General features: G+C 47.2%; 4 protein-coding genes across 7 annotated transcripts in view; 3 read left to right on the top strand and 1 right to left on the bottom strand.

The window, feature by feature from the left end:
• RLF (RLF zinc finger) overlaps positions 1-3839 on the top strand; it is a 23134-nt gene extending 19295 nt beyond the window's left edge. For both annotated transcript variants that reach the window (XM_065857047.2, XM_065857048.2), the window contains one exon: positions 1-3839. This exon is cut by the window's left edge and continues 1237 nt beyond it. In XM_065857047.2, coding sequence (XP_065713119.1) covers positions 1-3434 — 3434 coding nt within the window. In that variant the 3' untranslated portion in view covers positions 3435-3839.
• Positions 3840-9024: 5185 nt separating this feature from the next.
• On the top strand, positions 9025-17865 carry ZMPSTE24 (zinc metallopeptidase STE24). The gene is made up of 10 exons (XM_065857060.2): positions 9025-9183; positions 10172-10318; positions 11328-11414; positions 11777-11893; positions 14082-14234; positions 14772-14913; positions 15486-15646; positions 15962-16066; positions 16145-16288; positions 16422-17865. The coding sequence occupies exons 1-10, from the start codon at positions 9067-9069 to the stop codon at positions 16644-16646; spliced, it is 1398 nt and encodes a 465-aa protein (XP_065713132.1). The 5' UTR covers positions 9025-9066; the 3' UTR covers positions 16647-17865.
• A 2219-nt stretch (positions 17866-20084) lies between these two features.
• On the top strand, positions 20085-44474 carry KDM1A (lysine demethylase 1A). 2 transcript variants are annotated; one of them, XM_065857052.2, is made up of 20 exons: positions 20085-20413; positions 22748-22913; positions 26194-26253; positions 28792-28925; positions 29905-29983; positions 30166-30258; positions 30646-30752; positions 31217-31298; positions 31460-31554; positions 32755-32897; positions 33368-33458; positions 36484-36618; positions 36944-37017; positions 37262-37373; positions 37572-37704; positions 38870-39057; positions 39305-39419; positions 40288-40415; positions 41907-42053; positions 42520-44474. In XM_065857052.2, the coding sequence occupies exons 1-20, from the start codon at positions 20123-20125 to the stop codon at positions 42703-42705; spliced, it is 2559 nt and encodes an 852-aa protein (XP_065713124.1). In that variant the 5' UTR covers positions 20085-20122; the 3' UTR covers positions 42706-44474. The 2 variants fall into 2 exon arrangements, with proteins under 2 accessions (XP_065713124.1, XP_065713125.1); XM_065857053.2 differs by lacking the exon at positions 26194-26253.
• A 2356-nt stretch (positions 44475-46830) lies between these two features.
• Positions 46831-68383, bottom strand: LUZP1 (leucine zipper protein 1). Of its 2 annotated transcripts, none has more exons than XM_065857049.2 (4): positions 68249-68383; positions 52423-55588; positions 50074-50238; positions 46831-49541 (listed from the first exon to the last, which is right to left on the bottom strand). In XM_065857049.2, exons 2-4 carry the CDS (start codon positions 55489-55491, stop codon positions 49506-49508), a joined length of 3270 nt encoding a protein of 1089 aa, XP_065713121.1. In that variant the 5' UTR covers positions 55492-55588; positions 68249-68383; the 3' UTR covers positions 46831-49505. The 2 variants fall into 2 exon arrangements, with proteins under 2 accessions (XP_065713121.1, XP_071655069.1); XM_071798968.1 differs by lacking the exon at positions 68249-68383 and adding an exon at positions 65133-65152.
• Positions 68384-69140: the final 757 nt, after the last annotated feature.

The raw sequence follows: 69140 nt of genomic DNA, 5'->3' as shown, positions 1-69140 counted from the left end.
TGAATGGCTGTAATATTGTTTTCAGCGACTTGGGGCAGCTCTACCACCACGAGGCTCAGCACTTCAGAGATGCGTCGTACACCTGCAACTTCTTCGGCTGCAAAAAGTTTTACTATTCAAAAATTGAGTTTCAGAATCACCTGGCAGCGCATAATATCACAGTGTCAAACGGGGAGGTCAAACCGACAGTGACGCTCGAAGAGTCGGTTTCAAAAGACAAATGCAGTTGTCTCCCGGAGTCTCAATCTGAGAATTCCAGTCTGAATAACTTGGACCCCTCGGGCTCGCAGGAGATTCCACAGATTAAGGAAGAAGTGCTTTCCGACAGCGAAGGTCTGGACAGCGAAAGTAACTGCAGCCTCCATTGTGGGGACGCTGCGGTGAACCAGGGCCGGGCGTCGCCTCTGCGGATCGAAACGACGGCTCGAAATCAGTCGGTTCCGGGTTTCCTCGTGTCGCAGGAAGGAGTCGTCCATCCAGCAGATGTGAAGCAACAATGTTCTGATGGGGCGGTTTGCTTGGATGAAAAACCACTTGCCTGTGGTTTCGGAGGCTGCTGTTCCACGCACAAAAACTCCAGGAGTGTGCAAAAACACCTTCGCAGGGCCCATCCGTATAACTTCAAAGGTAAAAAAAATATGGAAGTGAAAACAAAAGACTTTCTCGATCTGCTGAGTGATGCTCAGGACAGTAAATCCCCTACGGACGTTAGTACAGACTTGGGTCATAATTCAGATACAAACGCTGACTCTCCAGAAAGCTTGTGCTGTACGATAGATACTAAAGGAAGCAACGGCCTGAAGGAAGAAACTTGTCCTTCTTCCCCAGAGACATCTTTTTACGATAGTTCTAAAGAATCAAATATCGATGACAACATGTTGGAACTGATGTTAGGCTTGAAACATCTAAGCTTAAAAAATTCCAGCGCGCAGAATTCTTCGAGGCACAAGCCTTTTCTGCGCTCCTTACAGTCCTGTTCATCCAGGGACGCCAAGGGCTCTGAGTCAGATAAAACTACCTCAAAATTCCAGCTTCAAGAGCAACAAGATAATTTACCCAGCCAGTATCTTACTCAGCTGGCAGCCAAACCATTTTTCTGTGAGTGCCAAGGGTGCACGTGCGAGTTCGTGACCAGAGAAGCTCTCTTGATGCATTACGTTAGAAAGCATAACTACTCCAAGGAAATGGTTCTGCAGTTAAATATGTTCCAGCATCGATACTCGCCGTTCAAGTGTCACATTTGCCAAAGATCGTTTACAAGGAAAACACACCTTAGGATTCACTATCGAAACAAACATCAGATTGGCTGCGAGAGGGCAGTTCACAAGGTTTGTCCAAATGAAAAATTTGATCACGTCGGCTTGTGTACAGACGACATGCACAAAAACAGCGCCATTCCGACACCCGTCTGCGCGGCCAGTGTCGAATTCATTGACCGTTCAAACCACTCTGAGCAGCTGTGTCACCCGAAAAAGAAAGACTGCAGTTCCGAGACGGATTTGGAGTCCAGCGAAGAGATGGACAATAACGTAATGAGGAAAACGTCCAACGTGGGTTCTCTGGACAGTCACAGGGAGGAACTGGAGGCGAGACAGGGCAGAGGAAGCAAAAGAACAGTTGCTAAAGGAAACTTATGTTATATATTGCATAAGTACCACAAACCATTTCATTGTATACACAAAAGCTGCAACTCGGCATTTACCAACCAGAAGGGTTTGATTCGCCACTATCGAACCGTTCACCAGTACAACAAGGAGCAGCTCTGCTTGGAAAAGGACAAAGCGAGAACAAAACGGGAACTCGTCAGATGTAAAAAAATATTTGCATGCAAATTCAAAGAGTGCGGTAAACGCTTTTTATGTTCTAAAGCTCTCGCGAAGCATTGTAGTGACTTTCACAACGAACACGTAGAGGATCAAAAGCTGCTTTCTGACGCTGAATCCGCAAGATTTGCGTGTAACCAAGCCCACTGCCCCGCTGTGTTTTATACCTTTAATAAGCTGAAACGGCACCTAATAGAAGAACACGCCAACGAAGAAAAACTAAACAAAGATTTTGAAATCCATTGTGACCTTAATGGCTGTAATCGGATTTTCACCAATTACAGCCACTACTCCCAACACGTGTATTTCCGACACAGTGAATATTATGATAGTCTCTTTAGAAATGAGAGAGAGGAGGAAGACGATCAAGAGAAAGATAAAAGCGAACAAAGTTACTTGAAAGACGGTCTTGACGTGAGCAAGCAGAACGGGAAGCAGTTAAAATCTAAAAGAACTAGGAGTCGAGAAAAGCATTCGATTAACTTCAAAACAAAAGAGGAGGCGCTCCAGATGTGCAAAGAGAAGTCGAACCAGACCCAGTACCCCTGCATGGTCCAGGGCTGTTTGTCCGTCGTCAAGCTGGAGAGCAGCATCCTCAGGCACTACAAGCGCACGCACCAGATGACCAACATGTACATAGAGCAGCGGATGCAGAAACTCGTCGTTTGTGTTCAGTGCGGCGTGATGAATGAGAAACAGTCCGGCTCCGAAACGGCATTAGACTCGGATAGAAAGGAGCAAGAGGATAAATCAGCTAATCCTGAGTGCGTGCAGGAGGGTGAAAAACCTGCTGTTCCAAGTACTGCCTGCGATCCTCAAGATGGAAGTAACGAAGACCAAAAACCATGTCTGTCGAGCGGCGCAGGTCTTGACGCGAGCGACTTAACCTATTCAGGCACTTTAAAATATAACCACAGTTCACAGAACGGCAGTTTTGAAGAGCATAAGGTCAGGGAGACGGTTACGTGTAAACCGGAAGATTTTTCTGAAAATAGCGAAAGAGAGAATAGCTCTTATTTCTCGAGTTTACAATTAGAGTTGCCGAGAGAGAAAGATCCAGAGGGATGTCAGCACAGCGCGGTTAATCAACATGCAAAGAGAAATGTACTTTGTGCTGCAAAAGATAAATTTCAGAAGCCTCCGGTGTCCAAACCGTTTGATTTAAAGACGTATAAACCCATGGGATTTGAGTCTTCATTTTTAAAATTTATTCAGGAAAGTGAAGGGAAAGATGACGACGATGATGATGATTTTGATGAGGTGGTGGAATGGGAGGCTCCAGTAGATAAGACCTTGCAGAAAGAGGGAGACGGTCAAGGGGATACACCAGTAAACAACTTTGTAGATGACAAAAATATAATTTTAACCCAAAATAACCATGGGCAGCTGACAGAAATCCAGCCCTTGTTGTCAGAATCATCGTCTGCCCCTTCTCTAGAAAATCTGAGGGCGATCTTGGACAAGGCGCTAACGGACTGCGGGGACCTTGCCTTAAAACAGCTCCATTACTTACGACCGGTGGTTGTTCTTGAAAGATCCAAGTTTTCTACGCCACTCATTGATTTATTTCCCACGAAAAAGGCCGATGAGCTTTGTGTAGGGAGTACGTAAGTAGTTTTGCGTAGAGCGGATCGGCTCCACTACTGCTACATGGGGAGAGCTCCAAATTAGAACCGTAATCGTTACAGTGCACACTGTTTAGGTTTAGCGTAGACTGTTTAATTCAATGAATGTATAATATCTGTCAAAATATTGGCCGAGTTAATTTAGCTCCCCGTTTTTTTCTATGGATTTTGGTGCTGTTGAACACATCAGAACGCGGGGGGCTTCCTGTCGAAGGGTAAATGTGCATGATTGTATATGGAACAAGTACTGGGGTACCAGGGTTCGGGGGGCGATGGAGTTATTACTTGACTTGAATGTGCACCCCAGGGTGCTTCGTGTAACATATTGTACACTACAGCATCTTATATTTTTTTGAGTTATGAGTTTCAATAAATTACAGTTTTTCACCCATTTGTTTACTGTACAGTAAATCTTTAATGTGATTTACTTGTAATTTGGGACCATTGGATGATGTTGCTTAAGTTTTATGCATTTGTAGATGATTTATCAGACTGATGAACCAGTATAGATACAGAAAAGTAAAATATTACATCTTATTTTATCATATTCTCCGTGCTTTATTCAGACTTGAAGGAACGGTGACATGTGGCATGTCCCCATCTGCATGAGGATGCTAATGAACAAGCACCAGTTGCAGCCACTAATTGATTCTCATTGGGTTTCTTTGGGCTGGTTTTATACTCTGAGCTGAAAAGCAGCAGTGGGAAGGAAATGGAGAAAGCTTTGGGAAATGCTGTTTAGAACAGGTGATGACTGTTGGCTGGGTGCAGGAATGAAGAAGGTTAACGAAAAAGTATCTGGAGAACTTTGTTACAACCAGCTCTTCACAGAAGTCATTTGGACGTCCTGACAATCAAAATTAGATTAAAAGTTGTACACTAAGCAGAAGAAATGTAACGTATTGCGAATCTTTTCCTTTCTTGAAACTCTGAGCTGCTTGTAATGAAAGGAATACGGAGCATCGATCTTCTCTCCTGCTTTTAAAATGAAAGTTAGGGTGGAAAGGTTAAATGTTGCAACCGAGTCAGACACCTGAAGTGTGTTCCAAAGTGATTTTTGTCTCTTTAAAAAAGAGTTTAGATGCCAAGTTTGTGTCATGTTCAAACATCTTTGGATCTTCAGGATCTCAAAAGAGGAAAAGAGGGGAACTACAAACTTAATAAACGCGACGACTGATGCAGCTGTTGTGCCTGGAGAGGTACGAGATGCTGCTTCAAAGGCAGGAGGCGGTTTTGTGACGACCCCTTAGGGGAGCCGGGTCTGCTGGGGGGGCAGCACAGCCCCCGCGCTCCCTGTGGCACCGAGCGGTGCAGGCGGCACAGGCTGGGGGAGCCGCTCTGCCGGGACCTGGCCTTGTCCTGGGCGACCTGGGGACAACCCAGTTTTCGTACGGAATGTGAAAGGTAAACGCTGCTTTGTGTTTACACAAGCCCGAAACCAGAAAAAATATTAAAAATGGGAATTATTCCCATTGAAATTTGTTTACCAGGGCTGACAGCTCAGTGTGATCTTTTTACCTATATACACAAGATGACTTTACAGAGAAATTTGCCTTTAGTGGTTTAGGTTTCATTCCAACATCATTCACTGGACCTTCCTCTAATGAATACTTGAGATTCTTGGAGAACAGGTTAGTGGGTTTAAAAACAGCACATGGGTGAGATTTCACTTGAACTCCTTGATCACAGTTTCCTCTCTTTCTTTTTACACTTGACCGATACTCAAGTTCAATTGTACTTTAAATTGTGTTCTCTTCTGTTGTTGCCTCTTTGAGTCAGCACTGGGAACTCTCTGCTTGTGGTCACAGATTCCTGGTCAACAACCTCATAGAGTTGGTGAATTAATTCTTTTTTGTCATTGAAAAGATTCTGGCACCACAGAAGTTGTCCAGAAATACAGAACGGAAGAGTTTCTGCCTGGCGTGGTTGAAGCTTTTCTGTGTAAAAGAGAAAAACTTGTATAGACAAATTTGCATGTTAATAATGAGTTTTGCGGAACCATCGTCCTGTAATCCCTCACAACAGTCATGCGTGAAACTTATTTCCTCAGAGTTATTCTGCTGCTGCCAAATAAGAGCATCTTGCAGGCATTTTCCTCTGGTGATGGGGAGTCCCGTGCGCCACTGGGATTTTAATACTGTGGCCTCAAGGTGTATTCATATTTCTGTTGAAAGATACTGATGTCACGCTGCTGCTTCCAAGCTATAGAAATAACGTCTTAACCGTTTCAGTGTGTTCCAGTCTTTGAACTCCGCTTCTTTATCATCCACAAAATACCTGGCGAGGTAATTGATCAAAACTATGTGGTTGGGATCCGTATCCTGATCCTTATTTCTCCTTGGGTGTGTTTATCTGGGTTTCTAATTGCCTGGCACTGGTGGGTCTTGGGGAAGGGGGCCCCAAAAGGTTAAGTTTAGAGTTTTCCGATTTCTATTTTCACGTCATTATTTTCCTTCCACGTGCTGCCAGAAGGTGCGGTGAGGATGTGGCCGTGCCCGTTCCTTGCTTCCAAACATCGCTGCCAAAAAGCGTCTCTGCTGCTCCCCGGTCCCAGCTCTGATCTGATTCCTTTACCACAGCGCCGGCACCTCTGTGAATTTATTTAACACCTTGAAACACTAGAAAATGAACATGGTAACATCCAATTAAACACCTTTCTAGCATTACAGTGCTCATGGGGCTGTAGCTCAAAGATACGAGGTATTAATGCTAATTAATGTGAAGGATTTGGATGTCTGCAACAGAGTTCCAGAGCCAGCAGCCAAACCGATGACTTTATGGAATGTGTGTTGTGCAAGCGTGTTTCATTTCAAAAAGGACTTAAAAGAGCTTACTTGGGTAGAATTGGAGTCAACGATACCGCACGGCAAGGAGAAAAAAAGCAGCTGTTAGGAGACAGTGAAGGGAGTGCCTGCAAAACACATCAAGGGAGACGAAGCAGTCAAATACTTGTTTAGTCGGTATTAAAACCAAAAAGAAGTTCCAAATTATTAGAGCTGCTCCAGAAAGATCTTTTCTGTAGAAGCAGTGAGGATAGAGACCTCTGGGAGCTCGTGAAAGGGTGGAACGGAGATGACCGGCCTCGGCGGCAAAGTTTGCACCTGTCCAATAATAAAGGAGCTTGGATAGGAAAGCTGGGATGGGAAAATCCCTGTAAGGCGTTTGTTTTGCTGGGACTTGAAGTGACGAGGAGAACCAGGGGTCTGAGGAGAATCCGCTGCCTGGGATACGGACACAAAGGACTGAAGCGCAGGTGCAATGTGTGGATCCTATATAGTGCACTATATACGGCTGAAGAGAGGCTATAGAATGGGCTAAGAAATGGATTGATGCTCATTTTTGAACACACAAAGCAACATAAAAACCAAACCCCACCCCCATGCGGGTGTGTGTGTCCTGCACCTCTTCTCCCAGGAACAGGATGTTTTTCCTTTGTTAAAACACCCACTCGGGCTTCATCCAGCAGGAACATCTAGAAAGTTGCTTTGGGAAGACTCCTCATCCTTTCCCTCTGCCGCCTGCCCTTGTGGAGCCTGGCGCGGCTTCACCTCTGCGCTTCCCCCCGCGCTTCCCCCCGCTGTGCCGCTGTTTGGGTGTTTGCTTTCCCAACCCGCCTGAACTCAGTGGAGCTTTATAAAGCCATTTTCAGCGCTGCTGCGGCCTTTGCAGCTCACTCTTCTGGGTAGGTGCTGGTACAGAGAGGTGACGGGCAAAAGTTCTAAAGGGTTTATTTCGATACTGACTTTTGGGTGGATTTGTGAAAATCTGTTATTGTAAAAATCAGGCTTATTGTTCCAGAAAGTGGCAGTTGATTCAAAAAAATTTAGAAAAAAAATTAGCCAAGCAGGCCTTCTGCTCAAATTCTCAGCTTCACTGGGGGTGGGGAGAGCAGGAGGGCATCGTTTGGGAAAGGTAATGAAGCTCTAGCCTGTAAGCTCACATTGTCCCATAGTGGGAAGAACAGCAGATGTCAGTGGATGCACACGGGACTGCTGAGCAGCAGCAGGAAGTACCCAAACAGCAAAGACTGGTGGAAGGTTTCCTGATGTTATCAGATGGAGACGGTTGAAAAGTATTTTGGGGAGGGGGAGCTGGAGATAGGGCAGGAATTCAGATCCATGTGGGGTAACAACGCAGCATGAAAAAGATGTTTTGATTCCATAGGACCTGAAATTGGAGACAATGGAATGGATAACGCATCGTGCCAATTTCAACGTGAGATGTGCTTGTGTCACAATTACACCCCTGCCCTGGCTTTCCCCAGCCTGTTTCCTTTGGGGTGCCAAGGTTACACCAGGTCACCCGCTGGATCTTCGGGACTGTTAAAAGACCTGGTTAATTAACCTGATTAATGCCTGTGCCCTGATACCAGGCCCAGAAGAAGCAGAATTCCAACTGTGCCTTCCTCGATGGTCCGGTTAACATTTGGTTGATGGATTTGGACCTGATGCAGAAGGAAGGAAGGAGTAAGGCATCTTTGTGGAGCTCACCTGTGAGAACAGGCTGCCCAGGGTCACAGAATTGTTGAGAGAGGCCTCTCGAGATCCTCTCCTTGGCCCCAACCTGCCACTCAGGAAGGATCAGTGAGAGCAGGTTCCCCAGGAGCATGTCCAGATGGCTTCTGAATATCTCCAAAGGTGGAATATCTTCCACAACCTCTCTGGACAACCTGTCCCACTGTTTAACAGACCTCATGGTAAAAAATGTGTTTTGTGTTCAGATGGAATTTTATGATTTTTTGCCTCTTGTCCTGCTGTGGGCAGCACTGAGAAGAGTCTCACTCCCTCGTCTTCATTCTCCCACGTTAGATGTTTACACACATTGATGTGTCTTCTGCAGGCTGAACAGTCTCGGCCTTTCCTGGTCGGATAACACTCCAGGCCCTCCATCATCGTCACGGCCCTCCCCTGGATTCACTCCAGCAGCTCCGTGTCTCTCTTGCAGGTTTGGCCCCACCAGTGCTGATCAAAGGGAAACTTCACCTCCCTCGAGACCCTGGCAGCAGATCCCCCACCTCCCTCCGGCTGTGGCTGAGCTCAGCGTCCCTCCCGTGCAGAAGCCTCCGGACATCAGTGGGCTGACGTGGAGTTTCACTGCACTTTCTAGAGCATCCTTGGTCCAAACCTCACCGCTTTCTGGGTCAAGTTCGCAGCCACCAATGTGCTGCTCCTCCTTTGGCCTCCGCTCTGTGAGGATCCTGCAGACACCACGTGCTGCCAGAAAGCGCTTGGTCAAGCTCAGAAGGTATTGAGTGTGTGAGCCCACACGGGCAGCTCACGGGAACGACCGCAAACCGCAGACGCAACACAAAGAGCACGCGCTAACCCACGCGTGACAGATTTTCCAGCACAGCATCATCCTGACTGTTTTGTGGGCATTGCTGCAGCTCCCCCACCGCGGGAGCTGCCCCGGGGTGGCTCCCTGCTCACACAACCCCTTCCCGGGGTACACTCGGCCCAGTCCGGCGTCCTTTGACTGGAACATCAACCGGACCGGTCCCCACCACCGCCGGGAGGCGCCCGCACGCTTCCCGCCCTTCCGCGGCTCCTCCGGGCCGCCAGGGGGCGCCGCAGCGCAGCCGGCGGCGGGAAGGGCGGAAGGAAGCGCGGGGAGCGGCCATGGCGGTGGCCGGCGAGCTGTGGGCAGAGCTGCCGGCCGAGAAGCGCATCTTCTGCTCCGTGCTGCTCTTCTCCTGGGTCGTGTACCTGTGGGAGGCGTTCCTGGCGCACCGGCAGGTCGGGTCAGCGGGGCTGTGCCGGGCCGGGGGGCTCGGGGAGGGCCGGGCGGCTCGGGGAGGGCCGGGCGGCTCGGGGAGGGCCGGGCCCTGTCGCTGTGGAGTGGTTTGCTGTTCGAGGCCCGGCTGCGGGGGAAGGACCCGCCCGGGGGGTCCTGGAAGGGCTGAAAAGTGCAGAGAAGCCGCTAAATTAATGTAGATTGTGATTAAGTTGTAAGACGTACCCATCATGAGCCAATTGGCGTGATAAATGCTTTCTGACCACCTGCAAAACGAGATTTTTTTCAAGTTTTAGATCTTTCTGGAAAAGAAGGAGACTGAAAATGAAGTAAATACGTTGTTCAGCAGCAGAGAGCGTAGTTTGTATTTAACTAATCATGAATAGACGTATTGTCAGTAAGAAACTAATTAATTAGAACTAACATCAATTACTTCTTAGTATAGATGTATAGATTAGTATGGATTTATTTCAGACACGTTAAGCAGAAGCTAGCGCACCCGAAACCAGCAGATGCTCTATAGCGGCAAAGGCTCTGTGAGCACGGTCTGAACGCATAAAAAGAAAAGCAGAACAACTTTTGTTCTTTGGCGGATCATCAAAGTTAGAGTGGCTCCGGTTCACGCTGGTGAAAAAAAATCTGATTTTATGGAAAAAAGTCTGTTACCGTGGTTGACATGTTTTTAAGGCCTTTTATTTTAATTGCTATTCAGCTTCCAATTTGTAAATCACTCTGAATTTCTTCATTTCAGCTCGTTATCCTGAAAAACAAAAACGAGGGTCCGAATAGTTCACACATAGGTCATGGCTGGATTTGATGATCCTGAGGGTCTCTTCTAACTGAAATATTTGTTATTTTGTGTTGCTTTTTTCTGTCTGTTTCAACTTTCCGTGGTGGCCCATTGGGATCACCTTATGTGTTGCTTTTACATCTTATTTATCTCCTCAAAATGTCAGGTATAGACGTGAAGTTTCTTTTCCGATTTTCCAGAGGCGGGTGTACAGAACGACGACACATGTGCCACAGGAATTGGGACAGATCATGGATTCGGAAACGTTTGAAAAGTCTCGTCTGTACCAGCTGGACAAAAGCACCTTCAGCTTTTGGTCAGGCCTGTATTCCGAGCTCGAGGGCACCGTAAGTACCGGAGCTGCTCTTGCATTCATACAATACTTTTCATTAGAATTATTTTAAATTGTTGCAAATATGGACCTTTTTCTGTATTCGAAGGGATGCAGCTGCTTTCATTTTTAGATAAAATTGAAGTCGAAGGTAGAAAGAAAAACCTGTGGGAATGGGAAGAGCACAAAAAGGTCAGTTATGAAAATAGGATTGCAAAATACTATTGAAAAATGAAGCTGTTCTGCAACAGCGGGTTAGTGGTCCTGGCTGCCGGAGGGCTTGGACAAGATGGTCTTTAGTGGTCCTTTCCAACCCAAACCACGCTGTGATTTTGCCCCTGTAGGAAAAGCACAGCCTTCGCTTGCTTTCTAATCTGATTTTTTCTTTGTGGCTCCATTAATATAAGATTTTCTTAGAGCTAAATTGTCTACAACTGTATTTTCTTCTCGATACCCTTGCAGCAGGGTTTCTTCATTGGGGTAAAGTTTTACATCTTGGTGCTGGGCGCTTCTTTCTTTGCAGGATTTTCCTGAATTTCTGTAGAGTTTCCTTGATGGATTTGATATTAAAGTCACAAAATTTGTGGCCGAACGTTCACGTCCCATTTGGAATGGTGTAAGGGAGGTGTAGTGGTGGAGTCACCATCCCTGGAAGGGTTTAAAAGATATGTAAATGTGGCATTTAAAGACATGATTTAGACCGGATTTGATAGCGTTGGGTTAATGATTGGACTCAATGACCTTAAAGGTCTTTTCCAGCCTAAATGATTCCACAATTGTGTTCCACAATCCCCTGATGTTTAGGCCACGTGCAGCTGCTTCTTCATGTGTACGTGATGATGAGCTATTGCTCCTTTCTGTGACACTGGGCTGTGTCTTGCTCAGAATTCATCCTGGGATCATCAGATTCCAGCCGAGCGACGAAAAAACTTTTCTCATTCACCTGGGCAGGTCCTTATCACGCTGACCTTTCAGCAGAATAAGACGAATCTGTTTCATGTGGCCTCTGTGGTTTTGTTTTCAAGATGATTCTCCTCTGCGGGGGAATTCCTTTTCTCTGGAATCTCTCTGGTCGGATCTCTGGTCGTGCTGGGTTTGGACCAGAATATGAGGTAAGGGGTCTTGAAATTTTAGTGAAGATTTGGTCCATGAGCTATATCGTGATAATAATTTTTAATTTTAAGCTTGCATTTACTTAAAGTGAGATTTAGCTACAGGTACAATTGAGTAAAAAGAATTTTCTGGTGAACAGAATGATTGCGTGAGTCTGAGAACTGATAACAGCATATGACTTTTAAATTAGCCAATTAATTAAAATGGCCTTGTTTGTTAAAAACAAGGGGGTCAAAGCTACTTGAGTCGAAGGGTTTTAGGGACTTTTTCTTTGTGTGTTGTCTTTTCACTAAACCTAAACGTGATCTTCCTGCACAGTAAAAAGGTAAGAAGTTTGAGATTTATTTTTGTGGTTGTTTAGATCATTCAGTCGTTGGTGTTTCTGCTGCTCGCGACGCTCTTCAGTGCGGTGACCGGCCTCCCGTGGAGTTTGTATAACACGTTTGTCATCGAAGAGAAACACGGCTTCAATCAACAGGTATCGTAGATCGCGCTTACACTGACCTATCGTATCAGCCTTAATTAAAATAGAGAATTCAGCTCTTTTTTTTTGTACTCGTGTACTCACTCAACATCAGCCCTGGCTCTCTGAATGTCTCTCACCACCTTAGTTTAACCCGTTCCAGTATCATCGAGATCAGATTTTCCTTTTGGGAGAGGAACCTCAATCTGGGACACATTGGCCATTTCATGCCAGGTTGTGAGACTTGTTTTCTGCTTTTGGACCCAGTCTACAGTTTCATCTTCCAGTTTTTCTGGAGGCAGGAAGACTGAGCTCAACCCAAAGAAGCAGAATCAGTTTGTTTCGAAACTCCTTATATTCCTAGTATATTGTTAAACTGATATTTCTTATTCCTTTTTATAAAACAAGCAGGACAATAAGTGAGGAGAAAAAGCGCTGATGCACTTTGTACCCTCGCTCAATCATGTTTAAAAGAAAAGCGCGTAGCTCCCAGCACAGCCTGTAGTATTTTGGTTCACGTCAGTTATTTAGTGGTGGACATTTTGATCCTGCTCCAGTCTTTGGGAAGCAAATCTGAAGATCGTGCTAGTCGTAAGCCTTGTAGCCAGCTCAGAACTCCTTCTTTTATTAGCTTTTTAGGTTAGCTTTAGGTTATAACCTTTTTAGGTTAGCTCTCTAGTCTTATAAAAAAAACACTGTGCTTCTAAAAACACAGGTGCACTTCCAACAATCACTTTTTTCTCTCACCAGCAAGTAAATACTTGTCAGAATGATGGTGCACATGGCCGTTCATATCCCAGGCGGCTCTGAGCCATGGTCCTGGAGATCTCCTTCCCTTCTTGGTGCCAGATCTGCAAGCTCTATGTCTGAGACACAAAAGTCTGATGATGACAGTATCGAGATTGTAAAGTGCTAGAATTAGAGCGGATGGATGGAGAGCTTGATTCGATCAGGCCTTGATCAAGTCCTATCTCTATGCAGAGGGTCAAACACTTAACTTAGCAGCTTGGGCTTCTTTAAAAGTGTCTTTCGAGAGCTTAGAGAATCCACATGGTTTCTCTGTGCGCCTCAGAGGGGAAGGAGGATTCTGGGTGTAGCCTCTGAACATTTTCCCTGTGGGGCAGAGCTCTCCGGGTGCTTCAGTCATTGCGCCTCATCAGATGCAAAAAGGAAGACTTGGCGCTGACACCTGTGTGCGTTCAGTGCTTGACTGAGCCACCTGTGTGGCATCTTTTACAAGGTTTATTTTGCTGCGCTTGTCCTCGTGCCAACAACTGGAGGCTGAGTCCAGCTCCCATCCAAACTTTGAGGTACCACGTCTCTTAGAGCAGAGTCAAGTCTCCATCTTTCATTTCAGACTAACGGGCTGGGTCCTTCAGTGAACGAGCCAAATTCACACCTGGTACTGGCCCAGACTTTGCAATTTCTAGCAGTGGTTCTCAGTCCTCAGATGGACTCGTTCTTCCACCAGAGCAGCTTGTTGAAAACCAAGATTTGTCTTGAAGTCATATCTCCTGTAGAAAGCAGGAAAGAGGTGGTCAAAGATGAGACGCTGTTGGATTTTAGAGCTCTGCTCCTAGATTGTGGAAGAGCTATTAAAGTTATGCTAATTTTAAAACCTAAGACACTTACCTGAGTAGTAACTGCTTGTCAGTGGAAGCTTGGAGTAAAATGCCCAATATATATCTGAAGGTCTTTAATAGGACTTCTTTATATTTCCAGTTGAGACCATCAGCTTAGTGGCAACTAAAAGTTAAGATGGATGGAGGCAGCTGTTTAAAGACAAAATACTTTACGGTAGCTATGCTTCCTGAGGAATTTCCTATGCTCTAAAAATCCTGTAATGTCGAGGATATAGACTGGTAAAGGAATTAAGGGACAGATATGCTTAAATTTTTATTTCTTCCTTTAATGAAGTATATATGTGAACATAAAATAAGGGTTTGGGTCAGATCTTACCAAGGAAAAGTGAATCCGATTTGGCTTGGGGTCCGTATGGATGCAAAGCCACAGCTCCCAGGAGACCTGGTGAAAAAGCTTCTTCCACCTTTTTTTAACAGGCCCCGATTTCAGTCACGTCGGTCTGGCTGGTTTGGGATATGTCTTATTTTGTTTCTGCGCATCCGCTGAAGGGCTCAGCTCACGAACCGCTGTGGGACATCGATATTTACACTGAAAATACACCCCTCTCCTTTCTTTGCAGACACTGGGGTTCTTTCTTAAGGACGCCATCAAGAAGTTTATTGTCACTCAGTGTATCCTGTTGCCAGTGACGTCCCTTCTGCTTTACATTATTAAAATAGGAGGAGACTATTTCTTTATCTACGCCTGGCTCTTCACGTTAGTTGTTTCCTTGGTGAGTACGAGAAAATCGGGTTTTCTCCAAATTCAAGAAGCTTTAGAATAGATGCCAGAAATCCAGCACTATGTGCTGATGGGTTTTCTTTTTCTTAGATATAGAAAGGGCACAAGTTCAACTGCCAAGGCAGAATGTGCTTTGCTCAAGAACATTTTGTGCAGATTCTGATCAGTGCTTCTTAAAGAATTGTTCTTTTTCTTTCTTAAATCATCATTCAGCATTTGAGTTACTGCTCCGTCCGTCTAGTGCAGCCTTGCAACTTGCAAAATGGGGGAAATATTAGTGTCTCGTGTGATATCTGGCTCATATTTTGAAATCTTTGCTCTTAAAGGCTTTAAAGACTGGGTTTTCATAGAAGGATTAAGCTAAAATTTTTAAAGAACTGGTAGTGTCAGGATTGAAAGAAAAGACAGGATTTTCTGAAAGTGAAAAATGTTTTCCGTAGCTTCCTTTAGACCAGTCGTTGTCGACTTTTATTCTTGCTGTCTTTTCTTTAAAAGAATATCTGTATTTAATATCTGTATGTGTTTGCAGGTGCTCGTTACAATCTACGCAGACTATATTGCACCTTTATTTGATAAATTCATCCCGCTTCCCGAGGGAGAGCTCAAGCAACAAATTGAAACCATGGCCAAGAGCATCAACTTCCCATTGACCAAAGTGTATGTTGTTGAAGGTGGGATGTTTTTTAATAAAAAGACTTTGTCATTTTGAATTTGTGGCTTTTTAGCTTTGATTGTGGGTGCTGTAGTAGGGCTATTGTTTATATTCCTCAGCTATTGTAGTATTGTCTAAATATTGTAATAAATTGCTGAAGGTTCCCATTACCACACTGCGGGTTGGCTTGTGAGGGAAAAACAGACATTTGTGTGTCCTAAGGAGTTCATGCAGCTCATACAAATCCATTCAGCTTGAAGTATCTTTATCTTTTGCTGCAAAAACCAGAGCAATCCCACCCCACTGGCAGGGAGCAGTGAACGAGTGGCTGCGTGGTCCTTGGTTGCCAGCTGGCGTTAAACCACGACACAAACCAACATAATTTTGAGGAACTGCTTGATATCTGTAGTTCATCTTCTGCTTACCTGTTGCCAACACCTCCATCCGTATCTCTTTCGAATCATCTTTGCTGGCACATTGAAAGAATTGTTCCTATGGGGACCTTGAGAATTGCTTTGGAAGAATCTGTTCTATGTAATATTGCCTGGGATTATTCAGATCACGGTCTTTAATGTCAGTTTTCCCCATCAGGTTCCAAGCGTTCTTCTCATAGCAACGCTTATTTTTATGGATTCTTCAAGAATAAGCGGATAGTTCTCTTCGACACCCTTCTGGAAGATTATTCTGCGTTGAACAAAGAGCCAGCGGAAGGCGAAGATGGTGAGAATGAAGAGACAAAGTCTAAAACCAAAGTGAGTTTTTCTTGGTTTTGCATCATGTTATTTACATTAACTCCTTGGTGAGCTATTCTCTTGTGTTTGCTGAATGTATCAAAGGTCCTGAGTGAGTTGCTGAAAGCCAAATCCTAAAGATTTCAACACCAAAGTGTCCCTGAGCTCCTAATTGGAATTTCTGGAGCAATGTGAGTGGTGCAGATGGCACCAAAGAGGTGTAGAAACCCACTGGTTGGAGGAAACAACCCAGGAAAAAACAAACTAATTGGTAAGAAATGTATTCAGTTGCGTTCATTCATGCCTGATGCTCCTTCTGCTTCGTTATTCCCTCAGAATAAGAAACAGGGATGTAAAAATGAAGAAGTTCTGGCTGTGCTGGGTCACGAATTGGGTCACTGGAAACTGGGTCACACTATCAAAAACATCATCATTAGCCAGGTGAGTCGTGATAAACTGCTGGTCTGTTTACTCCATGATGTTTTTATCCTCATCAATAACGTTGTTTCCCTTCTCTAGATGAATTCCTTCCTCTGCTTCTTCTTGTTTGCCGTGTTAATTGGTCGGAAGGAACTCTTTGCTGCCTTTGGGTTCTATGACACTCAGCCCACCCTGATAGGCTTGATGATTATTTTCCAGTTCATTTTTTCACCTTACAACGAGGTAAATTATCTTCAAGACGTATCATACTATTTTAAAAAAGTGGGAAAGGAGATAGAGTCGTATTTACTGATATTGTAAGGGACGTACAGGCAGCTGAATTGTAAAATAATTTTGAATATGTTTCTGTCCACAGGTTCTCTCGTTTTGTTTGACTGTATTAAGCCGACGATTCGAGTTCCAAGCAGACGCATTCGCCAAAGAGCTCGGGAAGGCTAAAGACCTGTATTCTGCTTTGATCAAGCTAAACAAAGATAATTTAGGATTCCCCGTCTCTGACTGGATCTTTTCCATGTGGCATTACTCCCACCCGCCCCTCCTGGAGAGACTTCAGGCCTTGAAAGACGCGAAACAGGAGTGACGGGAGTCGTTGATCCACAGATAGCGCTTCCATCTTCAGAGCAAAGTCCAGAGCTGCTTTTAAATTTCTTTTTAAAAATGGGTAATGCCAGTGAAGTGCGATGGTAACAGCGCCGCAGAGCTGAGAATCCTGAATTAAATTATCAATTACTTTTTTTTTTACAGAAACAAAACTGTGGAACTTAATTTAGAAAAAGTATCGGGTGAGGACCTTCCCCACACACACGCACTGGCTTTTATCTCCATATCATAGTATAGACTTGAAAAGGGAGGAAAACGAAAGTACAGCCTTCAAAGCACCTCTTTCTTCAGTTTGCTTTTGATCATTTTCCCATCCTCCACGTTCTGTGACCCTTCCCCGTCTCAACCTTCTTCACAACAAAGAGGGTTTGAGCGACGTGATTTCCTGTAGAACAACATTTGTGCTCGCCAGTCCCTGGTTTTGTGTTTTCAAAAAGCTGAATGCAAGTACAGGCCCTTCTTCTGGATTCGTGTCTGTCGTCATTGAGAAAGCTGCTTAATAAAACCTCCTTGGCTACATTTGTGGCATATGTGGAAGCGTCTGGTTGGTCAGACAGTGAATCAGAGCCAAACTTTCATTCAGAGGGGGTTCATCCTCCTTCTGTTAATACGAATCCAGCTGGAATAGCTGGATACTTAGAAAATATTCCTCATCATTGCTCTGATATAACCAGCCCAAGACACAGTTTGTTCATATATATTAGTGAAGGGCAAACGAAATAGTTGTGGAAATGGCTTCTGCATTGGTTATTTCAGATTTTTTTTATGAAAGGTGGAATTAAAATTACTTTTGCTGTAATACAAGTGTGTATGTGCCATAGAAATGTTCTGAACTGAATGCACATACTTGATGTAAAACTCAGATTTTTATATCTGCAGTAAATTAAAAAGTTCTGCTGGCTCTATACAAAGAGATGTTGAAGCGAATTCTCATTGTTCCAGATGTCGGAGTCAATTACTGTCAGACTAAATTTGCTTTTCTGGTGACAGGGAAAAATGCCTTATGAAGATGATGGGCATGATGATGTCTCAGGTGCAACAAGACACAAGATGTTGCTGGAAGTCCTTTGTATGCCTTATTCTAATTGTATTTATACCCTGGCAAATATGAAGTTAAGCTACAGATATGGAATTAGGTGGCAGTTTTACAAATATTTGTCATTCTAACCACATTTAATAAATGGCCCTTAAAAAAAAAAGTGTTACCTCGAATCTGTCAATTCAGAAGAGTAAATGGATGTGTCAGGTTTCGAGTTTGAGATGTTGATTGATGTAAACCTATGGAAAACATGTTAAATGTGCTCTGAGAAACCTAATGGGCAAGACAAACGGTTAAAACAGACTCAAATTATTTTTGTGGCTACTTCAACACAAACAGAAGGAGAGTATAATAATGAAGGAAGCATTAAATACTTGAAACTCCTTGTGTTGCAGGTGAAGATAGTGTTTTTGGAACTGCCTGTCACTTCCTTTTCTTCCCTGTCACTGTTGGGGGTTGGTGTCTGCAGTTCTCCCAGCTGGATTTCACCATCGAAGGGTTCAGCGCTGGTTCCAGTTTGCTCCGGTCACTTCTCAGCACTGGCCTTGTTGACCTTCTGCCTGTGAAGACGCCCGGAATGCGTCAGCTCCGCGTCGCAGCCCTGCGGTCTCCAGTGTGTCGCGAGAACGGTTGAAATCAAACCTCAAGCATCCTGTGCAGCTGCTGCCGCCCCAGGGATCTAAATCCCCCTCCAGTGTCTGCACAGGCACAGGACCAGCCTGGTGACACCGTCTACTAGGATGAGCCACGTGTCCCTTCTCGTTAGTGACCAGTTTTGAGGAGAGAGGCAAGAAAAATAGCAAGAGTGGGTTTTTCTGGAACCTTTAGCTAGTAATTCAAGGCAGAGGAACCTGAGCGAAACATTTATCAGCAAGTTTGCTGGTGACACCAAGCTGGGAGGAGTGGGTGACACTGGAAGCTGTGCTGCCATCCAGAGACCTGGACAGGCTGGAGAGCTGGGCAGGGAAAAACTGAATGACCTAGAACAAGGGCAAGTGTAGAGTCTTGAATCTGGGCAGGAACAACCCCAGGTTCCAGTGTAAGTTGGGGAATGAGCTATTAGAGAGCAGCGTAGGGGAAAGGGAGCTGGGGGTCCTGGGGACAGCAGGGTGACCATGAGCCAGCACTGGGCCCTTGTGGCCAGGAAGCCAATGGTACCCGGGGTGGGTTAGAAGGGGGTGGTCAGTAGGTCAGAGAGGTTCTCCTGCCCCTCTGCTCTGCCCTGGGGAGACCACACCTGGAATATTGTGTCCAGTTGTGGCCCCTCAGTTCCAGAAGGACAGGGAACTGCTGGAGAGAGTCCAGCGCAGCCACCAAGATGCTGAAGGGAGTGGAGCATCTCCCGTGTGAGGAAAGGCTGAGGGAGCTGGGGCTCTGGAGCTGGAGAACAGGAGACTGAGGGGGGACTCATTCCTGGGGATCAATATGGAAAGGGGCAGTGTCAGGAGGATGGAGCCAGGCTCTTCTGGGTGACAACCAGTGACAGGACAAGGGGCAATGGGTGCAAACTGAAACACAGGAGGTTCCACTTGAAGATGAGAAGAAACTTGTTTGGGGTGAGGGTGTCAGAGCCTGGCCCAGGCTGCCCAGGGAGGTTGTGGAGTCTCCTTCTCTGCAGACATTCAAACCCGCCTGGACACCTTCCTGTGGAACCTCAGCTGGGTGTTCCTGCTCCATGGGGGGATTGCACTGGATGAGCTTTCCAGGGCCCTTCAACCCCTCACATTCTGGGATTCTGGGCTCTGCCCAGACACCAGTTCCCCATTCCCCACCTCGCCACCTTTTTCTTGAGAGAGAACAGGACGAGAAAAAGCCCAGCCCAGCGCAGCCCTTGGAAGGAGCCACGATGACTGAAAATTGGAACGTTTTATGGAAACGGGCACAAGTGTCTCCGCTTCAGCCACCTTGGTGCATTTCAGGGCACGCCGTGACCCGAGCTGTGGATCCACCGATGTCCACACATGGCTGCTAAGGCCACAGGGCCGCTCGCTTTCCCTGTCACCAACAGGTCCTGCTGCTTTTTAGGCTTTTTAGGCAAGGAAACTGTGGAAGGAACGCATTGGTTCGTGTGTGTGATGGTGCCGAGTGATCTGATGGGCACCGATTGCGCTGGCTGAAGGGGTGGGTGCGCTTGAGCCATGCGGAGCTGGCACTGAGCTCTGCGGAGCCAGCTGAGTGACTTGGGAAGAACAATAAAATTAAGAAAAATAAATCACTTGTGGACTCAGGGCGACTTCATGGCTGCAGGACCATGAGGGGGCACCAGGCGGCAGCGCCCCCGCGCGGCCGGGAGGTCTCACAGCCGCCGCTCCGCTCCAGCTTCGCCGGGGGAAGTCCTCCCAGCGCCGGATGTGATGTCCAGAAGGAAGTGACGTTACGGTGGTGGTCGTCGCGGCCTCCTTTGTGCGGCGGGAGCGATGCTGTCCGGGGGCAAGAAGGCGGCGGAGGCGGCGGGGGGTGGTGGGGAGGGCGGCCCGGAGGCGCCGCTGCCCCTGCCCGCCGCCGCGGGGGGGGCCCTGGGCTCGTCCGCCGAGGGCGGCGGAGCCGCGGAGCGCACTCCCCGCAAGAAGGAGCCGCCTCGGGCCTCCCCCCCGGGCGGCCTCACCGACCCGCCGGCCTCTGGCGGCGCCCCCGCGCCCGGCACCGAAACCACCGGCATCGCGGAGACCCCCGAGGGCCGCAGGACCAGCCGCCGCAAGAGGGCCAAGGTGGGTGTGCGGGGCGGAACGTGCCCCGGGCCTTGGGCTCCGGCGAGGCTGCCTCAGGGCGGCTCCATCGGGGGGAACGTGTGCCCTGGGCTGCCCGGGCTTCACGGGGGGCGGGTGCGTGTCCAGGGTAAAAATGAGATGCACAGGGAGTCAGTGGGGGTTGTCAGAGCTCACCCTCATAACTCGGGTCCCAGGAGGTTAGTGGGGCTGCCTGGTGAGATAAACAACACAAACCTCCCTCCCGTTGCATCAGAGTTCTTACCCATTTTTAAGAGCACATTAATGTTGTAGAGTATCAGGAGGATGGAGCCAGGCTCTTCTGGGTGACAACCAGTGACAGGACAAGGGGCAATGGGTGCGAACACAGGAGGTTCCACTTAAATATGAGAAGAAACTTGTTGGGGGTGAGGGTGTCAGAGCCTGGCCCAGGCTGCCCAGGGAGGTTGTGGAGTCTCCTTCTCTGCAGACATTCAAACCCGCCTGGACCCCTTCCTGTGGAACCTCAGCTGGGTGTTCCTGCTCCATGGGGGGATTGCACTGGATGAGCTTTCCAGGGCCCTTCAACCCCTCACATTCTGGGATTCTGCGATAAAGATGAGATGTGCAGGGAGTCAGTGTGAGTTGTCAGAGCTCCCCCTCATAACTCGGATCCCCAGAGCTTTGTGGGGCTGCCTGGTGAGATAAACAACATAAAAACATCCTCCCATTGCGTCTGAGTTCTTAACAATTTTGCATTTTTAAGAGCACATTTATGTTGTTACTGGGTGTGTGTGGATGAGGCTTTTATGTGTAAAATGATGCTTGTTTTGCAGGGTTATAAAGGTGGTTGTCACACTCAGCTCCTCAGCTTCTCCCAGCTGGAGAGTTGAACTGATGCTGTGTGAAGTGTGAGATTTAGCAATGAAATCTAAAGGCCACTAACAGCTTCCAGTAGTAAATAATTCTCATATGTTATTCTGAATGTCTGAGAGCAGTGCCTTTAGTTTTGTGAAACTTATTATTGGAAACCTTGTTGCAGAAGAGCTTGGAGATCCGGGCTGTAAACAAAGCTGGGTGTGTTAGATACGGAAGCTGAAATGACTGTGGCATTGAATATCTTGATCTTCAGAGCTTTTACGTGATGTGATAGCTGGACTGTCCTTTGCATATAGAAACTGTTGGGTAGATCAGGCCGTTACATTTTTTTAAACGGAAAGAGGGGAGGTGTGGGTTGTACGTAAGGAAGGACTTTGTTACACTGAGGGTGGTGAGATGCTGGAACCAGCTGCCCAGAGAAGCTGTGGATGCCATGTTGCTGGAAGTGTTCAAGGCCAGGTGTTTTACTGAACTTAGGCTTCCCCGTGCTGCTTTGAATCGTGCCCGTTAATGCCTTTTCTTAGTGGCTGAACATCGACTGTGAAAGATTTGTCGTTCTTTTGGTGAGAAGTGCAGAGTTGCTTTTGTCATCTCATGGTACAACCTGACCTGTAGGATGTTGGAGGTAAACTAGCTGGTATCTTTTTATTTTTCCTGTGGCTGCATATTGTCAGAAGTAATTTTTTTCCCTTTCCAATAGGTAGAGAAATTCAATAACTATATACAAAGCTTGCTTAGGATCATAGAATCATTTTGGGTGGAAGAGACCCTTGGGGTCATCGAGTCCAACCATAACCTGACTCTGGCACTAAACCAGGTCCCTGAGAACCTCATCTAAAAGCCTTTTAAACCCCTCCAGGGATGGAATTACTTTGGAAAAAAGCTTTGGTTTGTTAAACAATATGAGCTGCGTCCCTTCTAGGTTATGTCTTGGGCTTTCCGTGTTCTGTTGGGTTTGAACTGGTAACGCGATTTATTTTCAGTGGAGAACAGCAGAAAACATCAATGGCAATAAAGGATTTTTTTTCTTGTGTTGAGTCACTAGTGTGACCATCAGAGTCAAACGTGATCCTGTACCAGGGCAAGATGAAATCCTGTGTGCCTTTTTGGTTGCCTCTGACAGATAAATTCAGGTTGGAATGTATGAATTCGACACAGAGGCGATTTGTTGTTCCTAAGTTTGACAAGGAGGTGATGGAACGGGAGAAAAGTTTAATGATGATGTAACAAATACACAGGTACTGGGCTCACGTTGAGTAGGAAGTTCCTACTGTTGCATGGTTTTTTAGAGGAGATGAAAACATGTGGAACTTGTTCAGCTGTTCAATATTTTATAACACAGTAGCTGTAATAACACAGGACAAGGTAACTCAGGCCTTTTCTTTGAGTTGTGAGCAATTTTGTTGCTTGCAATGTTCATATTAGTAGTGAGACTTAAGACACCCTCAGTGAGTTTATCCTCCGTTCTGCTTTTCCCAGGTGGAGTACAGAGAGATGGATGAAAGTCTTGCCAACCTCTCTGAAGACGAGTATTACTCGGAAGAAGAGAGAAACGCTAAAGCCGAGAAGGAGAAAAAGCTGCCACCACCGCCTCCACCAGCCCCTGCAGAAGAAGAGAATGAGAGTGAGCCGGAGGAACCATCTGGTGAGTAAAGAAACCTCCTCTGACACCGCTTTCCTGGTTTGTTGTTAAAATTAAGCGGGCTCAGGTGCAGCATCGTGCATCCTACGCCTGGTTTGGAGCTGGTTTTCAGTGATGGCTCTACAGTGTGTTCTCTGCTGAACAAGGAGGGCAAAAACTTAGAAGAACAGGTGGAAACATGCGTGACCTAATTGCAAATTAAGCCAAACCGCTCCTACTAGATTCTTTGCCTCATCTTTGGAAGCTTATTGACCAGAACAGCCTCTTTGGTGTTTGCTGCTCATGTACCAACATTCACTTATTCCTCCGAGAGAAAAGGGATTGGATTTACTGCTATGGAGGAGAATAGATTTAATCTACAGTGGCTCCTGTAGCTTTAAACTATGATTCTGATCTTAAGTTCTGGTTGGATGCTGTTTATTGAAACTTTTGCCATTTCATCGCTCGTGTGAATAACTGTTAGTTTTGCTGCTCTTAGTTGGCTCTCTTTTGGCTGGCAGGTTTGTGAATGTAGACAACAGGACTGGGTCAGTTTACAGACACTCGCCTTCGTTTTTCTGAAATATATTAAAAGCCACAACTCTTTGGCTTTGCCCCTGTAATCTCTCCTCAGTTGTAGCTTTTGGCTCCTGGCTTGATACAAGAATGACTAAAATATTTGCGATGATAAAAATCTTCATCTAAATACACCCAATTTTTAACCAGGCTATATTGAGCTGCTTAGAAATAAGTAGATTTCAGGTTATCACATCCCTTCTCCATTCCTAGAAATGAAACAGTGATGTAGGAAGATGCCAAATTTTTGGTTTATCATCGTTAGTCTTGCTGTATTTTTAAAGGCTTCTGAAAATATATTCATTGGTGGATCGCTCCATCTTTATCTTCATTAATGTCAAGAGCATCAGGTTGTCAAGTGTATTGAAACTTGTAATTTAAATAATTGTTAGCAGGAAGAGGCGTGGAGTGCTGTATATAGGACCAATGATTATAACTGAGGTTTTCTCTCTGTTTTCTATCTTTGGAGCAAAGGATAAGCATTCAATAAGAAATATTAAATAGGGCAGTGATCCTAGAGCAGGATCGCATATTGCGAATTAACAAAATACAAAAAGTTTGTTTGTGTGTTGCTGTTAATTTATTCTCGTTGGAGACCCTAATAATTTCCTTCGTATGTTTAAAACCTGCAAAAACGTAAGTAATTCAGTACAGATGTAAAGCTGTCCTGTTATAGGTGATGACCTTTTGTGATGAAAAGCCCAATTGTGCAAACAAAACAACAGTGGCAGTAGCTGTAACTTCGTGAGGCTGTTCTCACAGTGTACAGTAGAAGGGGGTTATTGAGTAGGTGATAGAAAAACGGTGGGTTTATTTGGGGCGGGTTCCATTAACGTGGGGAATTCCAGCAGTTTGGGCTGTGCAGATTGGTATAATCTGGATTGTCGAGATTCCTGTGTGTTACTGCAGAGCAGTTTTAAAAGGCATAACAGCATTTCACGATTATTTCTTTCAAGTATCTCTCTCCTTTTACTTGACAAATAGCAAAAAGCTTCTAAACTCACTTTGTGCTGAACGACACTTGTGGTTTTGTTTGAAATTAGGGAGCTCACTTCTTTCGGTTTTTCTCCTCTCATCATCTTTTTTGTTTGCCCTCACCAGATCGGGTTTTCATTTCTATAACTCCCTGCAGATTTATTTTCCCAGCCCTGTCTCTTTAGTTTGGTCGGTGTTCTCACTTTGTGGTGATCTTGTGTTTCTAGCTGCTGTTTTCCAAGGAAGTCAGAGATGCGTATGATGCAGATTAATGTCAAGTGAATAATCAAACTTAGTCCTGTCTTTCATCTGTCTGTTTTCCTAAAGAAGTTCAGTATTTGGTGGTAATTTTTGCCACTGTTCCTTAAGCCAGTGGATGGTTGTATGAAGTTGCCTCCTTTGTAGACCTGTACTCATTATCTGCTAATTTGGGAATAACGAACGCCACAGGCTGATGGCAGCATTTTTCCAATTTCTTAATTTACTTTACTTTTCCTGTAAATTAGTGGCCCGTGCTGGAGTGTAAATATAAATGTTTGAGTCCTGCTGGTCTCTCCCAGAATGGAAGCAGCTCTTGCAATATTCCCAGCAAAATAAACTACTTGCAGCATAGGTAAAGTGAGGGGTTTTCTCTTGCTGTTGCAGGTACGTGATCTCATAGAATCCCAGCTTTGGGACTTGTGAGGCCTGACAAAATACAATTATTTGTCACAGTCTTGCTTGGGAGTTTCTATGTGACCTGCTGGGAGGCAGATGATGTCGAAGTACTGAGTGAAAATGTATTTCTTGTGTCAGTTCCTATCTTACTTTATAGATCTTTAATGTTCCAGCATTCCAGATGTTAATCCAGGTTATCAAAGGGTGAAAACATTTGGTTGACTTTCTGTGTCTTGCTTTAGGGGTTCAGTTTGTAGTTCAGATAAAATTCCTTTGTTAGTGTGTCTGTGTTCCCAAAGACATCGCTCTGTTGCAGAAATGCTTCGTTCCTGCTTGTGTTTTAGTGCTGTCAGTGCCACTATTTAGGATTTATGTGCAGAATAAAGTAATTTTGAGGCTTCTCCAGATCTCTTAGGTGGGTGCTTTGCCTTTCCCCGTGTTTCCAGCCCTGGATACATTGAAAGACGGCTGTGTTTTGGTGCTGGGTATTGATCATATTAAGGTATTGACATGTCTTTGGCTTCAGAGGTGGTTTTAGTGTGTTAGAACGTTGTCGGTGGGTTGAGGTCGCTGGAGCCAAAATTAGGTGGCCTGAGCTTTAAAAAAGAAAAAGAAGAAAAAGATCAAACTTCAAGGAAGGACTTGTGGGGAAAATAAAAAAGAGAGAAAGCTGCTCTTGAAAGTCCTAGAGTGGTTCAGGTGATCCCTTTGCGTGTGGGGAGACTGAGGAGTAGCAAGGGCAAGCTTATAAAATCCTTATGGTTTGAGATCCGTCGAATCTGATGATTTGCATCCCCCAGATCTTGGCAGTGAGAAATGTGATCTTATTATTCAAATCCCAGCTATTAATGAAGTCAATCATAAGCATTAAGCCGCCAGAAATGCTACATATTGTTTACCTCTTTATTTCCCATTCCACTAACACAGGTAACACTTTAGTTTGGTGCCGTAGGTTCCAGAAAATGGGATTCTCAGCCAAATGCGTTGAGTTAGTTGGTGAAATTTAACCCCTACAACGCCAACTGCCGGGCCTTAATGTCCAGTACGGTTTAACTTCTGGAGTAAGGTCCCTGAGTTCTCCTCTTTCCTTCCACAGGGCAAGCAGGAGGACTTCAAGACGACAGTTCTGGAGGGTATGGAGACGGCCAAGCATCAGGTGAGGGTGGCGTTTGATGCTTGCAACTTTAGCAAGAGCCGCCAAGCCAGGGGTCGATGCTTGCAGTGCGCACGGGTGCGGTTGGCTGGAGTTTTTAGCCAGAGGTAGAGGAGTTTACCCACCTGTTAAACGAATTTCAGTCTGTGGAAAAGGCCGCTAGCCTTTGTTGAAACGCCTCAGGCCGATCTCTCATCCCTCCGCTCCTCTCCATGTTTAGAGGAGACCAAATGTGCCAAAAAATACTTCTTATTTAGCCAGTTTCCACTACCTAGAATGACACGAAAACCCCCTGGGCTTCAGCACAGTCCAGCCTTTTTCTAGTTTACTGCAGAAAAGCCTTTTTGCTCCTTGTTTTTGTTTTTCTTCGGAAGGGGTTTGTGTTTGTGCTGCGTGCCAGGAGGTTTGGCAGTTGAGGAGGTTCATAGTCTGCTTCTCAGCGGACTGGATTGTGAATTGCATTTGCCATCTGCCCTAAGTACTGATGCGAGAAGTATCGCTGAACCCACGGAATTCGTGTCTTTAGTGCCTCAAATGCTATTGAAAATCTTCTTCAACTCCGCCACTTTCAGTCTCGCTCGGGGGTTAAGGAGGAGGGTTTTAAGCAAAGGACTCGAAGGCTCCAGAACCTCTTCTGTCCCTCATTGCCCTTATTGAAGCAAATATCAAGATACTCATCTGAGTATCCTTGTTGTTGTAACGAGAGGATCCTGGTTTTGCTTGGGATCTTAACATTGCACAGAATTTTTGGGGTATTACAGATGAAGGCTGCGTTGCCTGTTTCATTTTTAGGCAGGCATTGGCTGTTTGGAAATCCTGTATATTTTGCGTTTTCTAGGTATGCAGGGAAGGCGTGGGGTAGGGAGGGGATTTCTTCACCCTTGAGCTGTGTAGTTGCAGAAGTAAACTCGCAGACATCGATATCTTTGCTAATAATAGCAAGGCTTTTCCTAAATTCTGGTGTCAGACCTTGTTGGCTGGTTGTTGTGTGGTGATTTCGGTTTGTTTTTTAAATCCCAGTGCTCACCTGGAGCTTTTCTGACATTTTAAAGTTCGGGTGTTGCTGGAAACAACATGTGGCCTTAAAAAAAAGAACAACCGAAACAACAACCGACCTTGGAGTTGTCAGGAGCGCCACTTTTTCTGCTTTCTCACTTTGAAGAAATAAATGGCAAAGCTTTTCAAGGAACTGGTGATTCACTTTAAATCCCTGTCTGAGAATTTGCTGGTAGTCAATCGCTGTGTGACAATTAACACTTTTTAGGAAATATCTGGCAAAGGCACGTTTATTGTAGCGTGAGCCTGTGAGGGGGCGTCAGGTTCAGCATTTCTAACTCTGAAAATGGCACTGCTGAGCTTTTTTGCTGGTGATCTACAGCTTTGATTAAGATTTGTTAACATAGTATCAGAGAATTGGTAACTTGGATTTACCCGCACCGTTTTATGGAGTTCCCCGTTTATCATATGGATTCATATGAACCCAGTGGCTCGGTGAAGGGCAACAGAAGGGCTGTTGGTTACTGGAGAAGCTGAAGTTCTAAAGCTCCAGGTTTCTATTCTGTAGCTGAATATTAGTGCTAAGAAGCCTCGTGAATGTGTCAGCTTTTCCTGCGGTTAATTTAATTTTCCCTTATTGCAGCGCTCTGTAGCTTCTGTCCCCAGTTCCTCCTTGTCGTAAAATTCCTGTAAATGATCGTAATCAGTTTTCTTTACCTTGAGTAATCACAGATGTAGATCTTCCCATCTTTGCTTGCGAATTGATTGTGTGAGCTTTGCAACCGTTTCCTTGCTTAAAGTTTTATCTTCACCTTTGGGGTGTTAAAACACTTGAAAGTTCAAGGTGTGTATGAAAAGAAGATCATTTCTCTACCTAATACAGTGACATAAACTTCCCAACAGTTGTCTTGGTTTGTGTAACACACCACGAGCTTATATTTACTTTGATATTTGTTATAGATTTTTTAGCTATTCCACTTTCAGCAGATGATCTTCATCTTACTGCACTACTTGTAGGTTTTTTTTCCCCTTGGCTTCTATCTTTCCAGATTGAACATCTCCTGCTCTGTCCTGAGCTTAAGTCACTTCTTAAGTTGTACAAGGTTAATATTGTTCTTGCTGTATTTCACATCTCAGCATTTCATTTTGCTCAGGATCCACTTTCTGCACTCACATTATTGCTTCCTTGCCAGCGTTTGCATTGATAGAGGTGCCTTTACGAATGAAATCTTTCCATAGAGCAGATGTGTCCTGCGTGCATTCAACGTGAATCTTTTACATGTGGAGCGCTTAAAAGTCTGAAATGTGGAGTCGTTCGTAGGCAGCGCCTGGGGAGGGGACACAAGAGAGCATAAGTATTGTGTTTAATATGAATATATATAAAATATATGAAAGGAGAGGTTAAGGAGGCTTCCTCCAGCTGGAGGAGCTCAGTGCAAATAAATTATTGAAAACCAGATGAGAAGGGTCTGTTGTGCTTGGACCTTAGAGACATTTTGGCTTTATTTTAGCAGTTCCTGGAGGCAACTTGTCCCTTTATTGCAGGTGTGGAGGGCGCAGCGTTCCAGAGCAGACTCCCGCACGACCGCATGACGTCTCAAGAAGCCGCCTGCTTCCCCGACATCATCAGCGGGCCGCAGCAGACACAGAAGGTGTTTCTGTACATCAGGAACCGCACCGTAAGTTTCTGATGAATGTATCGGTGAAAAAAGGGGAGGACTTCAGGTACCTCGCAAAGGCTTTTTGTGAGTTCCCGTGTCTAACACTTGATACTTTCTTAGTTTTTGAGACACTGGGGGTTTGTTTCTGGCATCGTGTTGTGCTTGAAGTTGCCAAGGAAGGTGTGGAGCAACATAAAGAATCTGTAGTATATTTACAATATCCATAACAACCATCAAAACTACATCATTCAGCCAGTTTGCCTTTAGACAAACCAAAAGCTGATGCAAACATTCTATTATTTGATCTCAGTTTAGGGAAGTCTCTATAGTATACACACAATATATGCAATCAAGTACATTGTTTAGAACAGGGCCAGCTTCTCAGCTCTTATTTTTTAATCTTGCTTTGCATTCGGTTGCTGTAACACTGAGACATCGAGCTGCTCGTGTGGCTCATTCTCCAGACACAATCATTATTTTACCAGCTTGGATTTCGTAGAAGAAATTGTACCGGTGAAGAAATGAAACTGCTTCTGAACATTCATAGCATTTCTGCCCCACTTAAAATATTGAAAGAAGGGGCAACATTGAAATAATTAATTGGGAAGTTCATTTACTTCAGGCCTGAAATTGAAACCTTAGTAAAACACCAGTATCGTGGTTTTAAATTGTGACAACGCTTTTAGTTCCAGGATTCTGGGCTTGGAGGCCTTTAAAATGTTTGAAGTCTTGCACTGTTCTGTGTATTCGTAGAGGGTCTAAAGATCAGAATTTTAAGAGGCGGTAATTTGCTGCACATACGGAGTTATTTAAGGCAGTAAAACGAAGAGTACAAAAACTACAGAAGGTGAAGACTTGCAAGTAAATTTGCTTCAAATGGCCTCTGGAATGATACACAAATCCTTTCTTAATCTTTCCTATTTATTATACTCGCGTGATTTCCACTTTAATTTGTATCTGCTTAATGTAACGTATCTTATTGTTTGTTTAAATCCAGCTACAGCTCTGGTTGGATAACCCGAAGATTCAGTTGACATTTGAGGCAACTATCCAACAGTTGGAAGCACCTTATAATAGTAAGTCAAGTCTTTTACTGGAAAAAACAATCCTGTACATGTCATTGCTATTCTTTTTCAGTTTTGGTTGGGAAAAAGCTGCTCCGAATCGAGAGGTTATCAAATGGGTTCTTTTGTTGGTGTGTTCATGTGCAGAATGGGATATTGCAATATACAATAATTTTTAAATGTTGCTTTTTTAGGTGACACGGTGCTCGTTCACAGAGTGCACAGCTATCTGGAGCGGCACGGCCTCATCAACTTCGGGATCTATAAAAGAGTGAAGCCCCTGCCAAGTAAGAAGCTTGAAGTTTTCTTCTTCTGTGGTTTGTTAGGACAAATTTAGAAGTGAAATTTTTTTCTAAGGTTTGTTGTGCTGAGAACAAAGGGCTCAAAAGCTCTCTGGCTATAGGTGATCATGGTTTTTATTTTGGCCGTTATTTAAGTAAATCGCTATGAGAGGGAAAATGTTTGCAAATCCATAGATAATTTGGTGACTGTCACTAAAGATTTGTCCTTGTTCCTCATTTGAGTAACATAAGACAAACACAACTCTGTCCTCACATCTGTTATGTGCTTATCTGATGCTTGAAGTGTTGAACTTGTCTGTCCTTTCTGTGTCATGTACATGTTATGTACATAATTACTTGAGTTTTCCTTTTGTGGTTTTTCTCTTTCCTCAGCCAAGAAGACGGGCAAGGTGATCATCATCGGGTCGGGAGTCTCGGGGTTGGCAGCTGCTCGCCAGCTGCAGAGTTTTGGGATGGATGTCACGGTTCTGGAAGCCAGGGTATGAATTTCTGTGCTGTTTTATTTCCGTATTAGTTTACGTGCTTCCGATTTAATTACTAAAAATAAACCTTTACATTTTGATCTTAATTGATAGCTTTTGGGGATCTTTGCCCAGTTGTACTTAATTTCTTTCTGTTGTCATCCTGCTGGCTGGACTGAGAACAGGAAAGGCAGCTTTTTTGTTGCCTTATTAAATTTAAAGGGATAGGAAAATGTTGTCATCTTCTTTCCCTCCCTTCCCTGTTCCCTCCTCCTTCCTTTTCCCTCTCCCCTTCTCCTTAACTTAAGCAGATGAGTTGAGATCTACATGTTTGTTTGCAGAGGTTCTTGGAAAAGCATACTTTCTATTTCCTGAGCCTTTGGATGAGATGCTTATACCACATTCTGTACAAGTTTCAGCGATTATAACTGATACGTATTGCTGAATGTTACCCGACACTTAGTATCTTGTGCTTTTCGAAGGACCGAGTGGGAGGAAGAGTCGCCACCTTTCGCAAAGGGAACTACGTTGCTGATCTGGGAGCAATGGTGGTAACAGGACTCGGTGAGTTGGTTTCGGAGTGAAAGACTGTAACATTTTTTACATTTATTTTATCACAGATGTTGCCTTTCCAAAAGAATCTCCCCTTTGCCTTGAATGAGGTAATGCGGAGTTTATTTAATTGCAGACGAGCTTTGCAAGAGCGCTCTGTTAATGTTTTTCAGGAGGAAATCCCATGGCTGTGGTCAGCAAACAAGTGAATATGGAACTGGCCAAGATCAAACAGAAATGCCCGCTGTATGAAGCAAATGGACAAGCTGTAAGTCTGGTATTGTTTTGGTGAACCCTTTAAAAAGAAATAGCTTCTGCGAGGAAGTGGGTGAGGATACTGAGCTTCTTGGTAGAGGCCTAAAAAAGCAAACCTTGGCACCAACCTGTTGTAACCTGGCTCCTGCTTGTGCCCAAGCGGCGCTTCAGTATCTCGTGGGGGGCAAATGCATCCCTCTGTGATTTGAAGAGGCTCCCGCTGTTAACGCCACCCAGTAAGACAGGGAGTTCAGCTCCGTTCTGTTCACCAGCCCCTAGAGCACTCACCATAGGATCAGAGAACGCCCCGAGTTGGAAGGGACCCACGCAGATCATGGAGTCCAGCTCCTGTCCCTGCACGGGACACCCCACAGCTCACACCGTGTGTCTCAGGACGTTGTCCAGTCTCTTCTTGAACACCGTCAGGTTTTATGGATATATATTCCACCTTTGGAGATATTCAGAAGCCATCTGGACATGCTCCTGGGGAACCTGCTCTCGCTGCTCCTTCCTGAGTGGCAGGTTGGGGCCAAGGAGACGATTTTGAGAGGCCTCTCTAAACAATTCTGTGACCCTGGGCAGCCTGTTCTCACAGCTCTGGAAAGGGAACTTACTTCCTCCTGTGTCAGGTCCAAATCCATCAACATAGCGTTAACCGGACCATCAAGGAAGGCACCGTTGGAATTCTGCTTCTTCTAGGCCTGGTATCAGGGCACGGGCATTAATCAGGTTAATTAATCAGGTCTTTTAACAGTCTCGTGCTCAACTGGCCATCGACCAGAACCCCCAGATCCCTCTCTGCAGAGCCGCTCTCCAGCATCTCGTCCTCCAGTCTGTATTATAACACTGGACCTATTTTAAAAAGGCATGTCACAAAACCTGTCAGCTTACTTGTTGCAAACAAAGCTAGATATGTTATATGTGAGTAACGATGACCAATATTTCAATCTTCTACCACGCACATGCCACAAATAGAAGCTTCATTATGCGACATTTAGTATCTGTGCATCTCTCTGATCATGTGTCTCTGCGTTGTCTGTAACATGTAAACTTTTAAAGGTTGTTATGTAATATGATAAACATTAAGTAAATGAAAATGGAAGCTCTAGAAAGCAAATTTGCATTTTCTTGCTCGCATGTGATGCAGTTATATTTTTTCTTTTTGATTTATGAATAGGTTATTAAGAAGAAACTTTGTTCTTTTGACTCCTAGGTTCCAAAAGAGAAAGATGAAATGGTGGAACAAGAATTTAATCGTCTGCTGGAAGCCACCTCCTACCTCAGCCATCAACTGGATTTTAACGTTCTCAATAACAAACCCGTCTCCCTGGGGCAGGCTCTGGAGGTTGTCATACAGTAAGTAACGTGAACTTCCCATTTTGCGGCGGATTTTCCAAAAGATACCTGAAACAATTGTGGGTAAGCGTCACCCACTTAATACAGTGTTTGGTCTCTGCTGAGTTTTAGTTTGCAGATGTGTTTCTTGTTTATTGAAGCAAAAGATGCCAAAGATGGTTAAAGAAGCCGACGTCTTTTCTGAAAAGCTTTCTGAAAATCACTACTACAGTAACCGATGGTGAATAATTGACTTGGTGTACATACAGCCCACGCTAATGGCGTTTGTAATGTGCCTTTTAATAATAGTAGATAACTTCGCGTTTATGTTTTAGCTAATCAGGTATCCTTTATTTACAGAAATTTGTGTTACTAAAATATCCCATGACATGTGCTTGCATTGCATTACACTGATTAGACTGTGATAATGAGTTTTCTGGATAACATGAGGATATTATGCTGAACTGACTCTCACTTCTCCCCTTTTCCAGGCTGCAGGAGAAGCATGTGAAGGATGAACAGATTGAACATTGGAAAAAAATAGTGAAAACACAGGAGGAGCTGAAAGATCTTCTGAACAAGGTCAGACGATGACACAAGAGTGTTCTTCAGAAAGTAGCAAAATATGCAAAAAAACTTCTGTGGAAAACTGTCAGAACAGACAGATATGATAAACAGTGTGTCATAGGTGTCTTTAGAGGCCTTGATAGTGACTGAGGTTTTGAGGGGTTATTTTAAAATGTTTATGTTCTTGTTTCTAGGCCTAGTTAGAATGTTTGTGGTTGTGGTAAATGACGTCTTTACTTCTCCGTGGAAGTTTCTCAAAAATATCTGAGGGCAGCTTTCATATCCTAAGTTATTTGCAACATATTTTGTCAGAAATAACCTGTTCTGTCCTCTTGACACCCACCCTGAGATACTGATCCCATTGTATCCCCCAACATCTTTCTGTCCCTCCCTGGACTCTCTCCAGTGATTCCTTGTCCTTCTCAAACTGGGGAGCCCAGCACTGGACCCACAACTGCAGATGTGAGCTCCCCTGGGCAGAGCAGAGGGGGAGGATTCACCTCCCTGACCTGCTGCTCACACTCTTCCTCACACACCCCAGGTCCCATTTTCCTCTTGGCCACAGGGTGCATTGTGGGCTCATGGTCAACCTGTTGTCCTCCAGAACTCCCAGGTCCTTCTCTGCAGAGAAGGACCCCAACCTGTACTGGTGCCTATGAGGATGTTGTGAGACATGGTGTCAAAACCCTTGTCAAGGTGACCATGTCCACTGGTCTCCCCTCATCTACCCAGCCAGTCTTACCATCATAGAAGGCTATCAGGTTGGTCAAGCATGATTTCCCTTTGGTGAATCCACGCTGACGACTCCTGATAACCTTCTTTTCCTCCACATGCTTGGAGATGACATCCAGCACGAGTTGTTCCATCACCTTTCCACGGATGGAGGTGAGGCTGACTGTCCTGTAGTTTCCTGGGTCATCCTTCTTGCCCTTTTTGAAGACTGGAGAGATGCTGGCTTCCTCCAGTCCTCGGACACCTCTTCTGTTCTCCACGGCCTTTCAAACATGATGGAGAGTGGCTTGGCAAGACATTCAGTAACTCTGCCTTCTCTGTATCATCCATCACCAGGACACCCACCTCATTCAGCAGCAGACCTACATTTTCCATAACCTTCCTTTTGCTGCTGATGTACTTGAAGAAACCCTTGTCTTGGAGGCACCCCGGGGTTAGTTTAAGGGACAACAGGGTCCAAAACAACTTTTATTAAACCGGTGAGAAACAGGGTTTTAGCACTCCAGAAGTGACTTGAATACAGGTTCGGCTGTCAGTTGAGGAAAATTATTAAGGGGCAGCAACTGATACAACAGGCGGTCCACAGAGTGCATGCACCTGGCTTCACCAAAACAATGCCGGAACCATCCCCGAGTCCTGGAGGAATACACGCTTGTCTGAACACGGTGTGAGGTTATTTTAAAGGAATACACGTACTGGTAGTGAGTACGGAAAGTGTACACTCACAATCCTGTGAGGGTTAGTTTACTTACACGTGCAAATGTGCACGGAATATTACATGTGCTTATGTGGAAGCACAGGAGGAAAATACACCCCCAATTATGCGAGGATTAATTTTACACATGCAAATGTGCATGGAAAGGATAAATACACTCGCAATCCCGCGAGGAGCAGTTTCACTCACACCCGTGACCCAAGGCAGCGGAGTCTCCATCCGGGGGGCTCTTGGCGGCAGCTTCTTGCTTGTGCTCCGAGAGACCTGTGACAATGGGCGGAGTCTCGACGAGAGTCCCGTTTTTTATACTGGCTGACCAGATCTGACTGTGGGCATTCCAGAAGCTTCTCTGCACCCCCACCCTGGTTGTGGGTGCCCCTGAAGCCTCCAAACACCCCCCACACTGGTCACAGGTGCCCAGTGGCTCCTGGTGCCTCAGCACTGCCTTCTCCTAACGGCCCTGGCCAGGGAGCTCTGGGACCAAGCAAAAGCAGCTGTCAGCCTCAAACAGCAGAGAGAGAGGGAGATGTGCCTGCTCCTTCCATACTGAAGGAGGGAGTGGGAGAGAGGGGGGGTTGCATCCTGCCACAGCCCTTCTTGTTGTCTTTGACATCCTTGGCCAGATTTAGTTCCAAGTGGAGCTTGGCCTTCCTCACCGCACCCCTGCACGCTCTGACAGCCTCTGTATTCCTCCCAGGTGGTCTGTCTCTTTTTCCACACTACATGAAACATCCTTCTTCCACCTCAGTTTTGACTGGAGTTCCTTACTCATCCATGCTGGACTCTTACTTCCTTCATTTGATTTCTTGCTCATAGGGTCTTGAGCGTGGATGGTTGATGTTTGAACATCAACCAACTCTCTTGGACCCCCCTACCTTCTAGAGCTCTAACCCATGAGATTCTTCCAAGCAGGACCTTGAACAGGCCAAAGTTCGTCCTGCTGAAGTCCATGGTTTTAGTCCTACTTATTGTCCTACTTCCTCCATGCAGGATCCTGAATTCCACCACCTCATGGTCGTTGCAGCTGCAGCTGCCCCCAGCCATGACATCTCCAACCAGTTCTTCTTGTTCTGTCAGGTCAGGGTCCAGCAGGACACCTCTTCTCGTTGGCTCCTCCGCCACTTGTTTCAAGAAGTTGTCACCAACAGTCTGTAGGAACCTCTTGGACTGTGCGTGCTCACAGTGTTTCCCACCCAGCAAACGTCAGGGTGATTGAAATCTCCCACGAGAACCAGGGCACGTGATTGTGAGGGTTTCCGTGACAGTGTCCCAGTCGTGTGAGCTGTCCCACCGCATCTCCATAATAGCAATGAGATCGTGGCCCTGTGAACACATGTCGATCTCTAATTCTTCTTGTTTATTCCCCATGCTACATGCGTCGGTGTCCAGACGCTTCAGAGAACTAATCAAGCACACGGGTTTTCCATGAGTGGTGCAGAGAGATCCACTGTATCCAAATGTACCCTTGAGGATATGCCAGTAGTGGCACAGTATGAGTATCCACTTTCCACCATAAATTGCATGAAATCTACCTTCCCTAACATATTTTGTTTTTCCCTTTCTTTCTCCCTTTTCCTACCGCGCCTGGAAAAGATGGTGAATTTAAAAGAGAAGATTAAAGAGCTTCATCAGCAGTATAAGGAAGCATCAGAAGTGAAGCCACCTCGGGATATCACAGCCGAATTCCTTGTGAAAAGCAAACACCGGGACCTGACTGCGCTTTGCAAGGTGAGGGGTGCTGCGGTTCAACACTGGATCAGTAGTTTCTGAGGACTTCAGTCCTTAAAGTACCAGGACTGTAATGGACCTTCATGTTCTTCAAATCTCAATGTGTAAAATTCTGAAATATTAGAATAGGCTTGTGTATATTCGAACAGCAGAAAGGCAAACTGTGCTGGAATCAGTGTTGCTAAAATAACTTGATTTAGATTTCACTAAAACCGTTAATCTTGCACTGATTTCTGTTGAGATCAGCTTTAGTCTGATGCTATACGATGTCTTCAAGTCCTTTTAAATGTAAACAGATTTTAATGTTGGCTTTTAATCTTATCAGGAGTACGATGAATTGGCAGAAACACAAGGAAAGCTGGAAGAGAAGTTACAAGAACTTGAGGCCAATCCACCAAGGTAAAGATACAAATTATGAAAATAAATACTCAGGAAAGCAGTTTTCTTACTACTTTTCAGCTTTCCTGAAGGGGGGTCCGAATGTTTGAAACAGAATCTCCTTGGGTTCTTTTTCTGTTTTTTTTATTTCTCCACCAAGGAGGGACTCGAACAAAAAGGATTGGAAATGAATGGCCGAAAGCACTGCGTCCGCAATATCCTACCTCAGCAAACTAAACGTATTGTGTTTGGTTTTTTTTCCTAGTGATGTTTATCTGTCGTCAAGAGACAGGCAAATACTTGACTGGCATTTTGCAAACCTGGAGTTTGCTAACGCTACACCCCTGTCTACGCTTTCGCTGAAGCACTGGGACCAGGTAGCTGATTAATTTATTAGTTCGACAATATACTAAAACCCTGAGCTTTGTTTATTTCATTCTCTTGGCTAATGAGCAGAAAGGATTTTGTATTTTTTTGACTCACTCTTTGGAAAACAGCTTTGAAACTAATTTTACCGTTGTGTAGATTTCTCTTGAGTTCCATGATTTCATGTTTTTTATGTGTCTTCGTTTTAGGACGACGACTTTGAGTTCACGGGCAGTCACTTGACTGTGAGGAATGGATATTCCTGCGTGCCCGTGGCCTTGGCAGAAGGGTTGGATATTAAATTAAACACAGCAGTTCGACAGGTTCGCTATACAGCATCAGGTAAGTGAAACCAGCTCCTCCGGAAAACTGCCGATCATAGAAATTAGATTTCAGTGCTTCCAGAAGCCAATGTGAGGATTGGTCTTGTAAAAAACCTCCCATTATATGTTGGTTGGAAAAGACCTTGAAGATCATTGAGTCCAACTGTTAACCCAACGCTGCCAAGTCCACCTCTAAACTGTGTCCCTGAGAACCTCATGTCCGTCTGTCCAACCCTCCAGGGATGGTGACTCCAGCACTGCCCTGGGCAGCCTGTTCCAATGCCCCACAGCCCTTTGGGGAAGAAATTGTTCCTAAATCTAACCTCAACCTCCCCCTGGCTCCAAGCTCCTTTCAGGCAGTTCAGAGATCAGAAGGTCTCCCCTCAGCTCCTGTTCTCCAGCTGAACCCCCCAGGTCCCTCAACCACTCCCATCACACTTGTGCTCCAGCCCCTCACCAGCTCCGTTCCCTTCTCCCAACTCCCTCCAGCACCTCAAGGCCTTTCTTGAGCCCTCAGGTGATTTTGGTGCCACTGGCACTGTCATTTTGTGCCCTGAGGTGATCCCACCAGCCCTGGGGCCGCCATTTTGAGCCCTGAGCTGAGGGGGCCCAAAACTGTCCCCGGGATTTGAGGTTTTTCCTGCCCAGGTCCCAGCACAGGGACGGTCGCTGCCCTGGGCCTGCTGGCCACACTTCCTGACACAGGCCAGGATCTTGGTGGCCTCTTGGCCATCTGGGCACACGCTGGCTCATGTTCAGCCGCTGGCACCAGCACCCCCAGGTCCTTTTCCTTTTCCAGCCTCTCTTCCCCAGCCTGGAGCGTCCATGGGGTTGTTGTGACCCAAGTGCAGGACCCGGCACTTGGCCTTGATGAACCTCAGACAGTTGGGCTCAGCCCATCGATCCAGCCGGTCCAGATCCCTGATTTTAAGATCATTTATTGGCCTAGATGAACCTTTAGGCTTATCCCAGTATGGCCATTTTCAAATGAACTTTCTGGAGTTGAGCTATGTGGCTGCTAACATTAACTCACTTACAACTTAAGGAATTGTTAAGGTAAAGATGCTCCATAAACCAAAGATTTTTCTGATGTGGATGTGATTTATAGTACTTTCTTCAGTTTTTAATCCAATGCACTTGCCTCCTGGCCTATTAAACGATTGATTCTTTTCTCCCCTGTCCAGGCTGTGAAGTGATAGCTGTCAACACCCGCTCCACCAGCCAGACCTTCATTTACAAGTGTGACGCTGTGCTGTGCACCCTTCCCTTGGGCGTTCTGAAGCAGCAGCCGCCCGCCGTGCAGTTTGTGCCGCCTCTTCCGGAGTGGAAAACGTCTGCGGTGCAGCGGATGGGATTTGGAAACCTCAACAAGGTGATGTGGGCACTGAGGAGTCGCCATAGGTAGAATCCGAAATACGTATGGAATATGTACAGCGGATGAGAGGAAGAATTTTTTTCCACTGCTGTTTCACTAGATTTTGATGCTGAAAATTACCTGAAGAACTCTCAGGACCTCTTCTCTATTTCCCACACATTTTTTAATGCGTTTTTACTCAATGAGTGTAATTGTCTATATTTTTTCTGTGCATTCTCCCTAACTCGTGATTCTTTCCGTGTAGGTCGTGTTGTGCTTTGATCGCGTCTTCTGGGATCCAAGCGTCAATTTGTTCGGTCACGTTGGCAGCACCACTGCAAGCAGAGGAGAACTTTTCCTGTTTTGGAACCTGTACAAAGGTACCTGAGTCTGGTTTTGGGGTCTTTGTGTAGTTTCAGATCTAGAAAAGAGCACCTTTTAGGATGCTTTTAGTGAATATGATAAGATGTTTGTCGGAAGACAAATGGCAGCAGGGAGCAGCACTGACTTGCAAACAATTCTGTCATAAATTAGGGCAGAACACACAAGTGTGTGTTTGCTAATTCTGAATTCCAGGCTATGTCTGATTTATTGAGTTTCCCAAGAAAAGGGTGATTCGTCTCTGCACCATTTTGGAATAAGAAAACCATTTCTTAGTCCATAAGTCCCTTTGGAGCCGAGTTTCTGGCTCCGTGGAACGTTGTCTGAACTCTTCCCCTCTTTCACGAAGCTTCTTATGGAAGTGGGACTGGCATCCAGTTTAGTTTTAGCACATTGAAATAAAATTCATTGGGAGCTGCATTTTGAATGTGCATTTGTGTGAGCAAGAAAAAATACATTGACCGAATTATTGCTGGAAAGTTCAGGGATCTTGTTGTGTCAAAGATGGCAAAAGAGGAAAAAACTTTGCTGCTGAAATGACAAAAAATATTCCCAATGCCTATGGATGATAGGAAACCACGTTTTTGTAATTCCTTTCAATTGTTTGAAAGAGTGGGCTCAGTCTTTCAGAAAGTGGAGTTTAACTACAAGAGGAATCCAGTATCTTTTTTCTCTAATAAACTTTCCTTTGCTAAGTTTAGGAGCTCATAAACTTCTCCAGGAGGAGAAAGAGTTTTCATTAAGTAACGATGCTCAGCCCTGAGTCACTTCCTGTCAATGCGAGTTTCTTGCCATTGGGTTTATTTTGGTAATTTCATTTCAATAATTCAATTGTTTTTTCTCTGTCTCCTTCCCTGCCCCTTCCAGCACCGATTTTGTTGGCGTTGGTCGCAGGAGAAGCAGCAGGGATCATGGAGAACATCAGCGACGACGTGATCGTGGGCCGGTGCCTCGCCATCCTCAAAGGCATCTTTGGCAGCAGCGCTGTGCCGCAGGTTCGTGCAGATTTTTAAGTAACGAGTGGAACTCCTCATTCAGAAACGCTCGGTCAGTTGATTTTTCCATCTCCGAGACCATAGGCTCATAAACCCACAGCTCCTTCTCCGAACTCTCACAAAAACATTTCACCTCCCAATGAGATCTCTGTCTGCAGGTGCTGTAGATTAATCTAGGGTGTAAAAATCGCTCTGGAGTGAACCAGGAGGAAAGTGTTTGACTGCGGCTCTTCCCAGTAGGGTGTCGAGGTTCGATTGCAGGGTGACAATAAACGGTGGCAGATGTATTGTTAACCCCCTCTCCCCGCTTCCCCCTTCAGCCCCTCCCTCTCCCCCCTTCCCACTCAGCACAGGCGATCGGGAGGGAAAGGAGGACAGAGAGAAGAGAGTTGGGAAATTAAAAATGTTTTACTAATGCTACTGATAAAATAGAGAAAATAATACAAAATATACAAAACCAATCTTGAAAGTCCCAGCAACTGCAGAGCAGGCACCCGAAGTCCTGGACTGGACTCTGCAGCAACCGGAGCTGGATTCAGTCTGTCACTGGCCTCAGTTCGCAGGGACGACTCGCAGGGTCCTCTCCTAATGTCACCATAGGGAAAAGGGACGAGATCCTCGTGATCTCCCACTTTTCTATGAAGTATTCACGTGAATGGGATGTTACACACAGTTGGTCAGTTTTTGGTCACCTGTTTCTTGTTGTCCCTCTCACGAGATGTCCATCCATGCTTATCAATAACCTCACATCCCATTGCTGTGTTCACCAAAACATGGATCTGGTTCTCCAGGAAAACGCAGCTGATATGGAGCTTTCGGTCACAGGGAAATTCGCTACAAGAGAAACTTGTTTTTTAACGAAACCAGGAAAGAGCTACAGTCAAGCACTTTCCTCCTTGTTCACTCCAGAGTGATTTTTACACCCTACATTAGTCTACAAGAAGTGAAAAAAACCACACATTAGCGAATTGGAGACTCTTGAAATGTGGATTCTACTGTAGATAAACATCAAATTTAGAGAACTTATTTGAGCTTGTAAAATATTTTAGTGTGTTAACTGATAATCCCCTTAAAGAATGGCGCGGTATCTGGTCAGTCATTCAGACGAGAAAGCAGTTCTGGTTGTGATAAGCAGGATCCCCAAGTGAGTCTCTGTCTTCGCACCCAAGGAGAGGAGATGAGGTTCCTGTCTCAGTGTTTGTATTTTTACAGGGTATTGTTCCTGTTAAACTCGGTTACACATTGGAAGTCTGGGCTGTTTTACGATTCACACCCATCACTTTTCAATGTTTTGTCCATGTGGGTACAAAGATGTCCCATTTTCTCTTACGCCTTAGAACTGAGAGTGGTTTGAGTCCCAGTGATGCTCTCACTGTCGCATCTTTCAGGATTTTGTCTTTTGTTTGTGCAATTTGCATTTGTTTTTTGCTATTTTGCCCGAACTGGGCACCTTGTGCTGTGTCAACAGCTGAATTTTCCGTCTTGTCTCAGCCCAAGGAGACCGTGGTGTCCCGCTGGCGCGCGGACCCGTGGGCCCGGGGGTCGTACTCCTACGTGGCAGCTGGATCTTCTGGAAACGACTACGATTTGATGGCCCAGCCCATTACTCCAGGCCCGGCCATTCCAGGTGCTCCTCAGGTGAGACATCCGATTCTTTCTAGAAAAACCTCCAAACGGTCTGATTTTTGTAAGCGATCTGCACATGTGTCTTATCACAAGTTTTGTTAAGTTGCGTATTATTAGAACCTGGAAAAATAGGTCAGTCCATCCAAGGATTCTGTCTTTGGTGTCATTTGTATGCTAGAAAAACTGATACAAGTCAATAAACATAAGATGGGCAAAATTATTCTATGCAGAGTATAAAATATCAAAGTCTGCTTTTCCTCCTACTTCTTATGACACTGTCAATAGCTGGTTTAGGTTTCAGTTTAAAGAGAAGATGCTTATTGGAATGAATTGCTGGAGTCCCACAATCAGAATCCGTCATTCTTCTTAAACACGTTATCAGTTTGGCTGCAGAGTTGTAGATAAAACATTCAGATGTTGCTGCGGAGCCTGGGAGAACGTGAACAGGCCTTAACCGTGTTCTTCTCTGTTCCCCCAGCCCATCCCCCGCCTGTTTTTCGCGGGGGAGCACACGATTCGCAACTACCCCGCGACCGTTCACGGCGCTTTGCTGAGCGGGCTGCGGGAAGCCGGTCGCATCGCGGACCAGTTCCTCGGGGCCATGTACACGCTGCCGCGCCAGCCCACGCCCGGCGTCCCCCAGCAGCAACCCGCCAGCATGTGAGACAACTCAAAGGCGTCGGAACCGGAGTGGTGAGAGCACGGAGCCGCCGCTGTGGACCCTGTGGGGCGAAGAGACTCAGAGTCTGTCCCAGTGTGTGCTGGAAGGACTCAGCCATGAATTCCTGTATAATACTGCTGGTAGAACGGCCTTCCAAAAGCTCACCCGCCCTTTGACCAGGCAGGTCAGGGACGACTTAGACTCTGCAGATCATCTTTGGAAAGTCAGGCCTATAGCTGGAGGGTTTTTAGTTTCTTTTTTTTCCTACCTATACATGTATTTACAGTTTGGTACTTGCGCAATGCTGGTCGCTACAAATAGTGTAGAATTTCTCTAAACTTTTTTATTTAAATGGTTTTGTTGTGAAGAAGAATATTTTTGGACCAATTCTATTCTTAGAATTCAGTGCAACTGTTTCCCTACCAGTAACAGCAAATCACAGCTCTCCCTGGTGGTCCCTTGGCTGCTACACCAGGCTACCACTACGAGTGTGTTCTATTAAATACTTGAAACAAATTAAATCATCAGAATCTGATGTTTGTGAGTTAACTAGAAGCATTATTTGTAGTGGTTTATATAGAAGCGGCTGCTTAGTAAATCAGCTGAAGGGCCCGAGCTCTCGGCATCCGCCCGCAGTGCAGACAGACCCTCTGGTCCCTGCTGCTTGCGAGGGTGATGAGGTGCTGTTGCAGCTGCCATTGTTACGCTTCTGAAAATCGCTTTGGTTTGGCTGCTCGTCAAGGCCCAGAGCCTTCCTTTCGCGGCCCAGAGCCTTCCTTTCGCGGCCCAGAGCAGTCTGATTTAAACATTCAGGTCCTTTTTCCGCTCCCCTCCTTTCCCGTTAGAGTTCTTATTTCTTGCAACTTCTCTCATCCTCCTCTTTCTGCAGTTTCTCTCATCAAACCATGGTGTCTGTTCACACTTTTTTCTACTTTTCAGTTTTTCTGGTTTTGCACCTTAGCATCGCTGGCAAGACCAGCACCTGCTCTTGTTCCACGCTCCTTTAGATCCCCCACACTTCATACGACTGATGCCCCTTGTTGTTTATGGCAGTGTTGCCCTTGGCTGCAGACACTCCACTCCACCTTCCAGCATCGCTGCTTCTGTTTGCTTGTGTCTCCTCTCCTTCTGCACCTTGCCAAGGGTTTTACTGATCTGGGCTAATCTACCACCTGATAACAGACTGTCCTGTTTCCCCTCTTCAAAAAGACATCTGAAAACTGGCGACCGCTGAAAGAAGGCGGTGGAGAGGAAGCCCTGACAGTCCCCAACTTTTTTGAAGGTTTGTGACAGAGCCCAGGGAACGGCAGCAGATGTGCCAGGAGAGGTTTAGGTTGGACATGAGGAAAAGGTTCTTCCCCCAGAGGTGCTGGACACTGAACAGGCTCCCAGGGAGGGGTCACAGCCCAACCTGACAGTGCTCGAGAAGAGACTGGAGAACGTGCTCAGACACACGGGGTGAGCTGTGGGGTGTCCTGTGCAGGGACAGCAGTTGGACTCCATGATCCTGTGGGTCCCTCCAGCTCAGGACACTCTGTGGTCAGATTGTGATTTTTGGGTGGGGTGAGTCTGCGTTTTTCAGCTCTGCAGATCCCCCTGTGGTTTTGTCAGGTGCTAATGTCCACTTTGCAATAAACTGCTCAGGGTCTGTGTGTTCAGTCTGTGTGTGGAATGGAGAATATTTGCTGTGGTCTTGCCTGTAGTAGAAATGGATTGCAAAGTTCTCCCTGTTTTGTTATTTTAGTAATTATAAAAGTAGAGGAACAACTTCACCGGGGTGCTTCTGTTTCTTTTTTTGAGTCTTTTTCTAGGTCTCTTGCTATATTTTTGGGAAATGAGCTATTAGAGAGCAGCATAGGGGAAAGGGACCTGGGGGTCCTGGGGACAGCAGGGTGACCATGAGCCAGCACTGGGCCCTTGTGGCCAGGAAGCCAATGGTACCCGGGGTGGGTTAGAAGGGGGTGGTCAGTAGGTCAGAGAGGTTCTCCTGCCCCTCTGCTCTGCCCTGGGGAGACCACACCTGGAATCTTGTGTCCAGTTGTGGCCCCTCAGTTCCAGAAGGACAGGGAACTGCTGCAGAGAGTCCAGCGCAGCCACCAAGATGCTGGAGGGAGTGGAGCATCTCCCGTGTGAGGAAAGGCTGAGGGAGCTGGGGCTCTGGAGCTGGAGAACAGGAGACTGAGGGGGGACTCATTCATGGGGATCAATATGGAAAGGGGCAGTGTCAGGAGGATGGAGCCAGGCTCTTCTGGGTGACACCCAGTGACAGGACAAGGGGCAATGGGTGCAAACTGGAACACAGGAGGTTCCACTTAAATTTGAGAAGAAACTTGTTGGGGGTGAGGGTGTCAGAGCCTGGCCCAGGCTGCCCAGGGAGGTTGTGGAGTCTCCTTCTCTGCAGACATTCAAACCCGCCTGGACCCCTTCCTGTGGAACCTCAGCTGGGTGTTCCTGCTCCATGGGGGATTGCACTGGATGAGCTTTCCAGGGCCCTTCAATCCCTGACACTCTGGGATTCTGTGATTTCTAAAAATGCTCAGCTGAGGGCACTGTGGTCAACAAGGTGCTCAGAGTTTGTTTGGCAGCCATGAAGTGGCTCCATAAAGCAAGGTGACTGAACTTAATTCCTACACTTCAGATTTTTTGAAGCTGGTGATAATTCCATGAGTTACTTTTCCCCAAAAAAAACATTTTAAAATGCCGTGGGCTGGTTTATTTTCATGTTTGCTGCTTTTGGTGATTATTTTTTGTAGTTCCTCAGACAAATGTTGTCTGGTTTAGTACACGCTTCATAAAATAACAAGCAAAAAAACTAAAGAGCAGTGGGGTGACTTGTTCACAAGCTGAAGTCGCTCGTCATGTTCATGCTGAGGTGGACTCGTGGTGTCCCTGTGTCCCAATAGTTTCAGGACCTTTGAGTCTTAATTAGGGCTTTGAGATCTGGTAATGCAGGACCTACATCCAAATAGTTCTTACTGCTACGTGGCCAAATGTGCCACACTGACAGGTCCTAGGTATTATTTTATTTATTTATATATGGTTGTCACATTTCATTTCATTGTTCACTCTGTGCAATCCCAGCTTTGCTGGATGCTCCACAGGAGCATCCTGGATGGGAACTTGGCTTCAACTTGGTGCCTAAGCCAGGCCCAGTTCTATTATTGCTGGGAGGATGTTGGTTTATTCTTCGTGTTTGTGGTGTGGGGAGGTGATGGGTCCTGGTCTGTGAAGAGGAGCCACACGATGGATGGAGCTGAGCTGGTGCAGGTGGGTCCAGGGAGACCTTGGACCAAGTTGGGTGAGCTCTGCAATAGCAAAGAGAAAAGAGACGATGCCTTTAGGGACCAAAAGGTCTGTGTGTCCTTAAACCTTGTTCTGTAACCTGATGACAGCTGAACAGAATCCCAGTTCAAGCTGGATGCAGAGAACTTGAGAACAATTCCGTACGTCCACCTGTGCAACGCGAGGGCTCCTCGGGTTCGCTGAAGCGAGTAGGTGGGACTGATCTAAAAGAACAGGTGAAAAAAGGCGTCAGGGAATAGAGGAGTTTTGTGGGTAAGGAGGATGAGGCGGTGAACCTGGTTGAATCAGAGAGACAGAAAAGAGCCACCCTGTGGTTCACGCTTAAGGTGTCAGCGGGGGAGGAACTCGGAGCCGATGTGGAAACTATGGACAATAACTCTTCACTTACACGTCTGCAGATCTTTGCTGCCCGTGGCAAACCAGACACGGCAGCTGCAATGAGGGTTAAGAGGTGCAGAACCACTCCTGAGGGGTGTTCAGAAGCTGCCTTTGTGACCTGGGACAGAAGGCGGTCTCAGCTAAGCCAAAAGTCAGTTTTCTTAGACAAATATTTAACCGGAGGAACGTTTGTAGGACTTTAATGAGCTCTACCCTGGGAGCAACCACTGAAGCCGGTGGCTCCTAAAATGTATTTAAAATCTATTGAATGGAGCTTCTGGAAATGCATCCAGCTGTTCAGTCGAATAGAATAAACTAGATAGAAGGAAAAGAGCTTCAAAGTGTGGTGCCCAGGGCCACTTACAAAGCGATGTACGTGGTTACAGTCACGGGGGCTCGGGTGTTAACTGCACCTGCGCATTGCAAAAATACCACATCACCAACATGTAAAAAGAGAAGAGTTTTTATTGGTTATATACGGCAGAGCTGACAGCATTCGAGTCAGGAGAGACATGCAGATAAGTGTGTGTGTTTCATTTGGCATGCAGAATGAGGAGGCTGAGCACCATCTGTATCCTGGGGAGGAATGAGCTGGTTCCCCTCTGTGCGCGTCTCGAGAGGGCGAACAGTGCTGAGAGCTCTAGGAGTTTTAGGGAAATAGGCAATACTGGAAAATTCACTTAACTTGGATGAGTCTGTGATTACGAAAAGATTTCTTGCATTATTTGTCTTCTATTTCTCGCATTATTTGTCTTCTAACTAAGCTGCCCCAGCCCAAATATATGTCTGCATAATACAAAAAAAAATAGATTTATTGTCTTAAAAATACATTCCGTGCAGCCTGGAGCGTTCCCTCCCCAAGGCAGGAGATCCTTTGGGTCCTTCGGTTCCCGACCATCTGCAAACAATGGCTTCGTGTTTCATCGCGTACGGAGCTTTGCCCGCCCCGTGATGTGCAAGAGATGATGTCGCTGTGCTGGAGGTGGCACCGCCGTGACTATTGCTTCAGTCCGGAGCCAGGACCTTGCTCAAGTGTCTCTTGAAGCACCAAGGACCAGCAGCTCCGTTTCCTCTGTACACTAAATACATTTACAGCTTTGGAATTACTCGCCGCTCGGCCTCGCAGCGTCATCAAGCCCGCTGGAAAGCCCGTTATATTTATATGCTAAAATTACAACCACTTCAATGATGGCAATATTTACACATAGATTCTATTTTACAGCCGTTCAAAAATGTGCAATTTGAGTCAAACACATCGTGTTTCCTGAAGTCATTGCTATAAGTTCAATAATACAATCAGCTCCTATTGCACTCGTGGGTAGAGGACGTGGCCCCTTTCGGTTTTTAAGGAGGGTTTTCTTTCTCAGTTGTGGTGAACGCAACCCGGTGGCGCCACCGGGTGACATCCGTGTTCGCTTCTTAACAACAGTGAGAGTTCAAGGTCAAATATTGAACAAAGGACCGAGGCAGCTGGAAAATGAGAAATGATGCTGATTCTACCACCTGAGGAGACGCGGGTCGTGGTGTCGAAAACCTGATGGGGAAGCTGAGTTTGTTTGGATTTTGAGTTTAAAATCTTCCCCCGTTACACTTCGTGGTCATTCATCCCCTGGCCGTGCCCTGAACTGGTGACAGCAGGTGATATAATTTATCTGAACATAATTTAAGATTATTCGAGCTGCCACTTAGTACTAACTTAAAAGCGTTATCTTTTTATCTCGTTAAGCAAATTGATGCTTACACATAGCATGAAATATAAAAGAATAAAATGAAGAGTTAAAAATATAAATTTGGGAAACCATCTAAAAACTGCAGAAGGAAATGCTTTTTTTTCTCAAAAATAATTTTTCCCTTCCTCCAAACAACAACAAAAAAAAATCACATAATTAAAACACTTTTTATATAAATGTCTTCATAGATATTTTCCAACCAGCTGTTTTGGTTTTTTTTTTTTGATTCATTTGCCTCTCAGAATCGAGGCGGATAATTCCCAGACGTGCGGGTGTGGACAGACAGACAGACAGAGAGACAGACAGACAGACGGTGGCTGCTGTGGGGGGAGATGTGGGGCTGAGCGTGGGCTGACACGGCTGCTCCTGCAGCCCCTCCGGCGCGGGGCCGGGCCGGGCCCTCCTCCCTCCTGCAGCACCGTCCCTGTGCCTCTGGCTTTGGAGCAGCCTCTGCCCACCCCGGGGTCCCACACGTGGGGATGTGCTGCTCCAAAAAGGGCGACAGATCGAGATCGTGTCCACCCTACTTTTGGAAGGAACAAGGACATCCTGCCTGTCTGCAGAGCAGGATGGACACGAAGCTTCAGGTGAAGGCAGGAGGAGGTTTCGCTGCCGCCGGCTCAGCTCAGACGGTGATTTCTCGGTGCAGGATCTCGGCTGGTGACGAGCAGGCCATGCAAAGCTTGTCATGGAGACTGACAGCGATAAGGGAAAAAACTGCTGCTTACAACATTTTCTGCTCTGCTTGATGTGTAAATCAACCGGGGGGTGGTTTCGTCCTGCCTAGACAGAGAGGGCGTGAGGAACATGGGCACTGAGAGAACCACAACCCAAGCCAACAAGAAGAATGCAAACACTCCCTAGGAACTGGCAGAGCCTGACAGAGCTTGCCAGGGCCCAACAAAGCCTGACAGAGCCTGACAGGGCTCAACAAAGTCCAGCAGGGCCCAACTAAGACTGACATGGCCTGAGAAAGCCTGACAAAGCCCAACAGACCCTGACAAGGCCTGACAGGGTCCGTCCTGGGCTGGTGGGCCATAGTCACAGGGATCTTGGCTAAACGCAAGTGATCAGCAAGCAGTTCTCTCTTGTCCAGGGAGTACCATCGTCCAGAGTGGCTACGGTTTCCATATGGAGACAGACCTGTTGTCCTACGGAGATTGCAGGTACAGAGATGAGAAGTGGGAGTCCCCTGAGCAAAGTCTCTGCAGCTGCCTCTTCAGCAATGAATGAAGAAAAAGAATTCACTGGGAAAGCTCCTGTACCTTGCAAATCGCATTAGGAAACTGGCTTCAGCCTCTGGAGAGGGTACAAACAGGTGTGACAGCCACGGTACCATCCCACCTCGTGCTCCACCGTGCAGCGTGCTGGTTGCGTGGAAGGGAACACAGCTCATCTCCGAGATGTGCGGCAGGCACGGGAAGGACCCTGCAAGAGACAAATCCACAGCCTCGCAGACTGGCCAGGACCTGCGGCTGCCTCTGGCAGCGCTTTGGCTCCAGGGAACAGCATCACAGCCGCCTTAGGGAGCTGGGTACAGGAGTCTGCCTTTGGCCAGCTGAATATAACCGCGTGACACCTCTTGGTGACCACCCAGAGCATCGCTGTGATGTCCCCTTCCTCAGCTACCAACAGGGACAACATCAGCTCAATGCCCTCTGCTGCAAACACCGCCTGTCTCTAAATGCCCATCAGCCACGACTGCCCCCCTCTGGGCTCTTAACTGTGCAGCTCCACCAAGAGGAGCGACTCGCTAGGGCTCTTGGCTGCCCTACAAGTTTAGAACATAAAAATAAGGTAGAATAATTTACCAAGGCAATACAGTAGACACTGCAAAACCTCTTAAAAGGTTTACCTGCATCTGGACAAGTTCTCTGAATTACGTTACTGGGAGGCCAGTTCAGATACCGGATTCTTGCACCGTAACGCTCTTTTCCGGAGGGCCCTTGAACTCACGTACCTGCTCGTCCGCCTGCAGACCCAGCGGGGCGTGGGGGTGCGATTCGGGGTCCGGCAGCTCCGTTTTGGCTGCTGCTCTTCTCCCTGGCGCGTCAGCCTGCGAGAGGTGCTCGGAAGAGCCGGACTGTTTTCTCCTGGAACTGGGCACAGCATCTTTGCCTTCATCCTGCGCAAAGGAAAACACAGGGCTGTCAGTCATGACTGCGAAGGGGCCTGGCACAGTACTGGGTTTTTAGTCCTGGCTTTGCAGTGTGAGGTGCTGACTTGAGGCTCTTTCACAAAGGCTGCCAGGCCAGCTCTGGATGTCCTCACTCGTGCTATTTCATGAAGAGTTTAGTGACTGAAGCAGTTTCTTAAAAATATTAACTCTAAGTTTTAACCACCGTTGCAACCTGAATCTCCCATCTTCTGGGCAATGAGGATGCGATGTGGCCGTGTTCTGCACTGTTCTCCTGTTTCGGTGTCTAAATGTCACTTTTAAACTCAGTAATCTTGTCTTGAATGTTTGCAGCGACATTTGCGGATCCTACCCTGGGACTCAGAGGCCTTAGGGCTGGTTGGGGCACTCGTGTCTTCTCCTGAGCAGCACCTGGGTGAACAGGGGTCCCACTGGGACCTCCACCCAACTGCGGGCCAGAGATAACCAGGCTGCTCATTAAAGTGAGGTGGTAATTTTAATTTAATGAATGGCAGTCATCTTAATGGACCCAGATAACACGGCAAGGGATGGGCACCTCTGTATTTCTCATCCAGTCGTTGTCTTTGGAGATGAGGCCACCGGATGGGCACATGGGTGCTCCATCCCCTCCCACAGTGTCAGTCCTGTCTCTGCTGCCAAGCAGCACGAATTTACGACTCTCAGCCCAGACGTGTGGTCTCCAAGAGGTGCCAGCACCCCAAAAGGACAACCAGCTGGTCACCAACAAGCTGCTCTGACCCTCAGGACTCACACAAAACTGAACAGAACCTTTGGAGAAAGTCACTGAGGTCCAAGGAAGATGACAACAGTGATGTGCTGTTGCTGGCTGCTGAAGTAGAACCTTACGTGGAGTCAGCAAGGGTGAAACGGTGATGGATGAACTTTCTCCTAAGCAGAGAAGGGGTGAGAGGCGGCAGAGCCCTGGATGCTGCCAGGGAGACTCATTTCCATGAGACCCCTCCACCGTAAGAGGGTCCGCACACCCCCCCCGGAGTATTCCGTGGAGGAGAGGGAGATGAGATGTACCTCAGCAAAACCTGCACAAGCCAAGCACATTTCCCCCACAGGATTCTTAGGGCAAGCTCAGGCTTTGGACAGTGGAGCTGGGAAGAGGTGACAGCGAAGCCTTCACAGAAAAGCTGAATGAGCAAAGTTAGCATAGGTTGCTGTCAAGCTTTTTTGCCACAGAAACAGCTGCATCTTTAACCAAAACACAAATCCCTGCAGAAACAGACGGCCTGTGATGTGATGTGATGTGACGTGATGTGATGTGACGTGATGCACAGTGTAGGATGATACACTTCAGAGGCAGATTCCTTTTTTTTTTTAACCGAGAGCCTATGCAATAATTTGAGCTGTCCAAATACGTGAAATTTGGTGTATCACCCGTGCACCTGCAGTCTCTCAGAGTAACTTGTATACAGGTTACAAGTTCCTTGTTCACACCTTATTTATGACCGAGGATTCAGTTTTGTGACTATGTGGTGTCAGGGTGATTTTACTTTCAGGTGTGACGCAGACACCCCCTCGATCCCCAACAGCCCTGTGTGAATTAACCGCATGGTCGCCTTCCTGCTTGTCGCTGCGGACACGGGGGAGGTTGGACACGAGGAGCAGGTTCTGCACCCAGAGGGTGCTGGACACTGAACCGGCTCCCCAGGGATGCTGTGATCTGTCCAGGAGGTGCCTGGGAAGTATTTCCAGAGCAGAATCCAGCTCTGGGCTCCGGTTTCATGTGGAGCTCTTACCAAAAGGAGTTTTATCTCCAGAGCTGCTGTCAGAGCTACAGTTCTACCTGAGGCACAACCCTATTAAAATCAGCTTGTTTCCTCGTTTTTTCATTACTACGCCAAGCTGACGGTGCCACGCGATGCTGCTCTAAAAAGCAAACCACGTCCTACGTAACCTGTGAGTTCTTCTCCCATCTCGGCAAGAACAAACGCTACTATATAGTTATTCATATGGTGTTCTGAGACCCGAGCAGATGGATCTCACTTCAACAAGTCTAAATTGGGTATCACACATATGAGATGCTACACTGAAGACGGCACGATCCGGGGGAGGGCAGCGCCTCGGAAATAAACCGCAAGGATTTCAAACCAGGCAACTCTCATCAACTGAAAACTACGGATTTTAACATGGGATACTTACGGGCAGCGCACTCCGGTGCCAAGCAGAACCCGCCGCAGGATCGCTGGCGCAGCTCCTGCGTGTCAGCAGCTCGGATGCGCTTAAGTTACTTTTGGTCCTTCGGGCGCCCAGTCCGGGGGCGCTGCGGGCATCTGCCGCGCTCCTCGCTGCGCTCTGCTCCACTGAGTTCGTTCTTGCGCTGCTCCTTTCCATTTCGGAGAGGTCCACTGAGGACCTACACGTGTTTGTAGCACTGGAAACTGCGCTTTTGGTTGGAGAGTCCTCCAGGGAATGTAAGCCTTGTCTCGTCCTCCAGGAACTCCTCACAGTGACGTGTTTCGTGTCGGATGAAGCTGTGTCCGCAGCTCCGTGGCTCTTCCAGCCGATTGTCTCCGCGGGCAGCTCGCTGCTCCTCTCCGCCAGCTCGGAAGTCTTTATCACGATGCTGCTCCTGGAGATCACTGTCTCCGCTTTACTCCTCGGCGCCGCCTCTCCAGTTCTGTCTGTCTCGGATAATTTCAGAGCACTTCTATTAATCGAGATCTCAAAAGGTGTGGGGTGGTTGTTTGTTATTGGCGAAGGCTCATTTGGAGCGACTCTGATGTTGCTGGTGGTAACGTGCCGCTCCTTCGCTGATGTATCGGCGCTGCTCCTCGCAGCCGTTGGCTCAGAAGGGAAGATTGTGATGCTGCTTGTCATTTTATTCGTTACCGTTTTAAAAACAGACTTCTGCTTTTCTGCATCAGCCTCAGGAACAGTCCCTCCCATCACTGCCTTCATATCCTTTTCAACTATTGCAGGTTTAATGACAGCTTTTGACCTCAGAGCTTCTCTTGGGCTGAACGACCTTCTGGATTTAAATCCTCCAGTGCTGGCATCAGATGGTTTTATACACTTGGTGGAGTCTTCATCATTTGCCGTGTTTCTGTCATTTTCAAAAAGAGATGCTCTAAAAACTCCCCTGGAATTGGAGAACTGCTTGGAACTGACTTTCTTCCTTGTCTCAAAATCTGACTGACCGGTTATTTTTTTGCTGCTTCCTGATTCTTCATCTGAATTGGGTTTTTCCTCGTTACTTTGCATGGTTTTGGAGTCTGTCTTTAAGCCAGAATTTACATGATTCATTGCTGAACACTCCTCCGTGCCTTCTTTATCGAGACCTGTGAGGATCTGCAGAATGTCCTCCTGACTTCTGGAGCGATGCGAACGCTTCGTTAACGTCGAAGGCTTCGCGCTTTCGAGTGACGCGTCTGCGGATTCTTTTTCCTGGGAGACTGTTGCTCTTTTCGCCCTCCCGTCCGAGGGCTGTCTGTGCGACGCCACTAACGCGTTCACGGCTTCTGCTTTAGAGAGCTGGAGCCGGCCGGCCGAAGCGGCGCCGTTGGGAGAGCCGTGGCTCCCCCGGGCCAGCAGCGCGTCCCCTGAGCACTCGCCCGCTTCTCCCTGACCTGTTTTCAGCTTCAAAGCCGCCGATTCTCCTTTACCTGACTTTTCATCCTGTGTGTCGGCACCGCTTGCGCAGTTGCCGCGGAAGCCCTGGGACGGCTTTTCAGCCTTGGACCTCAGGCCCGTGTCACCGATGGATTTGGAAAGCGCTTTCCATGACTTCTGCTCCTGTGCGGCGGGAGGATACCGGCTAAGGACGGACGGCTGCTCTTTGGGCCTCTTCCCCTCGCTCTGCGCGACACCACCAGAAGAAAAAGTGGAAACTAAAGATTTCTCTTCCAGTCTTTTTGTATCTGTGTCCAAAAGGGCGGATGCACCAGACGCTCTTCCCGCTTTTCTGTTCGTTAAGCTCGGACTGGGCACCTGCTTAACCCCATGGCTGTAGCTGTCATTGCTGACACAGAGATCTCTGCTCCTTGCCCTGTCCCGGCGCTGCTGTGGCGAGAGCTCCCGCGGCTTGTGCTTGGCCAGCTCGGCCGTGACACCCCTGTATTTGGCCCTGTCGTGCTTGCCCCTGCTGGAAAAGCTCGTATCTTCATTTTCGACCTCTCCGTTCTCCAGATCTTTCTGTTTCTTTATTTGCATTTTTATTTCTTCTAGCTGACCCGCTAAGAGTTTGTTTTTATTCTGTTCACTCAAGTAACTGTCTTGCAGGTCGTTGTTCTTGGCTCTCATTTTTTTAAGTTCTTCTTCTAAAGATTCGAAACGTTTGATCTGAGTTTTAAGCTTCTCAATTTCTTGGGTGAGATCTTTCACTTTGTTGTCTTCCTGATTTTTATTCTTTTGATTTTCCGATTTATTCCTGGTCTCATTTTCTACATGCTTCAGGTAATCCACGCTTCCCTTCCTCCTGGTCTCCTTAGAGGGCAGCGCAGAAGTCAAGTCGTCTTCAATTCTCAAATCGTTTCTGTCCAGGAGATTATTTGATGACCTTTCTAGCAAGTTGGATGCATTTCTAGTTTGATCGGCCCTGTTTAGTTTATTGTTCTGTTCTAGTTTCTGCGTTAGCTCCTGGATTATTTTTTCATTCTGCTTTTCTCTTTCATTAAAATGTTTTCTTTCTGTGATAAAGCTCAGTGCCAAGGACTTTAGTTTTTCTAACTCGCCTGTTAAGCTCTGCTCGGTTTTATCCAGCCTGTCCTCAGATGCTTCCAGTTCTTTCACTTTCACCCTAAGTATTTCTAATTCTGTAGATATCTTCTTGGTCAGGTTCTTCTCTTCGTTGAGGCTCAGACACAGCTGTGTGCAGTCGTTCTTGCTCCTCCCAAACGCCTCCTCCAGCTTCTCCAGCTCCGCCATCCTCCTCTGGAGATGTTCGATTTGCGACTTCAGCTCTCGGGTGAGACCCTCCTCCTCCTCGAGCTTCTCTTTCATCAACCGGCAAAGCTCTTCAGCCTTCCTGATCTCCTCATCCTTGCCCTCGATCTTGAGCACCCTTTTCCTTAGGGCCTCGACGTCGGCCAGCATGCTGGAGTTGCTGCCCTCGGCCTGAATTACCTTGTCCTGGAGGTCGAGCAGTTCGTCCTCTGCTTTCTGCAGGTTTTTGGTGGCTTCCTCCAGCTCGTCGAGGCGGCGGCTGAGGCTCTGCAGTTTGAATCGCAGGTGCCGGTTTGAGGTCTCCTTGTAGCTTGACAATTCCGCCATGTTTAGTTTTTTACTCCTTTTGGGTGAAAGGTGCGGTCTTTAACACCCCGTGTGTTCCCAGTACGTTCCCGTTGCTTTGAACGGAGACGATCTCACCCTGAAAGAAAAAAAAAAAGCTTAAAATCAATATAAGAGCTCAGAATAGAAATATTCTCACTGTATAAATTAGAATATAAACATAAATATATAATAAATATATTTATTTATATAAATCCCAGAATGTCAGGGGCTGGAAGGGCCCTGGAAAGCTCATCCAGTGCAATCCCCCATGGAGCAGGAACACCCAGCTGAGGTTCCACAGGAAGTGGCCCAGGCGGGTTTGAATGTCTGCAGAGAAGGAGACTCCACAACCTGCCTGGGCAGCCTGGGCCAGGCTCTGCCACCCTCACCCCCAACAAGTTGCTTCTCATCTTTCAGTGGAACCTCCTGTGTTCCAGTTTGCACCCATTGCCCCTTGTCCTGTCACCCAGAAGAGCCTGGCTCCATCCTCCCAACACTGCCCCTTTATATATCTATAAACATTAATGAGGTCACCCCTCAGTTTCCTCTTCTCCAAGCTAAATAACCACACAGCAGACACCTCTCTTGTCAGTCAGAAGATGCCTGTCCTGGTTTTGTTAAAAAACAAGTTTCTCTTTTGGTGAATTTCCCTGTCAGCTAAAGCTTCATATCAGCTGCATTTTCCTGGAGAACCAGATCCATGTTTTGGTGAACACAGCAATGGAATGTGAAGTTATTGATAAGGATGGATGGACATCTCGTGAGAGGGACAACGAGAAACAGGTGACCAAAAACTGACCAACTGTGTATAACATCCCATTCATGTGATACTTCATGTGGGGGTGGAAGATCACGAGGATCTCAGCCCTTTCCTTCTTTTCCTTTTCCCTATGGTGACATTAGGAGAGGACCTTGCGAGTCGTCCCTGCGAGCTGAGGCCAGTGACAGACTGAATCCAGCTCCGGTTGCTGCAGAGTCCAGTCCAGGACTTCGGGTGCCTGCTCTGCAGTTGCCAGGACTTTCAAGATTGGTTTTGTATATTTTGTATTATTTTCTCTATTTTATCAGTAGCATTAGTAAAACATTTTTAATTTTCCAACTCTCTTCTCTCTGTCCTTCTTTCCCTCCCGATCGCCTGTGCTGAGTGGGAAGGGGGGAGAAGAGGTTAACCATACATCTGCCAGGGTTTATTGTCACCCCGCAATCTAAACCCTTGACAACGCCTTAGAGGTGAAGAACCATAAACGAGACCTGGAAAATAGAAAATGCAACCGCCAGCCGTTGATGGGCACTGAGGAAGGGTGAGCCCCATCACCATCCCTGGAGGGGTTTCAAAGGAGTTTAGACAAGGTTCTTAGGGACATGGGTTAGTGCCAGAGTCAGGTCAGGTTATGGTTGGACTCGATGATCCTGAGCTCATGGGTCATGAGGAGCAGAAGAGGGACCTTGGGACTGAGTCACTGATCTCTGGATGTCAGAGGCTGCTCAGAGGAGAACGTGATTTAGGAGGAAACACTCGAACATTTGAATGAAGCAGAAAATTGAACTCGGCAATTAATTGCATGAATGAATGACTAGTGGTGCTCCCCAGGGGCTGATGATGGTTTAATGTCTTTATTAACAACAGAGATGATGGGATGAAGCCAGTTTGTGGATGATACTGGACTGGGAGGTGGGGCAGAGTCCAGTTGAGGCCTGGATCCAGTGCAGGGCCTCAGGGGTCAGTACTGGGGCCGTATTATTCAATATATTCATCAGTGATTTGGACGAGGGAACAGAGTGACTGTCAGCAAGTTTGCTGGTGACACCAAGCTGGGAGGAGTGGTGACACTGGAAGCTGTGCTGCCATCAGAGACCTGGACAGGCTGGAGAGCTGGGTGGGGAGAAATTGAATGAAATAGAACAAGGGCAAGTGTAGAGTCTTGAATCTGGGCAGGAACAACCCCAGGTTCCAGTGTAAGTTGGGGAATGACCTATAGAGAGCAGTGTAGGGTAAAGGGAGCTGGGGGTCCTGGGGACAGCAGGGTGACCATGAGCCAGCACTGGGCCCTTGTGGCCAGGAAGCCAATGGGACCTGGGGTGGGTTAGAAGGGGGTGGTCAGTAGGTCAGAGAGGTTCTCCTGCCCCTCTGCTCTGCCCTGGGGAGACCACACCTGGAATATTGTGTCCAGTTGTGGCCCCTCAGCTCCAGAAGGACAGGGAACTGCTGGAGAGAGTCCAGCGCAGCCACCAAGATGCTGAAGGGAGTGGAGCATCTCCCGTGTGAGGAAAGGCTGAGGGAGCTGGGGCTCTGGAGCTGGAGAAGAGGAGACTGAGGGGGGACTCATTCCTGGGGATCAATATGGAAAGGGGCAGTGTCAGGAGGATGGAGCCAGGCTCTTCTGGGTGACAACCAGTGACAGGACAAGGGGCAATGGGTGCAAACTGGAACACAGGAGGTTCCGCTTAAAGATGAGAAGCAACTTGTTGGGGGTGAGGGTGTCAGAGCCTGGCCCAGGCTGCCCAGGGGGGTTGTGGAGTCTCCTTCTCTGCAGACATTCAAACCCGCCTGGACCCCTTCCTGTGGAACCTCAGCTGGGTGTTCCTGCTCCATGGGGGGATTGCACTGGATGAGCTTTCCAGGTCCCTTCAACCCCTGACACTCTGGGTGCTGTGGGAAGCATGGCTGATACAAAAGAGGCTCAATCTAATCAGCTGAAGAAGAAGGAGACGTAAAGCAACATCTACAAACAAGTATGTCGAAAATATCCGTGAGGTGTCTTCTAACAAGAGGCACTTTAACTTTTGGCATAGCCAGAACTAACCCCAGTGCTTGGAAACCATCTAAACCGATGAGTATTACAGATAAAGTGCACATTTGTAAGATTGAGGGGAATCAGCCAATATAAAATATTATCTTAGACACAGTGGCTGCTTAAGCTCGGACCAGAGACCTCCCGGGGTAGTTCTAGCATCAATTACTCCGGCTGGTCATGACTGTTCTGCTCCAGTCTGTCACCAGGATCAAATCAGAGGGGATGGTGCAGGATTCTAACACCTGAGTCACCGATACAGCAAGATCAAAGACGCCGAAGGGCTGGATCCTGGAAACACTTGAAAAAAATGCCCTTCCGATGAGACAACGTAGGAAGCCCAGGGAATCTCAAACTATCTGTTATTCAAGGCAAATACTGAGGCAAAATGTGTGGCCAGTAAACACCCAAAGGGAGAAAAGATTTTTGTCTGTTCTAAGAGGTTCCTAATTAGAGCACATTAAGCCAAAACCCAGTTTCAGAAGAGAAAAACATGGCACAGAATTTAACCCATTCAAAATAGTAACTTACTAACAAACACTTCAGAATTTACCAGTATTTACTATTTAAATGACTCATTCTGATTCTCCCTTTTCGCATGGATGTCATTGACTTTTCTGGTCTTCCTCAACAAGCGCATGTCCATCCTAACTTTATTCATATTTACCATTGTCAATGGCATCCTCCCTGTTCAATACGGGTTGCCTTTCAGGGCTATTGTGACTTTGCATGGTTTTGGCGGTGGCATCCTGTGAGTTCAGTATCTGGCAGATTCATAACTCTCCATCACTCTCCATGTTCTTAAATGTATTATTTTTCCTGCACACACAGTTTTATTCACCGATATCCACAGCAACAGCCACTTTTTATTCATTTCTTCTTCTGCTCTAGAAGTTGTAGGGGAGGCGACTGTTCATGCGTACACCTGGGACCACTCCCTGCACCTCCCCAAATGTTAGGCTGAGCTTAGATCCTCCCTGTTCTATTTTCTGCTAAATCACCGCTCAGAATACCTGTGGGAACTGTATTTTCGCACCAAGCACAGCGTTTGCGCACACGTGGGGAAACGGAGCCTCAGGCAACGCGGTCTTAATTAAAGGGTTTCTGGCATCGCACACGTGCGCGAGGGAGCGTGAACGCGTCGTGCTCGAACGCGGCGACGCTGCTGACGGCCCGCGCTGGTATCGGAGCTCAGCACGGCGACAGCATCAGCGCGATCCTGCTCCCCTGCCCCAGGGTGGAGCCCAGCGTGTCGCTCTTCATTTGGAAAGCTAAATTTTTCTGCCATTTGTATAGAGGAAGGACGTGGGTGTCACAAATGGCAGCAGATGAGGACACTGGGGCCAGACTCTCAGCTAAAGGGAGAAGGAAAGTTTTTCTCAATTTGATTTTACCTTATACGGGCTCCTTCCAGCATCTGGGTCTCGATCCCACGCGATGCTGCGTAGCCGTGGGAACAGGAGAAAAATACTCCAGAAAAAAAAAAAGGGTAGAAAGCAAGATATCCAGACTAAATAAGAGCCACCATGTGTCATCAACCCAAATGCCACCTGCAGGCACGTAACCATGTCCTGGGGCAGCTGAAGAAACACAGATGATGCGTTTAGCGGGGAAAGGGACACCCTGGCCCCACTGAACACAGGGACAAAATGCCAACTGACTTTTAGGGATGTCTGTATTTTGGGGGACAAACGGTCTCAGCAATGTCTGCATCTCACAGGAGAGGAAATTCTCAAAGTTTGAACAAGCTCGACAATCTGGAAGCGGTTTGAGTATTGACTAACACAACGCTAGACTAGAGACACGTGAAATGATGAGACAGCGGCCAAAAATAACCACAGTGGCCACGATGTTCAAGGAGACTAAAACAAAGACACCAAAGAGCATCTGCAGCAAGGTGGGACACTGCAGCAGGCTCTGCGGATGGCCACCGAGTCACCCCGACCCTAAACCAACGCTCCCATCACCCACCAGACCCCTCAGCGTTGCTCCTGGCGTTACAAAAGGAACTCGAGCTCTTGATCAGAAATGGATCGATGCTTTTAAATCCCCTCAGCACACTACTCCTATCTGCCAGGTATCAAAAAATGTCTTGTACATACAGCGGACAAGGTACCTATTTGACAAGCTCCACGTTTCAAGAAAAATGCCCCATCCTGCACTGCAATCAAAGCTGAGGACGACAACTTTCTCCTTGGCCTCGGTGTCCCATGCTGCGACTTGCACCGTCCTCAGGACCAGATTTCACTGTCACGTTTGATTTCACAAACACTATAGCAAGTCGCAAACTTGGCAGCGTCCTGCGGATGGCATGGGAAAAGCAGCCCCTGCTCAGTGGTGCCTTTGTAATGTGGAATATTCACCCCTCCATCTCTCCCAGCTACTGCTCAGTCCTCAGTGCTGTGGGTTTCTGGCTTGTCCATCTCAGATGTGGGTTCATAAAGCAGCAACAAGACAAATATAAAGAAGAAAAATCTCTCAAGGTTGTACATCCAGGGACAGGGACCCGCTCCGAGCTCAGCAAGTCTCTGAGCCAGAACTTGGAGGCTGTCAGATCCCCCCTGTCCATATTCTCCTCCCTGGGACTCCATTTCCAGCCATTGCTGGAGATGGAATATGGGGCAGATAAACCTTTGCTCTCATCCAGCAGAACTCTCATCATTTTCTTGGGTTCTTGTCTTGTCCCATCTCAAACATCAATGAATTTCAAGTACTCATAACCAGCTCTGAATCCTTTTGCTCATTGGGCATAGGCAGCTTTAACCTTCACATTCTTCCTCTTACTGGGGCACCGATACGACCCTGTTGGCATTAAAATTACAGAGCACTGAACATTCCTCCTTCAAAAGCCCTCCCAAAAAAATGAGCTCACAGACCCGGCCGCACATAAAACTGGTTATTCTTGCAACTCTCTTCCTGGAGGAACTCAAGCAATGGCATTTGTAAGTTTGAAAACTTACACGCTCTGACGAAAACACAAGTTCCCTCGCTTGTGTTGCAGTTTGGATTCCTACACTTGGGAAACAACAGATGACGTTCAGTGTAGATCAGCATTAAGCTACAGACACAGGGAAAAAAACACCCTAACCTTATATGTACAACAACAAGCTCTCAGCTTACTGCAACCGTTGAGGAAAATACAAGCTCATTGTTCTACAGTGGGCAAAAACCAAGTCTAAGAGTACGAGTTACTAGGAAATAATCTGCTGCCAGCTAGAAAAGATACGCAATAAAGATGGTCAAGAGTACGATTCCTGCAGAGGAAACCACTGACAAACGAGAACTGTTTAAGCTGGAAATAATAAATTATTCAGGAGGAATGTGACAGATCTATAAAATTACGAGTAGTCTGGAGAAGAGGGATATGATAAAATGCTGGCTGTCCCGGCGGTCGCAGTGAACAAGGAGAGATGCTGCTCCTCATGACATGCGGATAAGCGGCTGGACTGTGTGGTGCTAAAAGTTTACACGGGCACACAGATAAAGTAACACCAGAGATGTCTTCTGAGGGTTAGTAAATCCACAGAAGCCACTTCCAGCTCTGTGCCACAAGGGGCCAGAGGCTGGGAGAGCACACAGGAGCTACTTACCACAGGTTCTCCCTGTTTTTACCCTACGGCTCTGTTCTTAGCCACTGCAAAAATACTGGGCTAGATACACTTGTGGTCTGACCCAGGAAAAACGGGCTTGGGTAGGAAAGTCAAGCCCAGCTTATAATCACAAAAGGAGGAAAAGATCTGTCCTGTTAGATCCTAAACCAGGGTTATGACTGAGATGGAAACCACAGATGGTGGTTCTTCACGGTCAGGTCTCTGCCCTCTCTGGCAGGCAAAGCAGCAGCTGCGCTCTGCTTTACGACTTGGACCAGGTGCAAAAACCTCGGACTCCACCTTGCACAAGAGCGTGGCTTAACAGTAAAGGCTGAAGAACAGGCTCGTCTCATCTGCACGTCGGCCTCCCGCGCCGAGCAAAGAAGCCAAAGCAAACCCAGCACCCAGGTCTGCCGGTGAATCTTCTGCTCCTCAAGCTGACACACGAGGTGACGCCAGCGACCTGGTCCCGTTCTTGGTGGTTTGAATACCAAGAGGACCGTGCATGGCCAGACAACTCGAGCTCCGCGCTTGCTTCTGTGTAGTTTAGCATTTAAGAAGAGCTTTGACTCCACACTTGGAGGCCCTGCAAGGAGGCAGCAACACGTCATTTCACCAAGGGCCTTGTGTCACAACCCAAGACAAGACTGTCAACAGGTTGTTTAACAACCTCATTTGCCTTTTTTTATTTCCTAAAGTAGGTAGTTTTGTGCCAGTCCCAATGAACAAGACCCTGCTCTTCCTCAAGAGCGACATCTAATCCTGCTCACTAGCCTAAGCTCTGATTGAAGGAGACTGACCCCAGGTTAGGGAGGTTCTCGTTTCTACAATCAAGTCGAAGGCAGGGTCTCAAGTGTGAAAAATATGCCAGTAATTACTTTAACCCTTGTTAAAACGAATAACACTGAACAGTTGAAGAAGCAGAAGACATAAGGTATTTTGACCTGAATTAAAAATGATAATTCAGATTTTAAACAAATGTCTGAAATTCAATTTTTCACGAATCTTTACTAATAGCCCTTCAACGCAATAATCCTCAGCAGCCACCTAGCACTAAGCACTCTGATAAAATTCAATATTCAAGCACAAGCCTAGTTTTAACCACTCTCTTGTACATCCACTTTATAAACCATTAGCACTGCTATCCACCCACTGAACACAACAGCCCTTCAACGACAAAGAAACATTATCCTCAAAACGCCCCGAACCGGTAGAAGGTTTACCCCGAGTCTCCGGAAAGTCGCTTTTGATGGGGGGAACCCTCTTCAGGGGACGCTGCCGTTTCCTTCGGCTCAGCTGTGAGAAGCTGACACCCGACGCAGCCTCCCCGAGGCAAATTCAACACTGTCCCCGCTTAGTGCTGATGCAGAAGGTGAAACTGCATTTCCTCCCGCACCCCTGCAGCTTCAGAATATATCTTTTTTTGTTCGCTAGCAAATGCGAAGCCAAATAAAAGGAGGGATTCAGGAGCTTGTGTGACTCTCTCAAGTGTGATTTCTTCGATGAAGACTCCAACAGAAGTCTTTTGTGCTCAGTTTATCACTGAAAATACCCTCAGGTAACAAAAAAGTAAATAAAACAACTTTTATGAGCAGATCACAGCCTGGATCTTTGAAGGAATAAGACAGTACGCTTCTAGCTGTGGGGACTTACACACAGCAACCTCTAAATTAACGCTCCATGGACAAGGGGAGGCTCCGAAACAAGCTGCCAGGATGGCGTTATGACACTACGCAGACCTCACCCTAAGCCTAAGCCTAAGCCTAAACCTAAGCCTGCTCTGAGGGGAGACTCGGTGCTCTCCACAGGTTAGAGGTCCAAGGTCTGGTCATCACCAGCTTCGAAGTTCATCCAGCTCCTACCAGCATCTTGTCCGCAGAGCACGAAAGGATCAGAGAAGCCAACCCAACTTGTTGCTATAACAGGAAAACTGTTCTAAATTCGCAGTTTCATGCTGCTAGAAAACCATCAATATTGAAATACCCTATAGACAAAGTTCTACTGGGCTGCCTGCATTTAAATCCACTGGTATCTAACGGACAACAGACAACAGGTAACTCTGGACAGAAGACAGACAAATTCAAGACACTAACAAGGAAATCTGCAGCCGCAACACCAAACATTAATTTATCTGAATCCCGTCCTAGAGGATGATCAGGGCCGAGAGGGCACATGCTTCTCTCACACCGCATTTAAGAAGCGGGGAGTGAAAAATAAGGCACAAGTGGCAGCAGAGGGTCTCGCTCAGCACTTTTCCAGGGCACGGCTGGCTCCCCTCGCTCCCCCGCGTTGTTATTTACATCCTTTCTCTCCTTGTGCTCCCCGGACTGCGGAAGGAAGGATGTTTCACAGGAAGGAAGGACTTGGCCGTACCGAGATGGGACCGCGCTGCGTCTGCCACCGGGATGTTTCTTTCTACAGAGGAGGGGAGGAGTGGGAAACCTACATTTTCTGTCTCATCTCGGTTGCCAGTGAGGGCATGAAGTCAACACCAGGTGTCACAGCAATGATCCAAGGCTGGAACAGCTCTGCTGGGGACAGGCTGAGAGAGCTGGGGTGTTCAGCTGGAGAAGAGAAGCTTCGGGGAGACCTTAGTGCGGCCTTTCTGTGCTTAAAAGAAAGATGGGGTCAGACTTTTGAGCAGGGCCTGTTGTGACAGGACAAGGGGTGATGGTTTAAACTAAAGGAGGGAGATCCAGGCTGGACATGAGGAAGGAATTGTTGCCCTGAGGGTGGTGAGAGCCTGGCCCAGGTTGGCCAGAGGGGTGGTGGATGAACCATCCCTGGAGACATCCCAGGCCAGGCTGGACGGGGCTCTGAGCAACCTGATCTAGTTAAAGAAAGATCCACTCAACTCTCCTGACACTCCAGATCCCACCTCCCCAGTACTGAGCACACGAGAAATGCCCTGTTCCAAACTGCGCTTCTCATTGCTACGCTCTGCCTGGTGGAAAAAAACACCTAAAGACAACACGCCAAGAATTTGAGAGCAGTTTATAATACACTACAGTCAAATCTCACAGAGAAGCACCAACACCCACATGTCAGACAGGATACCTTTATGCTAAGACATTAATCACACTCAACAACACTAAAACCAACCCCAAACGGTAGCTATACGAACAGCAGAGGGAGAAGCTTCATCAGGATTTCTTGACTGCCCCAAGTTCAAATTCCCACCACTAACAGTTATTTATGATCACACAGGAATTATCCTTCTCCAGTAAAAACAGATATATCCCCAAATTATTCACACTACCTGAGGAATTAGCGTTTTTTCAGCTCTGTTCCAGATCCTAGGTCAGGAATCTCCTATTCCAGTGGATTCCACTAAGATATCGCATGTAACGACAAGTTCTTGAAGTGGTTTCATCAGATTTTTCCCCCTAAGGTAACCCGCTGCACTCCCACGTGAGCACGGGCACCTTAAAGGCACAAGCAGCTCCGAGTGCTGCAGTGAAATCAGATGATCAGCGCCAGCCCGGAGCTGCTGCAGCCGCTCAGCTTCGCAAACACAACCTGCAGTTTCCAAACCAACCCAACGGGGAAGCCGCAACCCGGCGCCGCAGCTTAAAACCCAGATAATGCGTATAAAAGCAACTTATAGAAAAGGAATTTTTGAGGATGAGCGTGAAAACAAAGCCTGACGGATGCTACTGCAGCACTGCAGCAAAATCTGCATGCACGCTCGTTACGTGTCGCAGCAGAACCTGCACAACCCTGCACGACCTTCAGCTGTTTTACCTTTGTGTGAAAACAAAGGAAAACGCGACAAGCAAACGTACAAGGTAAAGAGAAACGCGCTTGAGGTGCAGCCTGACACATGAGCCCCAAGCTTCGGGGTTTGTAATATTAACCACCAAAGCCAGGGCTGAGAAAGCCTCAGTTCTCACCTCCTCCCGCTGCTCTGCTTTCTCAGAGGGCACATCCAGGGATGTGCGTCTGCTCTTGGCCACAACGCTGTTTGCAGGGTGTCCAAATGCAATCTGTCCTGCAGCTTCTGAGCCAAACAATCACAAATCCAACCAGGGAACATGGGCTTTCACAGCAAAGCAATCTTAGTTATATTCACAGACACCCCACCAACCAGCAAGTTTTGCCAAAAATGGCTTAAGTTAATGAGTTAATCTGATACTAAGTGAGGTTTGATACTACGGCCTGGGCTGTGCAGCAGGTCAAACTATGACTTAATCTATGATTTAAAAACCATTTAGCCAAGTAAATTCAGAACTAGCAATGTTTCTATGCAGGGGCTATTCCAGATTTTAACTGATTGAAATCACTAAAGCCTACACTCTTCCCTTTGTGCCCTGAAGGTGTAAAAGCACCACAGGTTCCTCCCAAACCAGAGCATTCTGCTGGCCCAAGTTCAGTAGAGCTGATCAGACCCCAGACGACACAGCTCAGAAGTTACTTTCAGGAGAAGATATTTGAGGTTTGCCCGATCCAGCCAAATGGGCCCAAAATCATTGGGACTGAATAAAGACCGGCACTTTTCCACTGAAGGCCCCGAAACGTGTGGTCTGTGCTCCTGCTGCCCAAACCTGTATTTTGGCAGCTTCGTTCCCAAGCGAATAAATGACCCGTTTTGTTCTTGGGCCTCTTGGTGTGGATCCTCACAGGTCCCATCAGCAGCAGAGCTCGTCCAGCTCATGGCAAAAGGCAGCAAAGCAGGCTGGTTATTAAGTATAACATTAAAACTCGTATTTTTCTAAACACCCTCTTTCCTCCCAGACATTCACCTTTCTAGATTGTGTTTCTATGAGAATGCAAACACTAAATTTGCTGTAGAACCCCTGAAAGAAAGCACCGAAACGGTCTCAGCTCTGTTTTATGGGGAAGGAAACAGAAACCGCCTGTACACAGCATTTATTTAGCACCCAGGTGAGGCTGCTCGCTGCACCTGCGTATCTCACCCCACCCAGGCGCGGGTTAAAGAGCACAGGGCGCCTTATCTGCCGAGATTAGGGCCAAAACCCACCAAAACCTACCAAGACAAAGCCAGAGGCACAAAAAGATCAAGGCCTAAATGGCCACATTTCGGCAGCTGACACCCAATACCCCCCAAGTACGTGCAAACACTCGTGTTTTCTACTCCACATGTGCAGATTCAAACACTACCCAAGACAAAAAGACTGCATGACAGGCCTTAGACTTGTGAAAATAATGTGGTCTAACACTGTAAGGCACACTGGGACTTTAAACATCACCGTTTCTGGTAACAGCCACATTTGAGAGCATTCAACAAGGGCTATTGTTGATTACACTGCCTCACATTAAGCAAATAAATTCAGCAATTTATTCTCAGTTGGGCCAAGTTTTCAGAGCACAGAGGAGGCCGGAGGGCTGGTGAAGAGCCCACGTTGCCATCACTTATTACAACTTCCTAGAAAGTAGAAATCAGTCAGATTGCTCCGTGCTGGAGAGAGGAAACTTTACCATTTATAGGATTATGGGGAAGCTGAGGCCGAAGGGCGTCCCAGATGAGAACAGAGGCACAGGGGTTAGTTAACCGGGCTCTTGAATCCCACCGCACGCAGATCAAGAGTCCTGATTAGTCGGGACAGCCACTTTAACTCATGTTTAATTGGTTTCAAGGCTTCAGATGTAGCATCAGAAGAAAACAAAAACGCAGATTTGCGATGGAAGCGCGGTCGCCAAGGACAACAACCAAATGTCGGGTGTTCGCTGGCTCTGCGAGCCGGCACGTGGGACACCTGGCACAGCCCAACTCCAGAAACTAAGAGATTTTATTAAGAGAAAAAGAAAGGGTTTGCAACGCTCCACCAATTAATTCCCTCACAACGGGGGAGCAAAGATGGGTAAAGTGATTCAGAAAGGCATCAGAAGAGCTTTTTCGCGGTCCCTTCCAATCCCTACCACTTTGTGATAATTATATGATAAATGCGGGTGGGCTAGGGAAAGAAAGGGCGATTCAGAAAAAAAAATACGCGACAGGAAAGGGAGTATGTGGCTGTAGCAAGTTAAAAAAAAAGGTTATTCACAGAAATCCCATGCTTTTAGTTCCTGGAAACCTCCAAAATGCCAACGCCAGGGCCGGTTCCAGCCCTTCCCGAGGCAGCGCGGGCCGGATCGTGCCCTTCCCGGGCGGGCCCGCGGCCGCTCTCCCGTCAGGAAAGCGGCTGTTCCGGTCCCGTCGGAAGGAACCCGACGGCGGCTCCATTTCCGAGCGGGAGCCGAGGCCCCAAGCGGGCGCCGCAGGGGCCGGGGGCTGGGAGAGCCCCGTCCGCCGCCTCCGCACCGCGGGCGACCCGCGGAGACAAAGCGGATGCCTCAAATTCCTTCCCCGCCTCGCCGGTCTTGGCGGGGCTACCGCACCCCCGCCCGCAGCCCCGGCGCCCACCTCTGCCTTACCTGGGCGGCGGAGCGGCCGCGCTGCCCTCCCTCCCTTCCCGCGCTGCGCTCCAGCCCGGGCTTGGGCACCGCAGCCCGCGGGGGCTCCGGGCTCGGGCGGCGGTGCGGGCGCTGACAATGAGGGGAGGGGAACGCGGTACCGGGCGGTGCTTGACGTCACCGGCAGCGGGCGGGGGCTGCCGGGCTCCGCGGGGCCCTCCCCCGGCCCTGCGAGAGGGCGGGGCGGGAGCGGCCGCCATTTTTGGGGGGAGCGGGTCGGGAGCCTCGTGCGAGCGCCTTCGGGACGGGCGCGGGAGGACGGCGGGGGGGCCGGGCCGGGCTGCCCCTCCGCGAAGAAGTTTTTCCCAATATTCAACTGAACCTCCCCTGTCGCAACTTGAGGCCGTTTGCTCTGCTCCTGTCACTCGCTATTTGGGAGCAGAGCCCGCCCCCCCCCCAGCTCCAAGCTCCTTTCAGGCAGTTCAGAGATCAGAAGGTCTCCCCTCAGCTCCTGTTCTCCAGCTGAACCCCCCAGGTCCATCAGCCGCTCCATCACACTTGTGCTCCAGCCCCTCACCAGCTCCGTTCCCTCCTCTGCACTCTCTCCAGTCCCTCAGTGTCCTTCCTATGATGAGGGGCCCAAAACTGACCCCAGGATTCCAGATTTGGCCTCACCAGTGCTGAGTGCAGTGGCACAATCGCTTCTCTGGTCCTGCTGGCCACACTGTTCCTGACACAAGCCGGGATCCTCTTGGCCACCTGGGCACACGCTGGCTCATGTTCAGCCGCTGGCACCAATACCCCCAGGTCCTTTTCCTTTTCCAGCTGCTCTTCCCCAGCCTGGAGCGTCCATGGGGTTGTTGTGACCCAAGTGCAGGACCCGGCACTTGGCCTTGATGAACCTCAGACAGTT

This window comes from Patagioenas fasciata, chromosome 25, assembly GCF_037038585.1.
Source record: "Patagioenas fasciata isolate bPatFas1 chromosome 25, bPatFas1.hap1, whole genome shotgun sequence".
Lineage (NCBI taxonomy): Eukaryota > Metazoa > Chordata > Aves > Columbiformes > Columbidae > Patagioenas > Patagioenas fasciata.
This window is presented reverse-complemented; position numbering and strand designations above follow the sequence as displayed.

Excerpts from the sequence above, each read along its gene's own strand:
- ZMPSTE24 (XM_065857060.2), top strand. The coding sequence starts at position 9,067 with ATGGCGGTGGCCGGCGAGCTGTGGGCAGAGCTGCCGGCCGAGAAGCGC. Across the intron at positions 14,914-15,485 it reads CAAAGTGTATGTTGTTGAAG|GTTCCAAGCGTTCTTCTCAT; the intron begins GTGGGATGTTTT and ends TTTCCCCATCAG. Across the intron at positions 16,067-16,144 it reads AAAACATCATCATTAGCCAG|ATGAATTCCTTCCTCTGCTT; the intron begins GTGAGTCGTGAT and ends TCCCTTCTCTAG.
- LUZP1 (XM_065857049.2), bottom strand. The coding sequence starts at position 55,491 with ATGGCGGAATTGTCAAGCTACAAGGAGACCTCAAACCGGCACCTGCGA. Across the intron at positions 50,239-52,422 it reads GGCACCGGAGTGCGCTGCCC|GATGAAGGCAAAGATGCTGT; the intron begins GTAAGTATCCCA and ends TCCTTTGCGCAG. Across the intron at positions 49,542-50,073 it reads GTCTGCAGGCGGACGAGCAG|GGTCCTTCCCGTGCCTGCCG; the intron begins GTACGTGAGTTC and ends TGTCTCTTGCAG.
- KDM1A (XM_065857052.2), top strand. The coding sequence starts at position 20,123 with ATGCTGTCCGGGGGCAAGAAGGCGGCGGAGGCGGCGGGGGGTGGTGGG. Across the intron at positions 29,984-30,165 it reads GTTGGAAGCACCTTATAATA|GTGACACGGTGCTCGTTCAC; the intron begins GTAAGTCAAGTC and ends TTGCTTTTTTAG. Across the intron at positions 31,299-31,459 it reads AATGGTGGTAACAGGACTCG|GAGGAAATCCCATGGCTGTG; the intron begins GTGAGTTGGTTT and ends AATGTTTTTCAG.